This window comes from Dasypus novemcinctus, chromosome Y (assembly GCF_030445035.2).
Source record: "Dasypus novemcinctus isolate mDasNov1 chromosome Y, mDasNov1.1.hap2, whole genome shotgun sequence".
Lineage (NCBI taxonomy): Eukaryota > Metazoa > Chordata > Mammalia > Cingulata > Dasypodidae > Dasypus > Dasypus novemcinctus.
In genome coordinates, this window is record NC_092216.1 from 19,497,310 (window position 1) to 19,569,398 (window position 72,089).

At 39.9% G+C, this 72,089-nt stretch overlaps 1 pseudogene; it reads right to left on the reverse strand.

Annotated features, from left to right (window-relative positions):
• Positions 1-2,392: 2,392 nt before the first annotated feature.
• On the reverse strand, positions 2,393-55,869 carry LOC139438273 (calcineurin subunit B type 1-like; annotated as a pseudogene).
• Between the last annotated feature and the right edge of the window lie 16,220 nt (positions 55,870-72,089).

The following is a 72,089-nucleotide window of genomic DNA, read 5'->3' on the forward strand; positions in this document are numbered from 1 at the left end:
TCACAACAAATGATGTACAGGAACATACATATAATCATGGAATTCATTTGTCTTACCAAGTGCCCCATTATCTTGAAATAGCTGAATTGATAGAACCATGGGATGGCCTTTTGAAGGCTTTATTATGGTGCCAACTAGGTGGCAATACTTTTAAGGGCTGGGACAATGTTGTCCATGAGGCTCTATATGCTCTAAATCAGCATTGACTCCATGGTGCTATTTCTCCCATGGCCAGCATTCAATGGGTGGAAATGGGAGTGGTACCTCTCACTATTACTTCTAGTGATTTGCCAAAAGATTTATGCTACTTGTGCCTGAAGGTTAAACTCTTCTGGTTTACAATTATTAATTCCAAAAGGATGAGCACTTTCACCAGGGAACACAATTGCTTTCAACTGGAAATTAAGACTGCTACATGTCAAATTTAGGCTCTGAATTAACAGGAAAGGAGTTATTGTACTGGCTGGGATGATTCATCCTAACTATCAAGGGGAAACAGGAGTGCAATTACCCATAGAGGTAAAGCAGAGTTTGCCTGAAATACAGAAGATTCCCTAGGACATCTAGGTAATTTGATGAAAAACAATGGAAAACTATGAAACATAATCCAGGCAGGACTAATCAGGAATGGAAGAAAAATCAGGAATGGAAATTTGGGTTTTTCCACCAGGCAAAGAACCACAGTATTCTGGGGTGCTTGCTGATGGTAAAGGGAACATAGAATGAGTAGTGGAAGAAGGTAATGATAAATATGAACTAAGACCATATGACCAGTTATAGAAACAAGGGTTGTAATAGTAATGAATGTTTCTTCCTTGTTTTGTTATGAATATGTTTATATTTGTATATAAAATGAATATCTTGTTCTCTTCCCTATCTTTCCCCTTACCATATAAGTTGTTTTAGTTTTATGTCATAGTATTTAAAGATGCCAATTTTATGAGTGAGTTTCACCAAAGAACTTACACAGTAATCTGGGGAGTGGGGCAGAGGGGGTTAGTGTGTTTCCGTTTGTATGCAGGGCAATTGAGTATTGTTAGGAGGAAAAGAATATGTCACTGTTATTTTTATTTAGGTGTTAAATATGTTTTGAGATGATACGTATGGCAGCCAAGTTGACAAGTGGTGGACTGTGTAGGCTAATGTATCAACTTGGCCTGTTAATGGTGTCCAGTTAGTTGTTCAAGCAAATACTGGGCTAATTACAATATATTTTTTTCCCATGTGAGAGCTTATTCTTTTTTTTTTATTGACTTTGTAATAATATTACATTAAAAATATATATATATGTGAGGTCCCATTCAACCCCACCCCCCCACCCCCCCTCTCCCCCCCCAACAACACTCGTTCCCATCATCATGACACATCCATTGGATTTGGTAAGTACATCTTTGGGTACCTCTGCACCTCATAGACAATGGTCCATATTAATACAAGGATATTCCATGGACTTAAATGATCAGTGAGTTGATTGCTTAGATGGCTGGTTACATCTACAATCAAATGAGGAGGTTGCTGTCAGCAAAGGCTGATGTCTTATCCAATCAGATGAAGGCCTTAATAGGAGAAGTGAGTTCAGTTCTCAGAGAAAGAATTGTTGTCTCTACTTCAGACTCATCAAGGGAAACTCATCCAGGACCTTCATCAGAGTCCCTGACTTGCAGCCTGCCCACAGTTGCATGAGTCAATTTTATAAAAATTATACTATTTACAGGCATTTCCTTTTGGTTTTGTTTCCCTAGAGATTCCTGGCTAATACCCCACACAACATAGGTAGGAAAACTAATGAACCAGACCCTATAGCAATGATGGTTTGTGTTGTCCCATGAAGCTAATCACCAGGAGGTGCTTGCTGAGCATAAGACAAATATGGAATCAGTAGTGGGAGAAGGTAATTATATATACAAGCCATGTCCACATGAACAGTAGCAGAAAAAAAGGACTAATATGGCTATGCTACTTTTTAAAAAAATGTTTTGAGAGTTTGCATATGTACATAAATTCAAATCTTATTATTTTCTTCCCAAACTGATTTAGATTTTGAAGACTGCCAAGGCAATATATGAGAAATATATTTGTGTTTTCCAATGGGAATTTATTAACTTATAAGCCTACTCTTCTGAGGTCCTGCAAATGTCCAAATCTGGGCATTAGGCTTCTCTGGCTCTCATTGCTTTAATTATTTGAACTTCTTTTTAGAGTTTCTGCTCTCTATCTCTGCAGCCCCTCTCTCTGTGTTCATCCATTTCATCCATTTTTTATATCACACAAATTTATTAAGTTATTATCATTCTTCCTTTAAATACACACAAGAGCATTGCTGGACATCTCGAGCAGATCTTCAGAGATGGAAAAGAAAGCAAAAGTGTTTGGTAGTACTCTTTTTAAAAAGTCACACATCTACCACCACATTTTGATGGATATCTAGGTCACCCACAATGGCACAGAATTCTTGAAAGGATATTCTTCCATCTCCATTCTTTTTTGCATTTATTATGGTTTTGTCTACAATTTGCTTTAACTGTGTATCTTTCATATTGTTCCCCACTCTCACCTTCAGCACGTGGAAGAGTTCTCGGTTGGGAGTATAGCCATCTTTATCCATGTCATAGATACAGAATGCAAACCTTGACTTTTGTTCCTTATCTGCTTTGACACTGAATTGAAAGTTTCCCTCAATGAATTCTTTAAAGTCTACTTCTCCATTCCCATCGGTGTTGAATATTTCTATTACTTGCTGCACTAAAGGATTCTGTTGTAACTCTGGCAGAGACATGAACTCTTCCACACTCAAAGAAACAGAATTGTCAAAATCAATGTTCTTAAATCTGTTTTCTAGCCTTTCAAGTTCATCAGCATCAAAGTGTTAGCACATATCCAATGGACTACTGTTACAGACCAGCAATATTGACCAGACTCAGACTTTGAATAAAGTTCCAATCGAGAGCTTTATTAGCCACATGGCAACTGCCTCATCCTATGCAGAGGAGAGAGCAGCCCCGAGTCTAAGGGAAGGGGTAGTATTATAGTTTTTAGGAAGGGGGGGGTCTACTAGTAAATGAGCAAGCAAGCAGGCATGGAAGTGGAACTCTGTGGTTAGCTGAAGATAGCTTATCTATTTTTTCTCTTTTAAAAGCCCTTTCTTGTAAGCAGCCCCATGTTATTTATTGGCACTCTTCTTGGGAGCAGCCCTAAGTTATTTATTTATCTGAAGGCATTTGCAATTCTTACTTTTTAATGTAGTTGTATTCTGATTTTCCCAATGTGGCCTTACCCTTACATCTCTCCCTTTCCTTTATGGTAATTCAAATTTTTGAATTTCTTTGTGGGTAGGCATTAACTGGTAGGGGGCATTTAAAACTATAAGTTTAATGGTTTGGAATTTTCTTATACTAATTTTTCAAATTACTGATTATATTTGGGTAACAGGTAAGCAGTACAAGGACAAACAGGGGTCCTGCTAAAGCAGTGATGAGGGTTGTGAGCCAAGGGGACCAGTTAAAAAGGCTGTGATACTGGTTGGCAGGCATTTTCTGGGCTTTGTTATGCTCTTCCAATCACCTGCAAACTAGGCTTTTTTAAATAACTCCTGAATGATTAGTATAAAAACAGCAGGTTTTGTTTAGGGCTATACACAGGCTTCCCTGCTGGAGGAACAATAAATTTAATCTTTGCTTATTCTGGAGAATTACTTTGCGAGAGAGTTTAAGGCCTGTTTCAGAAGGCTTATTTGATATTTAAGGTTTTTAATGTTTTGGGTAACTAAGGAGGGCAGAGCATTTAAATTATTGTTTGTTTGTTTGTTTTTTACTAGGGTTGCTGATCTTATCATGGCAGAACTCACTACTTTTAGACTTACTAGCCGTGGAACAAGAAAGGGGGTTCTCATATATTTGGTGACATGGTTCTGGTATTCCTAGCAGGATGAAGAGTTCCCTGCCTCTAGGCTCCAAATAGTCATAAACTGGGGGATTATATTTATTAGGACACAGAGGTCATTGGAGTCAGGGAGAATACAAGGGATTAGACCTGAGATGCAGGCAAACCAAGTTCCTGGAGGGGCAACCAACACCCAGAATTTGTCCAAATTTGTCTGGTTTATAGTTACACGGTGTTTACAGGAGTCAGCAGAAGTTCAGAGGTTTTTATTCTGGACAGCAGAATCCTGGGTAGGGGGGTGGGGAGGGGGGCTCCTGCAGTTATCCTGGAACCACTGGTGCTTATGGATTTTCAGTTAGTCTCCAGATTTATTTATTAATTTTGTTCTACTTTTAAAGAGTTTACACCTTTAATCTTAAAGGGGTGCTGAAGGGTGATAATCTCTTTTCTGTAACTGGTGCCTGCTGGCTATGGGCTGTAGTTATTGCTTAATAATGTGTAAAACTCTTATGTCAACTGGAGGAAGTTGGATCTGGCATTCTGTATGAAGCTGGATGACGTTTTTACATGGTTAATGAGATACTCATTCTGAAAGAAATAAACTTAATTAAAATTTTGGAATACCCATTTTTAAAAGAGGACTTTGGATTACAGAGGTAAAAAAGGTTAGGTGCTTATAAAGATGGCACCCCTTTTTTGAAAGCTGGTGGGAACAGTATATATATATATATTTTTTTTTTTCTCTAAGGTATTTTTAGAGAGAAATTGAAATAGATACTTAGCTTTGTTTTGAAGATGCATTTCAGGCTGTTTAATAATTGGCACTCATGTGTTCTGTTAGATGCTCCTGGCAAACTGGCATTTTTTGGACAGGTGGTTTCATTCAGGATTAGTGCACTAAGAAAATTTTCTTAGATTTTTGGCTGTGGGAGTGGATCAGAACTACAGAATAAAGTTTTTACATTTTGGTTTTAATAGGACAATTTCTGGTAATTTTGACTGTTTAATAGATGACCCATTATTAGCAAGCAAGCCTCAGTTTTGCTACACAGTAGAGTACAGTAGAATAGTAAGTTGGCTAAGCCTGGCTAAGACCACAGCCTTATTTTATAGAAATGTTTATTAATTATTTAGAAAATAAAGTTACCAGGAATTTAACATGTTTAATAAACTTTTGTACCTGATCCTGAATAGAAAAGATAATGTTATAATTATTAGGTATATATTTAGTATAGGGTAAAAGTACAGCACTTTAATATTAATATATTATTTAATGCATAAGGATTTTGAGTTGCAATTAATAGTTTTAAGTTTTAGGTTTGTAATACTTTATATGTTATCTTTCCATGGGAGCAGGCCATAATGCCAATTGTGTTTAACTTTTATTTACCATATCCTGGCATCATGGCTCCACTTAGAATGTTTTTCACACAGCGAGCAAGTTGCAGCATCGTTGATTCTAGAAAGAGTTTCCAGTATTCTACTAGGCTGGTGCATAGTGCTCTCTGGCACTATGGAACAGTACCAGTCTGGAGGCGATATCCATTGTACACTTGGCTGTACTGAGTCATCATTGGCTGCTGCAGGAGCTTGAAGCTGCAACATAGTTTCCATCAACTTCAGGAGGAGAACCAGAGGCTGATTAGCAAATATTTCTAATTGAGGAGTCAGTGACCAGCTTAGCAAATAACTCACATGGAAAGGCAACCTGCAATGTACTCAAGGCATGGTTTGAATGCACAAGAGAGCTTGACAATTTTAAAGTTTGTTCTTTGTTTTTATATATATTTTAAACACTTTAATGCCACACATCATATAACAAATGACTGTTTACTAATACAATTTTACAATGAAGGTAATAGTAGGTATTTTACTTTAGTAATAGAGGGAAAAAGCTATTTTTCATTGTTAAAATGAAAACAGAAGATTCTCAATAGAATCAAGATAATTTTTTTTCCATTTATTTAAATATGCACCTTGTGGTGGCCTTCAGACAGGTTTTATTACCACGAAGTTATTATTTGCAACTAATATAAATTTAAGTTTTAGTTAACAATGACTTTTAGAACTAGAACTATTTAAACAATTTTAGCCCAGAAGATTCTCTACAAATTTTTATAATTGACTATAACCACACTGACCAGTTACTTTATGTTTTAACAAACTTATTAAATTACAATTACTAACCAAAGAAATTCACTTTATTTAAGAGTGTACATCACAATCTTTTTTTAGTTTAATTTATCAATGTAAACTTGTAATTTTTATTACTCAAAAGACCCTGTACATACAATGCCAATTTATTTAATGAGCACTTCATAAACTGAGGGAGATTATACCGAAGCTAAACAAAATTGAAATTACTATAGTTTATGCAAGGAATGTTCTTTTTTTTCTTTACTAAAACTAAAACTTCTTTTCTTTGTTTAAGTTATGAAAATGAATAATTTTCAAAAGCATACAGACTACCAGGTTTTAAAACACATTATACAACTATTTAATTTGTTTAATCATATTCCTGGAAAGATTTTTCCATAGTTTTTATGGACTTTTTTACTAGTTGGAAACTGAGGCATGTTGGTCTCACAAAGGGAGATGTGTTGTTTTCATGGCTATGCTTTTAACATAGGAATGCAGCAATTAAGCCTTTAAGTTAACAGGATAGAGCTGTCTGGGGCAGGGAGAAACATGAGTAAACACACTTTGTAATTTGAAAGGAATACTGAATCTTTGTACTTTGAGATAAGTTCTTTAATTTATGAGTGTCATTAATGTGTAGTTACAGTGTTTGTTATCTCAATAATTTGAGTATATATAATGCCACATGTAGAAAATAAAGTTGTCTGAGGAGTCATTACGCACAGGCCCCCTGATCCTAGCTCATTAGTTCTTTTTTGTTGTTGTTGTTTCCTCCCCCCTTTTCTCTTTTTTTTCATTCCCAATACCCTTTGGGTTCAAATCTCCAATATTTGCTTACTGAAATTTGTTAGCAGAACTATTAATTACTCTTATTTTATGGCTGTTAAAAGGTTTAAACTGGGAAATTACAGGGCAGACTGATTTTTAATTCCCCAGGCTAGTAGATAGGTTTAATCTGCTACACCTGATCATGCCCTTAAAACTCTTGCAGAAAGGAGGCTCTTTTTCAGTAGTTCTTTTAATTAGATTTTTATAAGACTTTTTTTTATCCTGCTTAGTTTAATTTGGGCTCTAAGAATATTTACTCATATATATAACTGCATATTTAATTTTGAACAATTTGAATAGAGCTCTTTTAAGAATTCTCACTTGTTAATTTGATACTATCATCCTGATATATGATGACATACACTGAGCAAATGAGCAGACACAAATAGAGTTAGACACAGAAACACAACTCATTGATGTTACTTATAATTTGCATTATTTTATATACTGTTCAGCCTAATTTGAGTTCCAGAAATATTTATTACTTATAACACTGCCTATTTAACCTCAACAATTTGAGCAAATAGGCAGACATGAATAGTTTGACACAGAAACATAACTTTAGTTACTTAAAACTTCCAATTTTTAATGAAATAAGTGTGACTGCAAAACATTTTAAACATTCCTGAAAATTTTAAAATTTTCACTATGACTGTGCAGTTTTGCCCAAGAATTTTGTTTTTGTTTTTTTTACTAATGGATTTTTAAAAAAGATTTTTTATTTATTTAATTCCCCTCCCTCCCCCGGTTGTCTGTTCTCTGTGTCTGTTTGCTGCATCTTGTTTCTTTGTCCGCTTCTGTTGTCATCAGCGGCACAGGAAGTGTGGGCGGCACCATTCCTGGGCAGCTCTCCTTACGGGTGCACTCCTTGCGCATGGGGCTCCCCTCCATGGGGGACACCTCCACGGGGGACACCCCTGTGTGGTGTGGCACTCCTTGTGCACATCAGCACTGCGCATGGCCACATGGGTCAAGGAGGCCAGGGGTTTGAACCGCGGACCTCCCATGTGGTAGACAGATGCCCTAACCACTGGGCCAAGTCCATTTCCCTACTAATGGATTGTAACTAAAATGTTCTCAATGCTTTAGCACCATTTTTTTGTTTCAGAACTTTATATTTTACTTTGAATTAGGCAGAATTTCAGATAAGCAACAAGATTAATTTTATGTATATTTACTTAGGCATTTTAAAGCCTCAGGGAGACAGACTGGTTTCTCTCATGAATTGCCATTCTTTGGCACACTGATAGTAAGGCAGGAGATTTCCTTTTTTTCCCCCAGTCCTTGGAGATAATAAAACTCCAGTGACCATTTAAACCCAAGGGCTAAGAATTCCACTGGGCAACAACTTAGTTTACCCTTGGATTCATGAGAGAAAGCAGGGTTACTAATACCAGGTCAGGAAACAGGGATGTTCCAGCAATTTCTGGACTGTGGGGGCAGAAGCTATCATGAAATAGGCTTGAAGCAACCATAAATGAAAGAAAGGTTAGTTTAGAGTTTATATTTACAATAATAGTTTCAGGTTAAATTTACTCAGTTATAATTTCAGTTATTATCTTTCCACTGTTTTATAATATAAATGCATTTATAAATGATTTTAATTCAGTTACAGTTTTTATTAATTTTTTAAACCTGTTAATTTTATAACACTTTCAAACACCTTTCATTCAACTTATAACATATTAAATGAACTTAACTACTTAATTTTTCTTTTAAGGTAAAAGAACAAATCTCTTGCAGTTAGTTTGAAATATATAGCTACTTTTCAGGATTTGATTTCTAGAACATTATGTTCTTTTAAAAGAGATAAGACCCTTTCTTTTTCAAACACTGAGGAAATGATGAGGTTAAAGCAAAAGAAGCTATTTTGATAAAACAGACTTTCTTTGTATGTTGATTGTGGCTGGGGTGGCTTGCACCCCGATGCTGATGGGGGGGTTTGGAGGGGTCAGACTAGACTGCAGTGGCATCTGATGCTATGGCAGACAGCATCAGAGGGGCTCTCAGGAGTGGAGGACGCACGGCAAGGGGAGGAAGAAAGCCGCGGAGACCAGGTCTGTGCGCAAGTCCGGTTTATTGTGGAAGGGGACATAGCTTTATCGGGTTAGGGACTGCGTGGAGGGATTTGATAGGTGCGGGCGGGTACTGCTTCCTGATAGGTGATTGTAAGCGGTTGCTAGGCAGAGGGCTGGCTGAGAGGTTTGGAATAGGGGAGGGGAAAGGGGGAGTGAGAGCTGGCCAGATGTTGGGCTAGGCAGGAGATAAAAAGGGGGAGGGCAGCGCCGGCCAGCCGTTAGCAGCAAAGGCCTAGTCAGGCGTGGTCACCTTATCTAGGCCCAGTGGGCAGAGGCGGTATCACTTCTTGCCACACCGTTTGCTACTGTGGCAAGCCGGGCGCCCTTCCTCCCACATTTCCCCCTTTGTTTTTATTAAGCTCCTCCGAAAAGCTTGATTTGAGGAGGGAGGGGGACTGTGCCTGTCTTAGGTCGGGATTGCGCCCAGCCGGGCAATGCCCGTGCCACACAGGTGGCCAGTCTTACCCGTCATGGGGAAGCGCGGCAGCAAAAGGCCGTGTCCCTGCCTTAGGTTGACTGGTGGGCCGATCCTGTTGCCCGTCATTGGCTAACCAGTCCAGCGCCTGGATGGAATGTTGGCGGCCTTAGATAAACAGGACGGGGGAGGGGAAAGGGTAAGGGTAAGGGGTTAGAATGGGCGGTGAGAAGGGGTAGGGGCAGGGGAGCTGGGGCTTGGGTGCGTTGAGAGGCGGCTGGCCATTTGGGGAGGACGGCAATTAATGGAGACTCCTGGTGCATCTTCGTCGGTGGTGCAGATTCGCTGGTACCGGACCTGGATGTGCTTACTAAGGACAGAGTTAACTTGATTTTTGACAAGCCGGACAATTCGCCTGATGATCCAGGGTCCTAGGGCTAATAGGAGGACAAGGGTGAGGAGCAGGCCTAGAAAGGGGAGAAAGTAAGAAAGGATTCCATTGGGCAGCCCCCAAGAGAAAGACCATCTGGCTTCACGTTCCTGCTTTCTCTTGTGGAGGCCCTCCCTAACTTGTGCGAGGTTATCTCGAATGAGGCCAGAGTGGTTAGCATAGAAGCAGCATTTTTCTCTTAATGCTGCGCAGAGCCCCTCTCTTTTAGGAGGAGGAGGTCTAGGCCCCTGTAGTTTTGGAGAACGACCTCAGACAGGGAGTTGAGAGATGTTTCAAGGTGGGCCATGGAAGTCTCAAGGCGGGCGATGTCTGCATCGACAGCTTGCCTAAGGGTTGAAAAGGAATTATCTTGGAGGCTGAGAGCTGCAGCTCCAGTGGCTGCGCCGGCAAGACCTAGAAGGGTGGCAATTGTGATGGCGGTGAAGACTTCCTGTTTCTGCTCATGCTGCAGGGAGCTGAAGTGCTGCCAGGAGTCAAAGAATTGGTTATCAGTATAAAAGAGAACTCGGGCGGCAATGAGTATGAGCACACAGGTGTCGCTGGTGGAGTTAAGGGTTTGAACATTGAGACATGGAGTGAGGCCGGAGGAAGAACATAGCCATTTGGTATTATTAAGGGGAATTAGGAACTTAGCGGCTGCATTAGGGGTGTGAGTTAGGCTGCAGAGGGACTGCATGGAGGGGAAAACTTTGCCGCCGGTTGTTATTATACAGAGTCCAGTCTGGGAAACTGATCGGAGGGTGAGTCCTCTTTTTGTTTGGTTCCAATTGCAAGAGGTACCAGTGGAGTCTGGGGAGGCGCGATAGGCGCCGTTGGTAGCTATGGCTTCATAGAAGGGGGCCTCGGCGGAGAAGCAGAGCCAGCAACGTTGTGTAAGGTTGGGCTGGGATAAGTTTAAGGAGATAAATGATGCATTGAGGAGGGTTACAAGAGGGTTGGGGGGTGGCAGGGTTTGGCGGTGGGGAGGATACATAGCGATGGAAGGATTTAAGGTGGTAGCGGGAGGAGAAGGAGAAACAGAGGGAGGAGGGGGAGGCCGTGTGTGGGGAGGATTGAGAACTTGATTTGGGCCCACGGCGGTGGATTGTGTGCGGATTGAATTTTTCTTTATAATGAAAAAGGCACCGTAATCATAGTTGCTCATGTAAAGTCAGGCTCCCCAGGTGCAGCCCTGTAGCCAGCCTGCATTTTTAGGGTTTTTGACAGTGAGTGTGATGCTGCCCCAGTGACTTTTATCTTTAAAAGAAAAGGAGAGATAGGGGTCTCTATTGGGAGCTCCCGACCATCCGTGGGCCATGGTTTTGCACCCCCAGGAGGGGCAGTAATAGTGCGCTGGGTCATGGCAGCCTCTGGCCGTGGAAGGACAAATATAGAAGCCTGAGACTTCATGATTATAGGGACCGTTAAGGCCTGTAAGTGAGCTGTACCAACACCGGTGAGTCTTGTGTGTAACATCTATGAGGGAACTGATGACAGGAAGGTTGGCAAGATTACATATGTGCACTGTGAAGGAGGGAGCACCCGCAGTAATGTTATTAGTGAGGAGCTTTTCCTGCTGCCAAAGAGAGAGTATCCAGTTAAAGGGCCGATGGCTTATACTAGCCTGGTCTGTAGTGGAGGGGAGCAGAGCTAACATGAAAAGCAGGAGAGAGTGTAGATTTTTAGGTTTTTTGTTTGAAGCTAAGGCACGGACAGCAAGCTGTACTAGCTGTCCAAGGAGGAGGGTGTCATGAGCTAGATCTGTGGCCATATTTAGCCTCTCCATCTGATGGGCGAGTGCTCTCATCATCCGTCGTTGGAACCTGCTGCTGGCCGGTGGTGGGTTTGACGTTTTTTTCAGGGATCCAGAGCGGCTGGGAGGCATTTTCTGGAAAGACACAAGCAAACCCTCTGCCTTGGGTGAGAAGGGGACTGGGTCCCTGCCAATTGTTTGTTTCTGGGTCCTTCCAAAACACCATCGGGGCAACTGTTGGTGCATAGGAGGGGCCCCAATGCTTATGGAGGGGGGAAAGACCATTTTTATCAAAGGAGAGGAGGTTTATGTGAATGAGGCAGGCAGTGATAATGTCGCCTGGTTGACTATGTGGGCGTAGATTCTTCTCTTATTGAATTTGCACTTTGAGTTGGCGGTGGATGCATTCTACTATAGCCTGCCCCTGGGGGTTGTATGGAATGCCGAAGTGGTGAGTAATGTTGTAGAGCTGGAGAAATGCAGTGAATGAGGAGCTGCGATACTCAGGCCTATTATTGGTTTTAACATCCCAAGGAACCCCCATGAATAAGATGGCTTGCCGCAATGCTTTAATGCAATGCTTGGCTGTTTCTCCCGGTAAGGGGACAACATAGCAAAGGTGAGAAAAGGTGTCGACTGTGACATGGACATACTTGAGGCGCTCAAATGATGGCACATGGGTGACGTCTATTTGCCATCGGGAGTTTGGCTTGAGGCCGCGGGGGTTGACCCCTTGTGGCTGCAACGGTCCAAGCGGCAAGAAGGGGGCGCATGTTTTACAGGCGCGCACCAAATGCTTGCAAGTTTCCTTGGGGAGGCCTGACAAAAGACGTTGAAGTGAGGCCGCTGAAAAGTGGAACTTAGAATGGAGAAGTTTGGCTTGATTGACCAAGTCTCCGACAGTGGCTATTGTATGGGTGGAGACGGTTTGGTCGGCAGCAGAATTACCCGTGGCTAGAGGCCCAGGCAGCCCTGAATGGCTGCGAATATGAGAAATGTACTATGGCTGTGTGCAGAGCTTGAGCTCTCGCTGCAAGGCATGGAGTGCTTGATCAATGGGCGTGTCACGTGGAAAGAAAACAGCGTAGGCAATAACTGAACAAAATTGCAGGGCGTACTATCAGTGAAGATGTTGACGGGCTCATTGCCATCGTGTTGGAAGGCAGTGAGGATGGCTAGTAGCTCGCCCACCTGAACCGATCTGGGATGGGTTTGGCAGTAAACGGTTGGCAAGTCACGGCTGGGAGAGTAGGCAATATAAGCAAACTTGGTCTTAGAGGAGTCCGTGAAGACAGTAGTGGAGTTGGAGAGAGGCTTGGAGCCAGGGAAAGGGTGGTATAATGGGGAAAGGGGGAGCTTTGTGAGGCCCTGGAGCAACTTGTGGGGGGGGGGTAATGGCAGTCAAAGGTCCCGTGGAAGATTTCTAGAAGAATTTGAGCACGGGGGTTTTCGGAGAAAAGGGCAGTGGTGTGCTTATCAGTAAGGCATACATATTCAGAATCAGAGACAATATTCAAGGACTCTTAAAACATTTGTAAAACTTTAATGATGGCTCAAAGCTCTGTGCATTGAGCAGATGAATAAGGAGTTGGCCAAACCTGTTCTTTTTGAAAAGTAATGTATGCTGCTTTTCCATTACTATTACTATCAGTAAATACTGTACAGGATGGTTGGGCTATGCACATAGACTTGAAAAGCACTGCAAAAGTTTATTGTTGGGTTCTTACAGATAAAGGAATGCAGCTGGCTTGATTTGTCTAAGAAGACATTAAAGAAAGTCTTAGGAAGTTTTAAAACAAAGTGATAGCCATGTAACTGGACTTTAACTTTTTGCAACAAACTAGCAGTATTTGGGATTGCTGCATACTAGTGTTGTTACTTTAATCTATGGTAAGGGGTTGTTTTTGTGACATATACTCTTTTATAATAATTAAAGCTATAATTAACCATATTGTACTTTTCTTTAATATTATGCTGAAATATTGGTAACTTTATACACTTTTAAGCATTCATAGAAACCTTTTATCCATACGACTTTATTTAATAGAGGGTTTAAGGGAAGAAAAAGTTGTTAATTTTATAACACTGTAAAACACTTTTATTTAGCTTATAACATATTAAATGAACTTAATTATTACTTTAATTTTTCTTTCAAGGTAAAAGAACAAATTTCATAATTAGTTTGGAATAAAAGGCTACTGTTCAGGATTAGGTCTTGAGAAAGCAGTTTTGAACGTTATGTTCTTTTAAGAGATAAAGCTTTCCTTCTTGGAACACCGAGGAAGCGATAAGCACAAGAAACATAAGACAGACTCTCTTTGTATACTGACTGAGGATAAGAACTTTTACTAAAACAGATTAATGGTGAGAGGCTTTGAGAAAGAACAAAAATTTTCAACTTTGCATCAACATACTACCCGACACCAAAGCTTGTAAAATTTTATAGATAGACCCATTAAATTTTATTTAACTTTAACTGTAAAAATTCTTTGTCCATTAATCTTCTGCAGGTTTAGCATTCACTCAGGTTTCATCCTATACTCTACTTTTTCCAATAGTCAATTATTTTATTTCAGGACAAAATCATCTCCTGTTTCCTTAACAATAAAAACACATTCCATATAGCCCACATACTAAGTTACCAGGTAAACTTTTTACAACATATAATTGTCATCAACACAAAACAATCTTGTTAAAATAATGAACTTTTCTTCACTTTAAATACTTAGTAGCATGTAATACCAGCAACAGTCTTTTAGAAGCAAGTTGGCATGGGAGGCTGGCCACCAACAAATTTTCCTGTTATAAAATTACCTTTTATTAGTAGTATTGTCAATTCAGGTTTTGTTTAATAAAGACTTTTTTGGAATTAGCCATTTAAATACCTTAATTTAAACAATGTTTCATTAAACTTTTTATAATTATTTATAATTATAAGACAAATTTTACCTTCACAGAACACATTCCCTTACTTAAAGTTACCACAATACCTTCTACAACTTGCCACATGTATTTGAGTTCCAAGAGTTTATAAAAAATAGCCATCCTATTTTAGCACAAAACACACTTTTTAGAAAAACTTATTAAATTTCAGTCAGCATTCCCACAAACTTCTAACTTTCTTTAATATTCATTTAAGATTTACATTCTTCATTTTATCCTGTGAAGAAAAATATTCATTTCAATCTAGGCAAAAACTTTTTTAAAAAAGATTTATAGTAATTTTGTTAATCAAGACTTACAATTTTTATCATTGTAGATATCTTATTAACTTTCAAACTTATGTATTAATACAAGCTCTTATTTAATATTTGGCCATTTGAATAGAGCTCTTTTAAAAAATCTTTATTAATTTATATCACCATCTGGAGGTATCAAAATACACACTGACATTGAACAAACAGACAAACATAAATCAATTACAACACATTAGCAGAAACATACAGTTTACAATTGACACAAAATTTTTCACAAATTACACAGAACAGAAATACAAAAAGACAAACAAGACAGATGAAGAGACAAACCAGACAACCTGAACCAAGGTCAGGAGTGATGTCTCACTCTGACTGGTAGGTGGGATCCATTTGCTGCATCCAGCAGATCCACTTCCTTACAGTCCACAGACTCTGCAGAGGTTTCTGGAAAACAGACTCATCTAGGGATGTCCTGTTTGCTGATCCTGGGTTCTGGAACTCCGGACACTCTCCACATAGAATTTAGGTGGAGACAAGTTCCAGGGCTAGGCGGTGTCCAGGGCAGAGAAACGTCTCTCTGAGGCCTTCCCCTAGACCACCAGTCCATCACCAGAACATACCCATCTCCCTGAATCTGAGATCAACCCTGCTGGAGTGGCGGATCTCATCAATCAATCTCGCTGGGTCTTCCAAATGTTACAGTCCAGTGATATTGACCAGACTCAGACTTTGAATAAAGTTCCAATTGAGAGCTTTATTAGCCACACAGCAACTGCCTCATCCTACACAGAAGACAGAGCAGCCCTGAGTCTAAGGGAAGGGGTGGTTTTATCGCTTTTTAGGAAGGGGCTGTCTACTAGTAAATGAGCAAGCAAGCAGGCACAGAAGTGGAACACTGCAGTTAGCTGAAGATAGCATATCTATTTTTTCTTTTTTAAAAGCCCTTTCTTGTAAGCATCCCCATGTTATTTATTGGCACTTTTCTTGGAAGCAGCCCTAAGTTATTTATTGGCACTCTTCTTGGGAGCAGCACTAACTTATTTATTGGCACTCTTCTTGGGAGGAGCCCTAAGTTATTTATTTATCTGAAGGTACTTGCAATTCTCATTTTTTAATGTAGTTCTATTCCTATTTTCCCAATGTGTCCTTACCCTTACACTACTTGCCCCATTTCCCATTTTGCTCAGCAGGTCCTGCAGCTCATTCTTTTGGGGAAGAGTGTGGGTGCTCAGACAGGCTGGTGCAGCAAGCAAGGGACCAATTGCACTTGCCTGGGGTGGCTGCCACCCTCAGGATGCCTGTGGATGAGGGTGGGTGTGGGTGGGTGAGGGGAGGCATCACCATGGGGCTGGGGTTGGTGAGGTGACTGGGCAAGAGAGGGAGAGGGTCTCTGCAGCCTTCAGCTTCCACATTTCTATTTTTTAAGTCCTTTTCCCATAATCTCTCCCATTTTGGTCATTTCTCACTAGACTGGCAGTGGATCTGCTCATACAGATTGTACAAAACTTGGTCCATATTGTGACTCTAGCGATGGAAGAAATTGTATCATTGATGTGAAGATGGTGGCCACAGGAGTTGCAAAGTGGAGGATGAGTGAAGAAGAGATGTAATGTGGGAGCATTTTTGGCACTTGGAGTTGTTCTAAATGATAATTCAGGGACAGAGGCTGGACATTGTATATCTGCCATTATTCACTGAATGGACTGGGGGAGAGTGTAAACTATGATGTAATCTATAATTCATGCAGTGCAGTAGTGCTTCAAAATGTATTCACCAAATGCAATGAATGTGCCACAATGATTAAAGAAATTGTTGATGTGGAACAAGAGAGGGTGGGGTGGGGTGTAGGTTATATGGCAACCTCTTATATTTTTTAATATAACATTTGTTGTGATCCATGTATCTTTTAGAAAAAGATGATAAAAATGTAAAAAATGTTGAATCATATCAGGGAAAGTATGCCTGCTATTAATTTTATTTAGAGACTAAGTATGGTTTAAAGAGATATTTATGAGTGTCAAGTTGACAAGGGTGAATGGTGATAGTTAAGTTCATGTGTCAACTTGGCTTGATTATTGTGTCCAGTTCTCTGGTCAAGTAAGTAGTGGCCTGATTGGTACTGTGATGGTATTTCATGGATTTAAACCATTAGTCAGTTAACTGAGTTTATGAATATTTAAATATACAATGAACAAAGGATATTTTATTCATTAATGATAGAAGTCTTACCCAATCCATGGAAAGCCATGGCACAATGATAAAAGAAGTTGATGATGTGAGGGGAATTGGGGGACTGGGATGTGGGTTATATGGGAACTTCTTTTATTTTTCAATGTAACACTTTTTGTGATCTATGTATCCTTAAAAAAAGACAATTTTAAAAGCTTAAAAAAAAAAAAACTCATGACTTTAGAATTCAGAAGAATTTCTATCTCTTTTTCGGCCAGCCAGCTTCTTCTGATGGATAACCAAAACCGTCACCACATTTCTCACACTTTTTTGGAAATTCAGCTTTCCCAATACCCAAACACATTAGCCAATTCCTATAAGTCCCAGAATATTTAGCCACATACACATATGCATATTTACATGGTTATTTCTATTTTCCTGAATTATTCAAACTTCAAAAGCATAATGATGGTAAACTTCAATGTTCCATTATACATAGAAACTGCATATTGCTCTTTTTCCACGTGAGAATACAGATTCAGAAGATCTAAATTCTTGTTTCATATTAGTTTTCTTTGTCTTCCATTACAAAATTTTCTTTGGGTTAGAAGTATAGGTTTCATTTCTCAGTCAATGGCATATCCTTCAAATTCATCTCTTTTAAGAGAACACTTAAAACAAGAATTGTAAATCCTATAAAGATAATAATCAGTAGAAATTTGCCTTAAAAATATTTACTAAGAGGAGGATTGTGGGAAGATGGTGGCATAGAAAACTCCAGGATTCAGGATTTCTACCAGGGTATATACTAAATGGTCAGGAACTGTCTGAAAAAGTTATTTTGATAATCTAGAAGCCAATATAACAGTGCAGCATCCAGTGAAGAAAAAGATGAGGATGGTAAAATATTGGTAAAGATCAGAAAATTACTCTCTCTTCATATGGTGTCCCTGAGTAGCTCATTGGTGAGAGAAAGGGATATAAAAATCTTCTTCCCCAATGCCAGAGCTGGACACAGAAAATTACTGAAAATGGTTTTTGTATAGTGACTTTGCTTTTTTAAAATTTTAGAATTTAAATATTTTATTTTTAAGGAGATATTTGGATTCCATAAATGTGACACTGAAAATATAAGGGAGTGACAGGGCAAGATAATGTCAGAAAAGTGAACCTTCATCTCTCCTACAAAAAAAAAAAATGGCAGAAGGAGAAGGTGGAGCCAGGCAATTAACTAGTCCTGTGCAACACACCTAAGGGAGGGACACAGTAGAAAGTGCGTTGTAGGGTTGCACATATTTAAGGTCCCTGACAAGGTGTGGATGCTCTTTCTTAAGGAAACTGAGTCATTATTTTCCATGGTTCAATTTGATTCACCAGGGTCCCATTTGAATTTCAGAGGTGTGTTCTCACATGGGCTTCCTGCTGCCCTGAGTGAGAGGGAAGTGAGAAAGGGAGAAATGTGGAAGGACAGATTCCTACTCAGTATATTCAGTTGCAAAGAGTCAATCCTGCCCTGGGAAGGGAACATTTTGATGAACAGGTTGGCCAGAACGATGGTTTGGCTAAGTGGATGGGTTCAGCCTTGAATGTGCAAGGTCTCTGGTTCGGTTCCTAGATGCTCTTAGAGTAGTGACCTACTGGGATATTGAAATCTGACTGTTACTTTGAGACAGGGGAAGACTTTATCCTTGTATTAGCTCCCCTTGGTCTCTTATTTTCCCTAAGTAAGGGCTTAAAAGGAAAGTCTTTTTTTTTTTTAATTGTTTGATTGAGTCTTTGCTTCAGGGCTTGCTTTTTTTCCCCTTGTTACCTTGTCTTTCCTTCCTGTTTATCCCCAGTCCTTTTGCTTGCTTGCTTTCTATTGTTTTTTTTCAATTAGGTACGGCTAATTGATTATCGTTTGCTGTGCTTCCTCTTCCTCAATGGCTTCTTTGTTGTGTGTATTGATTTCAGCTACTAGTAGCTATCTCTTTTCCTTTCTACATCTTTCTACCTTCTACCTTCTGTTGTTGCTCTTACATTCCACCTCTCTGTTTAGCCCCCAATTTTTCAGGCTTTTGATTTCTATCACTTCTACTCTGTTTTCTATCTTTTATTAACTTTTTTTCACATGGAATTAGTTTTAATAGTCTTAACATATGCAAATAAAAACTAATTAGAGGGCCAGGGAATGTCAAGATGGGTTACAGACTCTCACAAATGAACCTTACTGCATTACAAATGTATGACATAACCTCACCAAAAGGGGTTAGGGAAAGGTTCTGATCTAATTACCTTTTTATTTTTTTATTTTATTTTATTTTTTGATGTCTTTATTTATTTTTTAATATTACATTAAAAAAATATGAGGACCCCATATGCCCCCCAACCCCCTCACTCCACTCCTCCCCCCATAGCAACAATCTCCTCCATCATCATGAGACATTCATTGCATTTGGTGAATACATCTCTGAGCACCGCTGCACCTCATGGTCAATGGTCCACATCATAGCTCACACTCTCCCACGTCCCATTCAGTGGGCCATGGGAGGACATACAATGTCTGGTAACTGTCCCTGAAGCATCACCCAGGATAAGTCCAAGTCCCTAAAATGCCTCCACATCTCATCTCTTCCTCCCATTCCCCACCCCCAGCAGCCACCATGGCCACTTTCTCCACCCCAATGTTACATATTCTTTGATAACTAATCACAATAGTTCATGAATCGAATATCAGTAATTCCACTCTAATCCATATTTTATTCCTCCATCCTGTGGACCTTGCAATGGTTGTGACCACTCCACATCTATATCAAGAGGGGACTTAGATTCCACATGGATTCTGGATGCAATCCTCCTGCTTTCAGTTGTAGGTATTCTTGGCTCCATGCTGTGGTGGTGACCTTCTTCAACTCCATGTTATCTGAGTGGTGTAAGTCCAATAAACCAGAGTGTAGGAGCTGAACTCTTCATGTTATTGTCCTTTCTTTTCTCTTTACTTCTTTCCTGATGCTGCTAACCTTTAATTCATACTATAGTTCTCTCAATATTCAGTTTCTCATTTCATTGTTAAGTACTCCACTTATTTATTCCTATAACTATAGACTGCTTACATGAGTTTAATATTTACTCTACCAGGTCTTATATGGTTCTTCTGCTAAAATGTACTACCAATACTATTATATATTTTCTTTTCTTACCTCTTTTTCTTTTCTTGGCCCTAATAGTTTCCTTCAAGATAACTTAGAAAACAACAAAGAAATAGAATAAGAAAAACAAAGTTTGGAAGAGAAAACTGAAAACACACACAAAAACAGTACCTAAAAAACCCTGAGACAAGAGGGAGAAGCTACTCAACTGAACAAACCCAACAAGATAAAAATGAACAGACAGCAACAAAAATTAGAAACCATGCCAATTATCAGGAAGACATGGACCAGTCCAATGAACAGATTAAAATACAGGAAGAGGAGCAGAACATTGAACAACTAGTGAAAGCTCTACAAACAAATATCATAGACAAATTTAATGAAGCTAAGAAAGAAATTAAGGATATTAAGAAACATTTGGAGAGCATAGCAAAGAAATTGTAAACATAAACAAAAAGATAATGGATATGAAGGTGATGAATGGCACAATCCAAGAAATCAAAAATATAATTTCAGCAAATAAGAGCAGATTGGAGGAAACAGTGGGAAGAATAATTGATGTGGGAGAGAGTATATGTGAAATGAAACAGATTGCAGAATTGATAGATAAAAAGAAAGAAAAAACTCTAGCAGGACTTAGGAGTTTGAATGACATCACAAAATGCACAAGCATATGCATTTTAGGCATCCCAGAAGAAGAGAAGGGAAAGGGGACAGAAGGATGTTGGAGGAAATAATGGCTGAAAACTTCACAAACATATTGAAGGAGACTGATGTACAAGTTCAGGAAGCATAGTGTGTTCTAAACAGTATAAATCCCAAGAGGCCTACCCCAAGACATATACTTGCCAAATTATTCAGTGCTCATGACAAAGAGAAAACAGTGAAGACAACAAGAGAAAAGAGAAACAGCACATATAAGGGAAGCTCAGTAAGATTAAATGCTGATTTATCTTCTGAAGTCAGGGAGCCAAGAAGTCCATGTTATGACATAGTCAAGATACTAAAGGAAGAAAAAAATTACCAGCTAGAAACTCTACCCAGTAAAGTTGGTCTTCAAAAATGATGAAGAGCTCAAAATATTCACAGACAAGCAGAAACTAATTGTATGCCAATTGGAAAACAGCCCTTCAAGAAATAAAAAGGGAGTTCTGCAGGATGGAAAAAAAAAAAGACAGAATTGGAGGAGAATCTAAGAACAACTAAAAAGACAAAATGAGAAATTGAGAAATAAAAACAACATATATCATACATGAATCCATATAAAATATGTCTAATATAAATAATTCCTTCAGCATAGCAGTGAATGTTAATGGATTAAACTCCCCTGTCAGAAGACACAGATTGGCAGAATGGATAAGGAAATATGACCATTTTCTGTGTACAAGAAACCCAGCTTAGACTCAGAGATTCAAGGAGGTTGAATGAGTATGACTGAAAAACAATCTTACAAGCAATTAATAACCAAAAAAGGCAAGACTATTTTTACTAATATCAGAAAAAATAGACTTCAAATGCAAAATTATTTTGAGAGACAAAGATGGACACTACATATTAGTAAAAGGAGTCATCTTTCAAGAAGAAAGAACAATCATAAAGCATGTATGCACTGTTAGAAAGAGAGCTGCACCTATAAGAAAACAAAACCTAACTTCATTGTGGAGGAGAAAATAACTTTATTAATGGTCTTGCAAGAATGGGTGCTCCACTTAGATATAATGGCTGGTGTGCCATTATATCAAACAGTGATATTTATAACCTAAACCTAACTAGCAAGTCCCTCTCCTGTTCCCCATTGATTGGGTACTTAAGGGTTGCAGCCTACCCAAGAGATCTAACTAGTTTACTCAGTTCTTGCTCTGATATTTGGTTCCCACACTCCCTACAATCTGGAGTGCTGGGTGGGCTCAGCATTGCTTTTACCCCAGTGTGCTTTTCAAATTGGGCATGCATTCCTTCTCCCCACTCTCCCCACTCTAGCCCTACCCCCAGCACTCACCATTAACTCTCCCTCATTTCAGCACCACTTTTCAAATTCTTGGCATGCCAAAGTTCCTGGAACCCCAACCCTCCCTTCCTCCTTGAACAGTAGAGCTGGCTCTCACTGTCCCTTGCAAAAATTAAACTTAAAAATTTCCACATTCACCTAATCAGGTGTCTCAAAATATGTGAGGCAAACACTGGAAAAAGTAAGTGGAGGGATCGATGCCTCTACAATTATAGTGGGAAACTTTAATACACCATTATCACCATTAGATTGAATACCTCAACTGAGAATCAATAAAGGAATAAAGACTTTGAATAACATATTATAGGATCTGGACCTAATACACATATACAGAATATCACACCCAAATACAGCATGATATACATTCTTCTCAAGCACACATAGTTCATTCAGCAAGATAGACCACATGCTTGGCCCAGAGAAAGTCTCAATGAATTCAAAAGATTGAAATCATACAAAATCATTTCTCTGACAACAGTGGAATGAAGCTGGAAATCTGTATGGGTCAGAGATGTAGATTAGGTACCAAGATATGGAAGTTAAGCAACACACTCTTAGACAAACAGTGAATCAAGGAGGAAATCTAAAAAGAAATCTATAACTATTATGAAACTAATGAAAATGACAAAACATATCAAAATTAATGGGATGAAGCAAGAGCTGTCCTGAGAGGAAAATTCAGACTATAAATTTCTACATTGAAAAAGAAGAAAGGGCTAAAATTGAAGACCTAATTGCACATATGAGGAATTAGTAAAAAACATCAAATGAATCCCAAAGGAAGAAGAAAGAAAGAATTAACAAAGACCTGAGGAGAATGAAATGAAGTAGAAAATATTAAAGCACTAGAAAAATAAGCAAAGCCAAGAGCTTCTTTTTTTAGAAGATCAATAAAATTGACAAACCCTTAGCTAGACTAACAAAGAAAAAATGAGAAAAGATGCCAATACATCCTCATGGAAATAAGACTTTAATAAGAGGATACTTTGAAAAACTATATGTCAATAAGAATAACAATTTGAGAAAATGGACATTTCTAGAAACATATATGTGCCTACATTGATGATAGAAGTCAGTATTGAGATCTCAACAAACCAATTAAAAGTAAAGAGATAGAATCAGTCATAAAAACCTTCTGAACTAAGAGCCCAGGGCCAGACACCTTCACAGGTGAATTCTAAAAAACATGTTGGCCTATCTCCCCAAACAGCTGTCCTGGAGGCTTGGATAGTGGACTCCCACCAGATCGCTCGCCCCCTTCTCCCCCCCCACCCCTAGCCTCTCCGCTTGCCCTCTGCCTAGCAACCACCTATCGGAAGGCAGTACCCGCCTGCACCAATCCCCATCCCTATAGACCTAATACCCGCCCCCATCCCTAGTAACTGCTTACGGCAGCCAACCACAAGTCTGCCAATGCTTCTGCCATTCCCCTACCACCATGTCTCCCCCTGCCCTCCTCATTCTCTATATAACCCACTGTACTTCCTTAATAAAATGGACTTGCGCACATACCTGGTCTCCGCGGCTTCTTCCTTCTCCCTCGCCATGCGTCCTCCACACCTGAGAGCCCCCGAGGCCGTCTGCCGTGACCTCAAACCCCACTGAAGTGCGGCTCTCCTGACCCCTCCAGCCGCCCCCATCAGGAAGAGATCCCCCCGCAGTTGGGTATATGGGAGACTCCTATTTTTGTGAATATACTGTAATATAAAACTTTTTTGGAAAAAAAAGAATGTAAACACTAAGGAAGAAATGGAGGAGCTTGCCTTCCCACTGCACATATAGGGCAACACCTATTACAGTGATGAAAGGCAAAACATCAAAAATATTTTTATGATGTTTTTCAATTTTTAATAGACCAATTTACTTTTTACTTTAGATTTTCTAAATTAGTAGGTATTCTATTTCTAATATTTAAACCTATCATTATTATTTCATTTTCCTATGAATTGAATTCGGCAATATGTTAGATTTCATTTTTGAAGAAGTTTTGAATCTTAGAGTGGTTCAACACCTGGCAGGGGAGGAAAACTGATGGGGGGGGTGTCATTGATGGGTTATGCATGGGTGGAAGGGAGTTCTCCAGGGCATGCATATAGGCTATATAGATATATTCAAGTGTTCATTGGCTATTGACATAATGAGTAGAGTTTCACATGACAACTGAGGGAGTGCTGAGTTCCCATTATGGTGAACACTGTCACAGTCTGCAACGAAGGAGCAACAATCACCTAAGAAAAAGGGCAAAGGCCAATGAAGGAGGGAGTTCCAATGATGAGTCTTTGATATTGATGACTATGCTTAGGAACCTGTGTGTCTGAAATTTCAACGAGGCCTAGAGCTGCAGGATACTGAAGAGTTACCTCCTGAGAGCCTCCATGTTGCTCAAATATGGCCACTCTCTAAGTCAAACTCAGCATGTAAATGCATTATTTTTCCCCCATTATGGGAGATGACACATGGGGATGAGCCTCTCTGGTGCTGAGGGATTTCTACCAAGGATGAACTGGTGATGCAACTAAAAAAATACATTGAATGAAAGGGGGAAATGGTAAAGACAAATGAGTTTATATGCCTAAGAGATTTCAGTGAGTCAGTAGGTCATCAGAGGTGCCACACTTATGCTCATTTCAGTAGGATCTCAAAGACAGCCAAAGGAGATTCAACCCCAAGTAGTGGTACTCCTGAGGTCTACAGAGACACCCAGGTCCTAGAGTCATGACAGATGATTCTGCATTTCAGTGCCTTGCCAGTGGGCCTTACTTGGGATTTGTGCTCCTGAGTGTGACAGAGTTGGGCTCAGATATGACCTTTCTACACAGCCTCTTCTGTCATTTTACTGAGCCTGTGGTCAGTGCTGGGGTTGGTCTACGCTTGGGAAACCTGAATCTCTGTAGTGTGAGCTGGCTGGGCCCCAAGCCTCAGTGGAGTTGCAATATCTACTCTCTGGTTTGTTGGATATGCCCATGTAAGCTAACAGAGAGGTGGGGACAGTTACACCAGGTATCTAAGAGATCTAAGCCCTCCTGAGTTAGAGTTGGCATTGCTGTCCAAGTGTCCTCAGGGTGGAGGAATAAAATATGGATTAGGGTGGACTTACTGGTGTTCTACTATAGAATTATTGTGATTCTAGCAATGGAAGAAATTGTATCCTTGATGTGAAGGCAGTGGCCACTGGAGCTGCTGAGGGCAGGGAGAGGGTAGAAGAGGTGTGTTAGAGGGGCTTTTGGGAGTTGAAGTTGTCCTGAATGATATTGCAGTGACAGATGTAGGACATAATATGCCCTGCCATAACACACTGAATGGACTGGGGGAGAATGTAAGCTACAATGTGAACTCTAATTCATGCAGTGCAGCAGCACCTCAAAATGTATTCCTCAAATAAAATGAATTTGCCACAATGACGTGGGAGGAGTGTGGGGTGGGATAGTATTTGGGAACTTCTTATATTTTTCAATGTAATAATTTGTATGATCCATGTAACTTTTAAAACATTTTTAAAAATCTATAAAAAAAGAAAATGCAGGGATTCCCACATATCTCACACTTTCCCCCTCCCACACTTTCCCCCATTAACAACATCTCCTGTTAGTGTGGTACATCTGTTACAATTTAAACTTTCATTTAAACCATTTTCTATAATTTACATTACAAATTATACTTTGCACTGCACGGTTTTATAGGTTTTGTCAAAATGTATGATAGCTTTTACTTGCCATTGCAATGCCAATATCACAAAAATCTTCAAACACCAGAACCTCTGGCTGACCATTGCCTTTATATCAATGTTATAACTTCTTCCTGTGCTAGAATAATATTGTCTACTCTATTGTAGTCCATAGTTGCATTCCACCCTTATATTTATTTATTCCTCAATATTGAGGATTTTGGGATGATGACGCCAAGTGTCAATTAGTGATGCAACTGGATAAACACCTTGACAAAAAGTTCTCTTAAACACAAATGGGTTTTTATGGTTAAGAGATTTCAAAGTGAGTCAGGAGATCACTCCAGGGGTTACTTTTCTGTACCTCTCAGGAAGATCCACTGACTGCTACAGAAACAGTGCTTCAAGTAGAGGTGCTCCTGGGGGCTCTAGAGAGACCTGGACACTATAGGTAGGGTAGACAACCCTAGCAATTTAGCACACTGTCAGTGACTCTTACCTTGGACTGTATAGTGACTTTCGAATGCTGGGGGCCTAATTCCAGGAAAAGGCCACAGAGGATGAAAATTAAACACACTTCCCTTCCTCAGACTGTGAGGTCAGTCAACTAAAGGGCTACATTTGCTGGGCAGGCCAAGAAAACTCAACTTTTGAAGCCATGGAAGAAGCTCTGGTGACTTTCCTTATCCTCTCACTATGGAAAGTTGGAACACTCTTTGTCCTTTTGTGGGCCCCTGACCATTATGTCTTGGTAGTACTGACTCTGGAAACTCTGCTCTCTTGTTGTCATCCTTCTCAGAATTTGTTCTCCAGGAGAATGAAGCTTGAGGCAGTGAAAGGAATGTAAGAAACTATAAAGGACAACAGTCTGAAGCAAAACCTTACTGTCTTCAAACAATCCGGAAAAGAGTGTATATCTCCTGGGATAACGAGAGGACACCCAGGAGAATGAAGCTTGAGACAGTGAAAGGAATGTAAGAAACTATAAAGGACAACAATCTGAAGCAAAACCTTACTGTCTTCAAACAAACAGGAAAAGAGTGTATATCTCCTGGGATAACGAGAGGACACCCAAACTCCAATAAGCACGAGTACTCCAAATAACTAACCAGGAATAGCCCAGGACAAGACACAGGTCAAGAAGGACAGGGAAAATCCTGCACACTGCATTTACCTTGGATAGAAATTTCTTATAGGAGAGCTGAAACTCAAGAAAATATTAAATGCTAACAAAATAGATCTCAGGGAATAAATGACAGAGTTAACATTTGAAAATGTGAAAATATACAGTGCATATTTTAGGCTCCTAGGATGCTTAATTAAATGTTTCAGCTTAATAAATGGGAATTTATTCACTTCAGCTTGGAGGATATCAAAATATACACACCAAGACATCACCAACGTGAGGCTTTAGAACTTCCCAAAGACTGACAGCCGGTGATCCTTGGTTCCTTTCCTACATGACAAGGCCCTTGGTAGCATTTGCTATTCTCTTCTGGGTTTCATTGATTTTAGTTTCCTCCATGACTTTGTCTCTCTCTCCCTATAATCACTCCATTTATGAAGGACTCCACAAAGAGAATTAAGTCTCAGTCAGAATGAAGTGGGTTACAACTTGACTAAGTAGCCTCAATAAAAGATCCTACTTTCACAATGCGTTTGCCCCCACAGAAATTTATTAAATTGAAGAACATATTGTTCTCAGGTACACACAACCTCATATCACCACAAAGAGCAAAAAGGAGTAAAATAAAAAGAAACAGGAAATGATGGCCCATCAAAAGGCAGAGAAAAAGAAAAAACACCAAGGGAGAAGACAAGAATGTGGACATAACAAAACCTGTTAAAATTTCATCTTAAAATATTCAAAAAGATAAAGGAATATACAGAGAAACAATTAAAGGATATCAGGAAACAATAAATGAAGAGTATGAGAATCTTAGGAGAGAAATATAAACTTTAAAAAGAAAACAAACTATGTCCAGAGGAGACCATAGTAACAGAAATGAAGAGTGCCCAGGAGAGTTTCAAGAACACATGAGAGCTAGCAGGAGACAGAATTGGTGAACTTGAAGACAAGACATTAGAAATGAGAGAGGCTGAGGTGTGGAAATAAATAAGCATTTTAAAAAGTGGAAAATAGCCTACTTCACCTCTGGGATACTATAAAGTTATCAATGTATGCATTTTGGAGTCAAAGAAGAAGAAAATAGAGGTATAAAAATTATTTCAAGAAATAATGGCAGAAAACTCATAAACTTAACAAAACTTAACACATCCAAGAAGCCCAGAGAATACCAAAGAGAATAAATATGAAGAAACATATACCCCTTCATATACTGACCAAACTACTGAACACAATTACAAGGTGATGCATCCAGCCCAAGGGGTATCAGGCATGAATAACAAGAGAGAGGGATCAGCAAGTCAATGCCCACAGACAAGTTTATTTCTATTTAGCTACCTATTTATATAGAAAGCTTGCATTACAAAAAGCCCATAAAGCAGAGACAGATTCAATGTTGTTATCTCATCATTAGAAACAGGGACAGGCCATTTATGTTTTAACTTTTTAAATCAAGTTTGTTCTTTCTACTAATCTGGCCTGTGGCTCTTAAACAGAGACATTCCTGTCCTGTTGACAAAGAGAGTCTCAACAAAGAACATTCTTTCCTTGCTCTGTTTCCTAGATTACACCACATCCTATTTTCTTCAGCCAACAAGTCATTACTTCCTTCAACAAGGAGAAAGTTATCAAAGTTGCAAGGGAAAAGCAGTATATTATGTTCAGGGAAGTTCAAATTGGCTTGGGTGCCAATTTCTCTTCTTGAAGATGAGAAGGCAGTGGATTAAAATAGCTTAAGTGCTGAATGTCAGAATTTAGAATATTAAAGTTATGAGGAAAAGGTGGGGATAGGAAATAAAAAGTTAAGACCTAAACTCTACAGGGTTTGTATTTGGAATAATGCAATATTTCTTGATAATGGGTGCTGGAAATGGTAGCACACATGGTGAACACAACATCAGAGAGTTATATATATGAATGTTGTTAAGAGGAGAATGTTCAGGTGAATATATGTAAACCAAATTAAAAAAATTTACAAGGTCATGGAGCTGCACTACACAAGCAGTGAACCTTACATTAAACCATGGACTGTAATTTATAGAATAATTATTAAAATGTGCTTTCCTCAGTTATAACAAAAGCTCTACAGTTATGTACATTGTTACTAATAGGATTTTCTATGAGAATTCTCTACTTTACACTTGATTTTTCTTTAAACACATAGTTTATCTAATGTAGAAAAATTATTGAATCTGTACTTTCTATCTCTTACAAGTACAACTGTATCTTAAATTTTAAAAGACAGTAGGAAAATGATACATCTTTTAAAATGAACAATATAAATCAACTGAACTTAAAAGTCAATAACCTTAAATTTAAAATTATAAAATAGGATAAAAAAGAAAGTGAAATAACATTATTTTATAGTGTAATCACATTATTTTAAAGCTAATTTAAATATTGAATAGCAGGGAACATTGCTATATAACAGAATTATTTTATATTATTTAGTTTAGTATAATTTCTAAGTTTTAAGGCATCTGTTATCTTTCCAGAAAAATATTATTACAAATAATTTTCAGAATTACCAATAATAAACTACTGTTATTCATCTCCATAAGCTTGTTTCAAGAAAATATATTCCATCAAAGTGTTACTGAAACAATTTAATTTAACAGAGTGATACATTTATTTATAACTTCCTTCTGTGGAGATTTAATTTGAAATAAGAAATACTAAAGATATATTATAAATTAAAATCTCTAGCTATGTTATTTTATAAAGTATATATATAGCTTCTAGGAAAATGAGGTGCTGTTGACAGAAATACATGATCCTCTTAATATAAAATGGATCAAGTAGTCAAGTGGGAAGTCTAACAACAAAGGAAAAATATAAATTACTGAGAGAATACATTGAAATAAAGAAATATTATAAATTGTGGAGTTGGATTAAGATATTCTTTTCCTATAGGATTAAACGTTTATTGTATTGACATCATTAAGGTCATGGTATAATACATACCTGTGAATATTCCTTAGATTCAGTTGGAAAAAGTAACTTAGATTTCTTGAAACTCTAAATGAGACAGAAGAGAGATGTACTTACCAGATGCAATGAATGTGTCACTATGATGGAAGAGAGTGTTGCTGTGGGGGCAGTGGGGGGTGGGGGCGGTGGGGTTGAATGGGACCTCATATTTTTTTAATGTAATATTTTTTTAAAAAATGAATTAAAAAATAATAATAAAAAAATAAATAAATGAGACAGAAGAAATATGTGTATATCTGATGTGGACTATGGATGGAAGGCTCTTTGTCTCTTCAGAGATAACCTTAACCTAAGCTGTCTGTGACTTGTCAGTGTGGACAAGTAAGAGGCTGCAGGCCTGCCCTTGGTAACCATGGAAATGACTCCCAGGAAACAGTTTATCAATGCAAACTATAAACTTTAAATATTCAGGGGAAATGCAAACAAAATGTACTAAAAGGTTATCTAGAATGTATGAAGTCCATGCTAAAAGCTTACCTAGGATGTGGAAGATATATGCTAATTTAAGCCTATTGAGAACTGAAACAAAAGAAGCATTTGGCCTTTCCTCTCTGTATAAAAGGGACTCAAAAATCTGGTTCAGGGCTCGGGTTTGAAACAGAAAGCTCCCAAGTCCAGCCAGCCATCAATAAACCATTTTTCCTTCTCAAAACCATTCCTGAGGCCTGGCCTTTCTATACACAAATAATTGAACCTCTCTCAAATTCTACAACATTTTTAGGGGCTCATCCAGGATTGCTAATGGAGGCCAGAAATGGTAGCATTTTGCTGCCCCTTCCAAATCCCCAAGGAAGCCGGGAGGACTCAGGTGAACCCCAAATCTGGGCACCCCTGGATTAAGTTTAATCCAGAAAAGATGTGGGCTCCACTAGAATCTTCCTGACAAAAATTAAGGGCAGTGGAAGGTCTAAAGAAAAAGATTCTGGGAATGAAAAAAACTCTGAACATGGAAGAAGGTAAGGCTCCCTGGGTGAGCACAGTCTGGAAAGACCTAGTTTTAATTGCTAGGAGGGGGAGGCTGATCACCTCCCAAGAGAACCCTAGTAGCCCCAGAAAGTTGGGGAGAAGCCATTCTCTCTAGGTCTGGACAAAGAAGAAAAACTGGGGAAAAGCCTGGTGTTTTGGGCTTGTCTAACTGCATGTTAGAATCTGGTACTGTTCTTATATCTACTGAAGGAGTGGAGCCTTGATTATAATAGGAACGGTTGTTTATAGGCTTGAGTCCTAATGTCCTGGAAATTGGTCTGGATTTTAAAAAAACTTGGCTACAGGAAAATGGATTGGCTTTCTCTTGAAGCTTGGTCTGGGTGTAAAGTTAAACAGTGAAAAAGAACTAGCTGAAATCTTTTGTTATGGTGCTGAATTGTGAATGAATTGTCTTTATACCAGATGTTAACGTTAAGTGTTCTCTCTAAGGTTTGTGATGGCTGTGGGGCAGCCATGCTGAAAAAAACATATATATATAGAACTTGTGGGTCAGATTTAGTGACCTTGTGCTTCTGTCTGTGTCAGTTAATGCTGGTGTTGGAGTTGTATGGTTTTGTAAAGTAGTGGAATTTAACTTAGCTGGAACCCTCCCTTGCTATTGGCAAGGGGGTGAATTTAATATGAGGCAAAACTGAAGAGTCTGGATGTTTGTAGAGTCTGGATGCTTGCGCATCCTCTGCTGCCTCATCTCTGGTCTGCTCCTTTGCCAGGGTTTAAAGGTTGTCTGTGTCAGTGCCATGCACCCAGGTTTGTTCGGGCTGCCCCAGTCAAGGTGTCTGGGTCCCCAGGAAGGGTGCCAAGTTTGAGTAGGTTCTCTCTGCCCATTTTGGCAGAAAGCAGGAAAGGGGGAAGCAGTTTGCCCCTTTCCAGTGAGTCCACACCTTCTATTCATAAGCCCCATTCCTATTTGATTGTTGTGCATCTGAATGCCTGGAAGGGGAAAGGTAAAGGGGATGAAAAGCAGAATCAAAATAAATACAGGAAAGTTCCCTCCCTAGGGTGTCAATTTGCACTCTGCCCAGGTTCTTTACTTTTCTAAATCTCTCTCTCTGTAAGACTGTAGAAATACTTTGGAATGTTTTAGAACTGTAAAATTGTCTGAAGAAAGGAGGCTAACACTTGATACAATAGACCTCTAATCACTTGATAGCCTTTTCGATGGTCTGGCTGGGAATTTCAGGGATGTGAGACTATGGAGGGAAAAAAAAAGAATGAAATGCCACTTTGAAATCTATGTTTGTCTTTTGTCAGTTGCTGCTGCCCAAGAATTCATGGCAAAAAGGTAAAAATGTAGTTTAAAATGAGTCTTTAAATCCCAGTACTCTCTTGCTGGTAAATTAAATCATAACTTACAGATAAGGATTTGTTCCATTACTAGGAAAAGGCAGAACATCACAGAATTGTTAGTAATAAAATTCTTGCAGCTTAATTAATAAAAGTATCCAATTCACCTTAAGTTTAAAACTTAATGAAAACTGTAACTAAGAATTAAGAACATTTATAGATGCATTTGTGTTATAAAACAGCAAAAAAAAAAAAACCTGAAATTATAACTAAGTAAATTTAGTCTGAAACTATTATTGTAAGTGTAAATTCTAAACTAATCTTTCCTTTACTTATAGTTACTTCAAGCCTAACCTCACCCCTTGCCTTTGCCTATGGTTATTTCACAATAGCTTCTGCCCCTACAGTTCAGAGACGAGCTGGGACATCCCTGTCTCCTGTCCTGGTATTAGTAACCCTGCTTTCTCTCATGAATCCAAGTGTAAACTAAATTGCTGCCTGGCGAAATTCTTAGCCCTTAGGGATAAACGACCACGGAGTTTTATTATCTCCAAGGACTGCAGGAAATAAAGGAAGTATCCTGCTTTAAATCTCAGTGTTCCTAAGAGTGGCAATTCATGAGAGAAACCGGTCTCCCTGAGGCTTTAAATAGCCTCAATAAGTATACATAGAATTAATCTCATTGCTAATCCAAAATTCTGCTAAATTCAAGATAAAATATAAAATTCTGAAACCAAAGAGAATTGTGTTAAAATATTAAGAACATTTTGGTTACAGGCCATTAGTTAAGAAACAAAATTCTTGTGAAAAACTGCATTGTCATAGTGTAAAACTGCATGGCCATAGTGTAAAGCTGCATAGTCATATTGCAAATTAAGAAAAGTTTCAGGAGTCTTTGAAATGTTTTACAGTCACATTTATTTTGTAAAAAAAAATAGAAGTTTTAAGTAACTAAAGTTATGTTTTTTTGTGTCAAACTATTCATGTCTTCCTATTTGCTCCAATTGTTGAGGTTAAATATGCAGTTATGTAAGTAATATATATTTCTGGAACCCAAATTAAGCTAAACAGTATATAAAATAATGCAAATTATAAGTAACATCAAGGAGTTGTGTTTCTGTGTCTAACTCTATTTGTGTCTGCCCATTTGCTCAGTGTATGTCTTCATACATCAGGATGATAATATCAAATTAAGAAGTAAAAATTCCTAAAAGAGTTCTATTCAAATTGTTAAAAATTAAATATGCAATATATGTGTGTATATGAAGTATTATATGTGAATAAATATTCCTGGACTCCAAATTAGACTAAGCAGGATGAAAAAGTCATCTAAAAATTGGATTATAGGAATTATTGGGAAAGGGCCTCCTCTTTGCAAAAGCTTTGAGGGCAAGACTAGGTGTGGCAGATTAAACCTATCCACTAGCCTGGGGAATTAAGAATCAGTTTGCCCTGTAATCTCCCAGTTTAAACCTTTTGTCAGACATAAAATAAAGGTAATTAGTGGCTCTGTTGACAAATTTCAGTAAGTAAAAAAAAAAAAAGCCCATGAAAACTATGACGAGATCTTTCCTAGATTATAATGAAACAAATTAGGTAATTGTGTAATATGTTTTGTAACCTGGTAGTCAGTATGCTTTTAAAAATTATTCATTTTCATAACTTAAACACAAAAAAGTTTTAGCTTCCTGTAAAGGAAAAAAGAAAACATTCCTTGCATAAACTATAATGGTTTCAATTTTATTTAGCTTGAGTGTAATCTCCTTTAGTTTATAAAATTCCCATTAAATAAATTAACATTTTATGTAAAAAATCTTTAGAGTAATAAAAATTGTAAGTTCATGTTAACAAAATTAAGCTAAAGCAAAAGATTGTAGATATGCTCTCTTAAATAAATAAATTTCTTTGGTTAATAATTGTAATTTAATAATTTTATTTAAACAAAATAACTAGTCAATATGGTTGTAGTCAATATAAAGAGTTTGTAAAACATCTTCAAAACTGAAAATATTTAAATAGTTCTAGTTCTAGAAGTCATGGTTAACTAAAAACTTGGATTAGTATTAGTGGCAAAGAATAACTTCATGATAATAAAACCTGTCTGAAGTCCACTGCAAGGTGCATATTAAAATAAATAGTAATAAAAAATTATCTTGATTCTATTGAGAATCTGTTTTCAAATTAACAATGAAATATAGTTTTTCACTCTGTTACTAAAGTAAAATGCCTACAATTATCTTAATGATAAAATTATATAAGTAAACAGTCATTTGATACATGATGTGTTGCATTAAAGTGTTTAAAATATATATAAAAACAAAGAACAAACTTTAACATTGTCAAGTTCTTTTGTGCATTCAAACCAGATCTTGAGTACATTACAGGTTGCCTCTCCATGTAAGTCATTGGCTAGGCTGGTCACTGACCCCTCAATTAGAAATATTTGCTATATCAGCCTCTGGTTCTCCTCCTGAAGTTGATGGAAATTATGTTGCATTTTCAAGCCCCTGCAGCAGCCAATGATGACTCAGTACAGCCAAGTGAACAATGGATATTGTCTCCAGACTGGCACTGTTCCATAGTGCCAGAGAGCACTATGCACCAGACTAGTAGAATACTGGAAACTCTCTCTAGGATCAATGATGCTGCAACTTGCTCACAGTGTGAAGAACATGCTAAGTGGAGCCATGATACCAGGATACTGTAAGTAAAACTTAAACACAATTGACATTATGGTCTGCTCCCATGGAGAGATAACATGTAAAGTACTACAAACCTGAAACTTAAAACTATTAATTGCAACTCTGAAATCTTATGCATTAAATAATACATCAGTTAATATTAAGTGCTGTACTTTTATCCTGTACTAAATATATGCCTAATAATTATAACGGTATCTTTTCTATTTTGAATCAAGTGCAAAAGTATATTCGACATGTTAGATTCATAGTAAATTCATTTTCTAAACAGTTAATAAACATGTCTATAGAATAAGGTGGCAGTCTCAGCCAGGCTCAGTCAACTTGCTGTTCTACTGTACTCTACTGTGTAGCAAAAATGAGGCTTGCTTGCTAATAATGAGTCACCTATTGAACAAGTCAGAATTACTAGAAATTGTACAATTAAAACCAAAATGTAAAAACCTTTATTCTGTAGTTCTTATCACTCCCACAGCTAAATACTAAGAAAATTTCCAACTTAAAGTACTAATCCTGAATGAAACCAATTGTCCAAAGGGTGCCAGTTCACCTGGAACATATAACAGAGCACATATATGCCAATCATTAAACAGCTTAAAATGTGTCTTCAAACAAAGCTAAGTATCTATTGCAAAATTTCTCTCTAAAACTAAATAACTTAGAAAAAAAGATATATATATATATACTGTTCCACCAACTTTTAAAAAAGAGTGCCATCTTTATAAGCACCTAACCTTGTCTACCTCTGTAATCCAATGTCCTCTTTTAAAAATGGGTATTACAAACTTTTAATTAAGTTTGTTTCTTTCAGAGTGAACATCTTATTAACCAAATGAAAACTTCATTCAACTTCATGCAGAAGGCCAGATCCATCTTCCTCCAGTTAAAATAAAATAGAGTTTCACACCTTGTTAGGCAATGACTATAGCCCAGGGCCAGCAAGAAGCAGTTACAGAAAACAGATCATCTCCCTTCAGCACCCCTTTAAGTTAAAGGTGTAAACTCTTTAAGGGTAAAACAAAATTAATAGATGGATCTATTATGTAAATCTATGTAGGTGCTGGTGGCTCAAGGATGGCTGCAGGGGGGCCCCTGCCCCAGAATTCCATTGTCCAGAATGAAAACATAAACTTCTGGGAACAGCTCCTGGATGCTACATTGAAAATTGATAAGTAAAGTAATCAATCAAAACAAGAAACAGCCACCCACCTCATAGCTCCAACAAAAATTATGCCAAAGCTAAGCAAGTTCAACTTTGGCATAAGGGGGGAAATGATGTAGATTATGGGTGGGAGGCTCTTTGTCTCTTCAGAGATAACCTTAACCTAAGCTGTCTGTCCTGACTTGTCAGTGTGGACAAGTAAGAGGCTGCAGGCCTGCCCTTGATGACCATGGCAACAACTCCAGTACAAGGAAACAGTTTAACAATGCAAAATCAATAAACTTTAACTATTCAGGGGAAATGCAAACAAAATGTGCTAAAAGCTCATCTAGAATGTATGAAGTCCATGCTAAAAACGTACCTAGGATGTGAAAAATATATGCTAATTCAAGCCTATTGAGAACTGAAACAAAAGAAGCATTTGGCCTTTCCTCTCTGTATAAAAGGGACTCAAAAATCTGGTTCAGGGCTCGGGTTTGAAACAGAAAGCTCCCGAGTCTGGCCAGCCATCAATAAACCATTTTTCCTTCTCAAAACTGTTCCTGAGGCCTGGCCTTTCTATACACAAATAATTGAACCTCTTTCAAATTCTACATCTTATCTTCAAAAAAACTCAATTTACAAAAATGAAAAAAAAATGTCTCAGGGAACACAGATTTTAAAAAAATACCCAAATGATCTAAAACAGATAGGGAAGTGGCATTTCAAATTTATATGTCTGGTCGATTCCACCTCACCCAAAACTATATGACTTTGTGACTCACAGGTCAGCTTCCCAGCTAAGGCACTAAAAAGCTTTCTTCTACAGATGCACACACAGCAGAAATGAAGCAACCCATGCACACTCAAACACAGAGACTAAGACTACACAGACCTATGATAGTTCATAACAGTCTACATGTGTGCATTCAAACCATCTCTCTGAAACCAGAATAACCTGTGGCAGAATGTTAGATGAGCAATAAGAACTCATTTGTATTTACCATTTTCTCTTATGGTTAAGTTCTTTTTCCAGATGCATTGTAGTTGACACTTTGTAATAATCCCTCAGTGCCAAGAGAAGCTCATCCCTGGGAGTCATGTTCCTCATGGGGAGGAGGGGAGGTAATATATTTAAATGGTGAATTTGGCTTAGAGAGAAGTCACATTTGACCAATAAGGAAGCTCTCAGGAGGTAACTTTTAGGCAATATATCAATTTTAAAAGATAAGTTTCTTAAGTACAATCATCAATATTAAGGATTGGACCATCCTTCTTCACTAGGCACCACCCCTACATTTGGGGGATTCTTATAGTCCAATTAGAGAATGTAGCAGAACTCTCCAGGATTGGAATTCAATATTCTTTTGAATATTGTCACCCACTGTGATAATGCCCCATGAACACTTGAACACATGCCTTAGAGGTATTCCCCAGGTGATCACGTTCCCATGTATATCTCCATCACCAACACCACACATCATTGTTCCTGCCCTGCCACAGTTATGAACTTTCTGTGATCTAAAACCTCTCCAGAGATGAAGCCAAGGAAATAACCAAATAAAAATAATAATAAAATGAAATAGGAATAATAACTTTTTAAAAAGCAAAGAACAAAAATGTTAAAACATTTTAGTAAACCTTTTTTGTCTTTTATCAGTGTAAGATGTTTTCTTGTATGTACAGTGACATTTTCTTCCATATATTCCCACAGTGTCTTGCTTTTTAAATTCATTTTGTATTCACAGATGCTTTGGGTTACATAAAAGTCATGTAGAGAATACAGGGGATTGCCTATATACCCAGTACCCTCCCCCTACTCCCCTAAACCCTATTAATAGCATTTTATAGGAGATGGTATATTTGTGTAGATATAGATATATATATATATATGTATAGATACTGAATCATCATTACTATCTGTGGTCAATGGTTTATATTATGACTTATAGTTTTGACTGTATCCTTTTATAAATTTTGACAAAACTTAAAATGGCCTGTATCCATTACTGTGAGATAATGAACAATTCTAATGCCCTAAAAATGCCCTATGTTCCATCTATTCTATTCTTCCTTCTATTTCCCTTTGAGACCTATGGAAATCAATAAGTTTCACTTTCTAAAGAACAAGATTAATAGTTACTTGCAATAATATTGGGGGCTTGACCTATTCCTCTGTTTTCTTTTATTAAGAATTACCTATGTTCTTGAGAGACTCTTGCCCTTCTATTTGAGAACATACAATGACTTGGCCCAGGATGGGAGTTGAATATTTTCTTGTTTATTGTGTGGGTATCCATGCACTGTGACAAGATGAATACTACTTACATAGTCCATAGAAATCTGTCCCAGGTGTGCCCTGTTCTGTAACCACCCACACAATAAACACCATATACTTCTAATCCTCCCAACTAGACTTGTTGAAATAACATTTCCAACTTTGTAGTTTTAACCACAGACCTGAAAATCCCCAGAGTTCTCCTGCTCCTACCCCGAACCCTCCCTATAATTCCATGGATAGTCAACCCAACTCCTCCACTGCGGTCACCCCTCGGGCTGAAGTGTGGTTTGCTGGCTTGGCAAAGGGAGCGGCCATGGTAGGCCTAATTCCGCTGCCCCCATAATAGGGTGGTTGGTCGGGCCCACCGCCACCCCTGAAGGAAGCTTGGCATGGGCGCAGAGTGCCCTCGGGTCTCCCCTTCTTGGAAGGCATGCTTCTGCGGCCGCCCCTCCTCCCGGATGGCACCACACGATGCCTTGTGGGGCAGCACCCTTCTTCTTCTTTCTCCCTGCGCAGGCGCAGGGCGGAAAATTCCAGTCTGCCCTTTTCCCCTCCCCCAACAGCAGCAACAGCCAGGCGTGGGCGGAAAAATCCAGTCTGCCCTTTTCCCTCCCCCTGACAGCAGCAACATCCAGTCTGCCCTCTACCCCAGCAACAGCAGCCACCAATCACTAAACCCTGCCACTTCCCCCAGCAACAGCAACAGCCAATCCCTAATCACCACCCCTCCCCCATCCAGTACTGCCCACTGACCTTTCTCCGGCAACCAATCAGAACAGGGCGTGGCTTCGACCAATCAGCCTTCCCCAGCCCCTATAAAACTGCTGCCTCTCCCTCAATAAAGTTGGACTTGCGTGTTTACCTTGTCTCCGCGGTAGTTCTTCTGCCATGCGCCCTCCAGTCCTGAGAGCCCCCGAAAAGGGCCTGGCCTCCCTTGTCTCCAGTTCATCGCCTGCTTCTCCAGGTGACCCCCTCGTCACCAGCTTCGCTGGGCGACCCCGCCAGCCGAACCGCGCAACCCCTTGTGAGACCGATCCATCGTCTGCTGCCGGACCGACCCCTCGTCCCAAGCGGGACCGATCCCTCGTCCCAAGCGGGACCGACCCCTCGTCCTGAGCTGGACCGACCCCTCATCCGCAGTCAGACCCCACCTCTACCAACTGAGCCAGCCACCACAGCTGGCGCCCAAAGTGAGGCAAGGCAACCCCACCACAGCCTCACTCCATAACCTGGCTGTCCCCCCCTCCTCCCTTCTCACCGTGGGGCTTCTCTCTTGCAACATTGCTGCTACCTGAGCCTTGGCTACCTCATATGATCCATGGCGGTCTGGGAGAATCTCTGGATGGCTTTCTCCTTCTATGTCAGGGGCTTATACCGGCCCGCTTTGATTAAGAGGAGCCTTGCATTTCTCCGGAGCACGCGCTTGCACGTCTGAAGTAACCCTACCACAGCCCTATGCCCTCCTCTCTTCTCACCCCTATCTTTTCACTCTGCATTGCTGCTCCTGAACCTTGGTGACCTCATATGATCCACGGTGGTCTGGGAGAATTGCTGGATGGCTTTCTCCTTCCATGTCGGGGGCTTATACCGACCCGCTATGATTAAGAGGTGCCAATAAAACTCTCAGGAGCATGTGCCTGAGCACCTCCACCCCTGCCTTCACCTCTGCCTCCTCCCCTCCACGCTTGCTCCCCTTTGCCTTGCTCCACTGCTCATTGTTCCACCCTCCCCTTGTCGGGGCCTTCTTTTGGCCCGCGACCACCGTCGGAGCCCCACCGGCTCTGACCCCTCGTCTCACCGCACACCTCGGCTCCCATCGCCGCGCTCTCAAGGTAAGGGCCCCTTTTCTTATCGGCTCCAAATGGCCATTAGCAATGGGTAACATCCTATCTGCTAAGCAAGCTCCGCAAGTTTGGGCCCTCGCCGGTCTCCTAGACACTCACCGGTGTAAGATCTCTTTGAAAGAGCCCCAAGTCTTCGGTAACCGCGGCCCCCCATGCCGCCATCGCTCTCAAGCAGCTTCAGCCCTGCTAAACGGCCCACAACCTGCTTTCCCCGACCCGTGGCTTGCCTTCTAGCATCCAATAACACTTCTGCTTTTGCCTCCCCATACTTCTGCAGAGCTTCCTCCTGTCTTGACCTCACTCCTCTTCTCAGCCATCCAAAGCGTCCTTTCTCGTCCCCCGCCCCCTCCCTTTTTTTTGCTTGAACCCCCATTGCATTGTAGATTGGGCCGCACCATGTCAGCCCGACCCGTTAACATCGGCCTCCCTCGCGCCCATGGAGACTTTGGCCTTCTTGTTGTCTTCGCCTACGTCTCCACCACTCCCGACTCTGCCGCCACCACCACTGCTGGTGCCCTGACGCGACTTGTCCTCACAGCTGCGATCCTCCAGACCATCACACAGTCTGCCTCTGCCACTCTTCGCCGCCAAGAAGAGATCAACTACCTGTAATGCACTGTCACCCTGGACTTTTAACAGCAGATGGATCTTATAGCCGCCGAGATCAATGAGAATTGGACATTGGCCACCCTTGCTTGCAACGGCAAGATACCGCCCCCCAAATTGTACATTTATATCCCCCGCATACTCACCTCCCTCTTCAGCCCCACTTCCCTCATTGCTTGCTGCCTCTTGAGGCCTCGGCTACTTGCTACTGCTGCCATCCTGGCCCTTATTTGAAAAGAAGGGGGAAATGTGGTCACCCCTCGGGCTGAAGTGTGGTTTGCTGGCTTGGCGAGGGGAGCGGCCGTGGTAGGCCTAATTCCGCTGCCCCCATAATAGGGTGGTTGGTCAGGCCCACCACCACCCCTGAAGGAAGCCCGGCATGGGCGTAGAGTGCCCTCAGGTCTCCCCTTCTCGGCAGCCATGCTTCCGCCGCCGCCCCTCCTCCCGGATGGCACCACACGATGCCTTGTGGGGCAGCACCCTTCTTCTTCTTTCTCCCTGCACAGGCGCAGGGTGGAAAATTCCAGTCTGCCCTTTTCCCCTCCCCCAACAGCAGCAACAGCCAGGCATGGGTGGAAAAATCCAGTCTGCCCTTTTCCCTCCCCCTGACAGCAGCAACAGCCAGACGTGGGCGGGAAACTCCAGTCTGCCCTCTACCCCAGCAACAGCAGCCACCAATCACTAAACCCTGCCACTTCCCCCAGCAACAGCAACAGCCAATCCCTAATCACCACCCCTCCCCCATCCAGTACCACCCACTGACCTTTCTCCGGCAACCAATCAGAACAGGGCATGGCTTCGACCAATCAGCCTTCCCCAGTCCCTATAAAACTGTTGCCTCTCCCTCAATAAAGTTGGACTTGCGTGTTTACCTTGTCTCCGCGGTAGTTCTTCTGCTGTGCACCCTCCAGTCCTGAGAGCCCCCGACAAGGGCCTGGCCTCCCTTGTCCCCAGTTCATCACCTGCTTCTCTGAGTGACCCCTTCATCGCTGGCTTTGCCGGGTGACCCCATCAGCTGAACCGCGCAACCCCTTGTGAGACCAATCCATTGTCTCCTGCCAGACCGACCCCTCCTCCCAAGCGGGACCGATCCCTCATTCCAAGTGGGACCAACCCCTCATCCTGAGCTGGACTGACCCCTCGTCCGCAGCCAGACCCCACCTCTACCGACCGAGCAAGGCGCCGCACTCCACCCTACCCCCTCTCAGACCAGCACCACTGAACTCAACAGCATCACAGCACCACTATCATTTAGAAACACTGCACAACCACATCCCTCTACTTTATCATAGATTTGTCCATGCAGGCATTTGCTCACAACCCTCTCCTCCTTTTCTTTCTCCTGTAAACCTATCTATAAGGCCATCTCTCTGAGTCTGCTCAATTTGCTTAATTCATATCAGTGAGGTCATGTAATGGTTGTCCTTCAGTGCCTGGCTTACTTCACTCAACATAAGGTTTTCAAAATTAATCCAATGTTATCCCATGTGTTAATACTGCATTCCTTCTTGCAGTTATATAATAATTCCATTGCATGTATATATGAAAACTTGCTTATCCATTCATCCATTGATGGACATTTGATTTTCTTGCAACTTTTGGCAATGGTAAATTATGCCACTATGAACGTTGATGTGCATGTATTTGTTCATGTCCCTGCTTTCAATTCTGGATATACACCAAGCAGTAGGATTTCTGGATCATGTGTCAGTTCTATAGTTAGCTTCCTTAGGAGCTATCAAACTGTCCTGCATAATGGATGCACCATTCTACATTCCCATATCATCATAGGTTAGGTGTTCCCTCTCCTCCACATCCTCTCCAACCCTGGTAGTCCTGTTTTTATGATAGCCACCAGTCTAATGGGTGTCACATGGTATCTCATTGTAGTTTTAATTTACAAAAGTTTTTAAGATTGAGGAGATGCAATTTATCTACTTTTTTCTTCTGTTGCTTGTGGTTTTGGTGTAAAGTTTATGAAACCGTTTACTACTGCAAGACTTTGCATATGCTTCCCTACATTATCTACCAGGAGATTTATTGTCTTGACTCTTATATTTGCATCTTTGATTCATACTGAGTTAATTTTTGTATAGGGCATGGGATGGTGACCCTCTCCCATTCTTTTGGATATGGATATCCAGTTCTCCAAGCACCAATTATTGAAGTGGTCATTATATCCCAGTTGTATGAATTTGGTGGCCTTGTTTAGTGTCATATATATTTGAATATCTACAACAAAACTCTCAGTACTATACCATCGTTCCATATGTCTATACTTGTGCCAATACAATGCATTTTTTGGCCACTGTACCTTTGTGCTATGTTTTCAAGTCTGGTACTGTAATTCCACCAATTTAATTCTTCTTTTTCAATACAACTTTGGCCCCTTGTCCCATCAAATACATTTTATATTTAGCTTTTCCAATTCAGTAAAGATGCTGTGTTTTATAGGGATTGCATTACCTCTGTAAATCACTCTGGGTAGGATATTTGGGTAGGGCAGATATCTTAATGATGTTTAATCTTCCTTTGTATGAACAGGGAATATTCTTCCATTAATTTAGGCTTTCTTTGATTTCCTTTAATAACGTTTTTTAGTTTTCGACATACAAGTCTTTTGCATCTTTAGATACATTTATTCCTATATTTGCTTCCTTTATTTGCAATTGTAAACTGACATTTTTTTCCTGATTTCCTCCTCAGATTGTTCATTATTGGTGTACAGAAATGCAATTCATTTTTCCACATTGATCTGTAACCTGTCACTTTTCTAAACTCATTTATCAGCTTTAGAAGCTTTGTTATAGATTTCTCAGACCTTTCTTTATATAGGATCATGTCATCTGCAAACAGTGATATTTTGATTTCCCCTTTCAAGTTTCGATACCTGTTATATTTGGTTCTTGTCTCAGTGCTCAAGCAACTACCTCTACCACAATGTTAAGTAGGAATGGTGATAGTGGGCATCCGTGTCTTGTTCTTGATCTTAGAGGGAAACATTTTAGCATTTCACCATTCAATATAATGTTAGCTGTGAGTTTTTCATTTATAACCTTTATCATGTTGAAGAAATTTCCTTCTAGTCTTATCTTTTACAGTGATTTTATTAGGAAATGGTGCTGTATTTTGTTTAATGCTTTTTCTGAATCAATAGGTATGATTGTTTTATTTTTTCTTGATTTTTTCTTTTGATCTCTTAATGTGATATATTACATTGATTGATTTTCTTATGTTGAACCATACTTTCCTACCAGGGATGAAACCCACTTGGTCATGGTTTATAATTCACTTGATGTGTTGTTAAATATCATTAGCCAGTATTTTGTTGAGGATTTTAGACCATCTAGACCATCTAAATTGGTCTATAGTTTTCCTTTCTTGTGGTATCTTTATGTGGCTTTGGTTTTAGGGTTACACTGGCATCATCGAATGAGTTAGGCCATTTTCTCTCCATTTCTCTGTTTTGGAAGAGTTCAACCAGGATTGGTGTTAGTTCTTTCTGGAATGTTTGGTAGAATTCACCTGTAAAGCCATTTGGTCCTTGGTTCTTCTTAGTTGGGAAATTTTGATGACTAATTCATCTCATTACTTGTGATTGGTCCTTTGAGATAATAAATTTTTTCTTTCCTCATTGAAGTTTGCATGTGTGTCCATTTCCTCTAAATTATACATATTTTCTGCATAAAATTTTTCATAGTATCCTCTGATGATAATCTTTATTTCTGTGCAGTTGGTGGTAATATCCCTTCCTCATTTCTTATTTGCTGTATGTGCATCTTTCCTCTTTTTTTCTTTGTTAGTCTAGTTAAGGCTTTGTCAATTTTGTTAATCTTCTCAAAGAATCAGCTTTTGATTTTGCTAACTTTTCTAGTGCTTTCTTATTTTCAATTTCATTTAGTTCTTATTTTTATTATTTCCTTTTATCTACTTGCTTAAGGATTAGTTTGTTGTTCTTTTTCTAAGTTCTCCAGGTGTGCACGTTGGTCTTTAATTTTAGCTTTCTACTTTTTAATTAATTAATTAATTTCCTTTCCCTCCCCTCCCACCCCAGTTATCTGTTCTCTGTGTCTATTTGCTGCATCTTCTTCTTTGTCTGCTTCTGTTTTTGTCAGCAACACTGAAATCTGTTTCTTTTTGTTGCCTTATCTTATTGTGTCAGTTCTCTGTGTATGTGGCACCATTCTCGGGCAGGCTGCACTTCCTTTCATGCTGTGTGACTCTCCTTACAGGGTGCACTCCTTGCATGTGGGGCTCCCCTATGTGGGGGACACCCCTGGGTGGCATGGTACTCTTTGCATGCATCAGCACTGTGCGTGGCCCAGCTCCACATGGGTCGAGGTCCCCCAGGGTTTGAACTGCAGACCTCCCATGTGATAGACGGACACCCTAACCACTGGGCCAATTCCACTTCCCTCTACATTTTTAATATAGGCATTTACAGCTATCAATTTCCTTGTCTAACTGCTTTTTGCTGTATCCCATAAATTTTCATATGTATGTTGTCATTTCCATTCATTTCAAGGTAGTAACTCATTTCTTTAGCAATTTTCTCCTTGACCTACTGGTTGTCTAAGTATATTTTTTTAGCTCCCATATCTTTGCACCTATTCTGGTTCTTTGGCCCTTACTGATTTCCAGTTTCATTCAATTACGATTAGAGGAATTACTTTGTATAATTTTGATCTTCCTGAATTTGTTGATAGTTGTTCTGTGACCTAGAAAGTTGTCACTGAACTTCCTGGGCATGTATGCTCATGTCTTTCAAAATACTTGGGAAACTTTCAGCTATTATTTCCTCCAATACTCCTTTTGATCACTTTCCTTTCCCTTCTCCCTCTGAGATGCCTATAATGCATATGTTTGTGTGTTTCATGTTGTCATTCAGATTCCAAAGTCCCTGCTGGGTTTTTCTATTGTTCTTTCTATCTGTTCTACTATCTGTATGATACCTGTACTCTCTTACACATCTTGATTCTTTCCTCTGTCTATTCAAATCTGCTGTTATGTGCATCCTGTGTATTTTTTATATAACTCATTGTGCCATTCATCACCATCAAATCCATTATCTTTTTAAGGTATGTTTATAATTTCTTCAGTATGTTCTCCTATTTTCTTCTTAATGCCATTTTTCTCTTCCTTCATATCATTATGTTGATTCATAATATTCATCTGGACTTCCCTGATTAGTTGTTCCACATTTTGCTTCTCCTATTTTTCTATTTTTAATTTTTATGAAGTAAATCTTCCTTTTTCTCAATATGGCTTGTAATTTTCTGTTGGTGTCTAGGCATTTGTTTATCTTGATGTACTTATTTGTTTGGTTAGCTTCTCTTTCTACTCTATGGATTTATTTTGTTGGGGTTTTTTGGTTGGTGTTTCTCTGACCCTTAAGTTCCTCCTATGTTATGCCCTTATGGTTGTCAATGTTTCCTTGAAAAAATATTAGTACCAGAGAAAAGGAAGGAGATAAGAAGAGAAAGGAGTAATTATAATATTAATTTTTAAAAATAGAAAAGGATCCATAAAAGAGCTAGGAAAATAAGAAAGCAATATGAGTTTTAAAAAAATGAATAAAATTAAAAATGTGGAAAAGAAAAAAAAATGAAACTTAAGAACAAAATAGATTAAAATAAATAGAATGATTTAAAAGATCAGAAGGATGAGAAGAGAGTAAAAGAGAAAAGAAAAACATAGAGAATTTTCTTTTAAAAGACCAAACAAAAAGAGGTGGACTCTAAGAAAATCAATGGAAAAAAAAAAAAGATACAAAAATAAAGAAAAGAAACAAATTAGGCCAAAAAGAAAAGTAAATATAAAAGAAAACAAATAAAGAAAGAGGAAAGACAACAAGGAGGAACCAAAGAATCACCACCACCAATCACTATAACAGTCTTCCCGCTTAAGCCTCGGTAGCAGTTTGACATGATTATGATTTCCAGAAATAGATATTGGATTACGTTTGCAATCTGGTCTGTGGGCAAAATTAAGTTATGATTAGGGCTTTGATTGGGCCATGTCATTAGGGCATTGAGTCCCCACACTTTGGTAGATAAAAGGCATGACAGAGGACAGGGTTGAGGGATTTTGATGTTGGAGTTTGGTGTTGAAGTCTTAAACTGGTGCTCACAAAGGAAAGAGAAGCAAGCCCCAGGATGAAAGGAACCCTGAGCCCAGGAAGAAGCAAACCCTGGGAAGAGAGGAACATTGTACCTAGAGAGAAGCAAGACCCTGGAAAGGAGGAAGCCTGAACACTCACAGATGCTGGCAGCCATCTTACTCCAATGCGTGAAAATAGGCTTTGGTGGGGGAAGTAACTTATGCTTTACTGCCTAGTATCTGTAAGTTCCTACCCTAAATAAATATTCTTTATAAAAACCAGCCAATTTCTGGTATTTAGTGTCAGCACCATTTTGGCTGACTATTACAGCCTCTATGGAGATTCTTAGGCCATCAGTGCTCATCAATCAATTACCTTTCAACGTACCTCCACAGGTGATGTAACAGGTTTAAGGAATAAAATACAGAGAAAAAATGAACAATAAAAATAAAAAATAACAGATCTGAGAACCCTAAAACAAAAACATAATCTGTCTCTATGTTCTTTGTCATAAGGTACCAGATGGGTACCTAATAATCTGGTGGATCACTTTTTTAATCAGTTCTCTAAGGAGACTCAGGAATTGAGCCAGGGACCTCATATAAGTAAAGCAAGAGTTCCTCTATTGAGCTATACTGGTTTCAAGACAGCTTAAGTAGTTTTCAGAAATCTTATCTGTTCTATCTACCCCCTCTTCCTCAGGCAAATTAGCCTTCTAACAGCCAAGTCGGCCTGTTTAGAATACCATCTTTGCCCCATCTATGCCTCTCCAAGATTAGCTGGATGTGATAACCTGTCGGACCAGATTCTCCCATCCCTTCTCTCTGCTTCTACGTTAGTGCTAGCCTGGGACTCTCAGTAATTCAAAGGGGGATCTTCTGGCCAAACTCACCAAAAAGAAACCACTCTCCACCCTGCACTAGTTCCCTTTTCTACCCTGGGCACACTCTTTCCTATTCTATTGGTTGCAGTGGTTCAGGGGCTTTATCGAGACTATTTGCCTTAAAGGGTGGGGTATATGTGTCATTTCCAGCAACTTTGACCAGGAGCTCATGGTTGCCCTTTAAACTCTTCATCTGTCTAGTTCATTCTTGGTTGATGCATAGCACTTTCACATACTATATAGATCCAAGACAGCTCCCTTGGATAGTTTTTTCCCTTTCTCCATTCTTTTTTATGAAGGATTTTGATTCTGCCTACTTTGATACCATTTTCCAAGAAGTCTCTCTATATTTTTAAAAATAAGAAAGTTTAGCATGAAGAAACCTGCCCTACAAAAAAATGCTAAAAGTTTAACTTTAGGTATAAAAGAGAGGAAAGTAGAAAATTGTAGACTAATATAAAAAAATTAAGATATCCAGTAAAGCTAAGTACACATGCAAATGTAAACCCCAGTAAATGTAACCCCAGTAGTTGTGGATTTTGTATGCAAAGTTACACTTTACTTCCTATAATAAATGTGAAGTGTAATATTTGGCTATCAATGAGAAATAACATTTCTATGTTTTGGAGGTACAAAAATCACAGAGGAAATGTGTGAATGTTGTAGTATAAGAGAAAAGGCTATGTATACTATTGAATTAAGATGGCATCATTTCAATTAGATTAGGTTTTTTAATACAAACTCCACAGTAAACACATAGGAAGTATTACAAATTTATAAAGAAATTGAAATGAGAAAGAGTTCAATCAATTACATCAGAAAAGATCAACTATGCACAAAAGAACGTAAAAGAAAATGTATGTAATGAATGTAAATAAGACATCTTGGTTGAATGGATGAAAAAGCATGATCCAACTATGTTGCTTACAAGAGACTTACCTGAAAAGTAAAGAATGAAAAAATATTTGCCATATACATAATAACCAACATAGAGTTGAGATGGCTTTATAAAAGTATCAGATAAGATAGTCTTCAAGTAAAAAACTGTTACGAGACAAAAGACACTGTTAAAAAAGAGGTATAAAAATTTAAATATCAGGAAGCAGACTTGGTCCAGTGGTTAGGCATCCGTCTACCACATGAGAGGTCCGCCATTCAAACCCCGGGCCTCCTTGACCCATATGGAGCTGACCCATATCCAGTGCTACACTGCACTGCCACACAGGGGTGTCCCCCGCATAGGGGAGCCCCATGGGCAAGGCATGTGCCCCGTAAGGAGAGTCACCCAGCATGAAAGAAAGTGCAACCTGCCCAGGAATGACACCGCACACACGGAGAGCTGACACAACAAGATGACACAACCAAAAGAAACACAGATTCCTGTGCCACTGACAACAACAGAAGCAGGCAAAGAAGAAGATGCAGCAAAATAAACACAGAGAACAGACAGCCAGGGTGGGAGGGGGGATGGGAGGGAAGAGAAATAAATAAATAAATCTTTTTAAAAATTTAAATATATATACACCCAATCACGGAGCTCCCCAAAAAACATGACGAAAACTTTGACAATATGGAAGGAAGCAATAAAACCCCTGAGAGTTAGAACTTCAATACATCAATGCATAGAGCATAGAGATATAAGACCAACATGGGAAGTACTGAACATGACCTAAATTATTAAATGGACTTAAGTGGAATGGGCAGTTTCTTAGAAACACATGAGCAACCTAGCCATGAAAGGTTAAATAACATTAAGGTGTCAATTCTACAGAAATTGCTTTACAGATTCAATGCAATCCCAGAGAAAATTCAAAACATACTTCACAGAAATGAAATAGACTTTAAGTCTATTAGAAAGGTAAGGGACCTTAAATAGCCAAAAACATCTTGAAGAAGAAAAAATTTTAGAGGATTCATACTTCCTTATTCTAATTATATTAGCTACTACAAAATCTACAGTATTCAAACTTCATGGTAATGGCATAAAAATAGACATATTGATCAATGGAGTGGAATTTTGATTTAAGAAATAGGCCCTCATGTCTATGATCAATTGATTTTTGAAAAGGCTGCCAACTGAGACAGAGGGGGCTTTTCAACAAATTGTGCTGAATGAACTGGAGGTCTAGATCCAAAGGAATGAAAGAGGATCATATTTCACACTATATTCAAAAGTTCACTGAAAATGTAATGCCCTTGCTTCAATGCTATAGATGTACTATGTTAATCTAGACAGGTATGGGGAAAAATATATCAAATGTACAATATAGACTGTTCTATATATTCTATATGTGAAGTGTTTGCATGTTCATAATTCTCTAATAAAAACATATTTTTGAAACTTAACTAAAAATGGGTTCAAAGACCTAAATATTAGTGTAGAGACCATAAAACTCCTAGAGGAAAATATCAGGAAAAATCTTCAAGATCTTGTGGCAAGAGGTGGTTTCTTAGACCTTACACCCAAACAAAAGCAGAGAAATAAAAAACAGATAAAAGGACCTTCTCAAAAATTACTACTTTTGTACTTTAAAGGAATTTATCAGGAAGGTAAAAGACAGCTTACCCAATGGAAGAAAATAAAAAGATCACACAATTCAAAAAGACAAGCAAGCCAATTTAAAAATGGGCAAGAGTTTGAACAAACATTTTTTTATAAAGATGAAATACAAATGACTAAAATACATATGAAAATATGTGCTACATCACTACATATCAGGGAAATGCATATCAAAACTATGAATGTGATGAGATAAAAGAAACAGTAAACTATAAATATTAGAGATGATGTGGAAAAATGGGCACCCTCATCCACTGCTGGTGGGAATGTTGAGTGGTACAGCCAAGGGGAAAGGCACTTCAGCAGTTCCTCATGAAACCAAGTATAGAATTTTTGCATAATCTGGCAATCCCACTACTGGGGATGCATGCATATTAGTACTCTACAGATAACCCAAATTTCTTGGTTTCTATTTGCTTGAAAGACTTTTTACCCATCTTTTCAGCATTAACTTTCATATGGCATGAATTTAAGGTGAGTTGCTTGTAAACAGCCTATAGTTGGGTAGTGGTTTTATATTTATTTTTCCATTTTGTCTTCTTGTTGGAGAATTTTCTCCACTGATATTTAAAGTAAGTACTGGCAATGCAGTACTATACTCTGAAATTTTTATTTGGTTTTGTGTCATGCCTTGTTTATCCATCAATAATTCCATTATTCCTATTTTTGTATTTGTTTGGCCTTGTTTTGAACTATTTTGAGTCCCTTCCCATTCCATCTGCATATTTTAATTAGATATTGTCTCTATGATTTCCATGTGGTTTAGCTATGATACCTTAAATCTTTAATAATCTCATGTAATTTAATAGCAAACTAACATAACAGTATACATTGAGCTCCTATACTCTTCCACTCCCACCTTTTTGTTGTTTTTGACACAAGCTACTTTATATATTGTGTCCAAATCCATAGATATATCATCACTTTTTATATTTTCATTTCATATCTCACAAGAAATAAAAATGAACATAAAAGTAAAAAATACTTTAGTATAGCACTGGTGTTTATAACTGCTCTTGCAATTACTTTTTTTTTTTTTGAGATCTGTATGCTTTTATGCTCCTTTTAACCACTGTTTGGTGTTCTAGTGGTCTTTCATTTCAGGTACTGAGGAAGTCCCAATAGCATTGCTTGTGCATCAGATCTCATGTTGTCAAACTCTATCAGAATTTGCTTATCAGGAAATGTCTTAATCTTCCCTTATTTTTTAATATATTTATGCATATATTTATTAGAGAATTTGTGAACTTATGAAACAATCATGCATAATGTGCTGAATTCCCATATATCACCCCTGCACCAACATTTTACATTGTTGTAGAGCATTTGTTATAGCTTATGAAAGAACATCATCAGTCTATTACTAACTATTGGTCCTTAGTGTACATTTGGTATTTTTTTCCATACAGTCTTTATTAAAACACCATGTGTTAGTACTGCACATTTGTTATAGCTCATGAAAGGACACTCTTATATTTGTACTCTTAATAACAGTCCATCTTCTACCACTGCATTTGTTACAGATTATGAAAGAACATCATCAAAACATTACAACTATCTGTGGCCCCAAATACCCACTTGGTATATTTTTCTATTCATAGCTTTATTATTAATAGCATGTATTGAGTATTGTACATTTGTTATACTTCATGAGAGAACACTCTCATATTTTTACTGTTAACAACAGCCCATCTTCCACCACATGAATCACTGTGCTATATAGTCCTATGCTCATATAATCTATCCAGAATGTATACCCAGTAGCACTCACTTTCATCACAGAATTGTGCAGTCATGCCTTGACAAAATTTTTAATGTTTTCCTTAGTCAAAAAGAATCAATCCCATACCTCCCTATTATTGACCCTTAACATTTTTATAGTATCTTCTATGACATTGATGCCTGAATATTACAATATTGCTGTTGACTATAGTCCATAAGTTATATTAATTGTATTTTACCATGCAACTCCATATTCTTTTCACCTAGTGATGTAGATTTGTTCTAGTTCAGAGAAGAACATTCTTGTGTACTATTTACCAAACTACTCATCCACCTTCGATTCCCTGTGTTATTCACTTTCTAGACTATTCTCTGATTTTCATTCAGCTGACATTTATATCCCTAAACTAGTACTTTTAGCCACAATCCCTTTTATAAGCCAGCTCTATTAATTATACTCACTATAATACCTTAACATCAACTCTATCCATTTGCACACTTTTAGAGTGAAATTAGTTAAAAATTTTACATATATTAATCATCAGTATCCCTCCTCAGGTCTCATTTTATCTCCTAGTAATTTATACTCTAGGTTTTGAATCTGTTTTTAATTCCTTTTATCAGTTTAAAATCATACTGTAAGATTTTATTAATAATAAGAATTTAGGTATAATATTCCAAAGTACATTTTCAAAAAGTAAGAAGTGAAAAATGGAGTGTGGGAGTAAATTGTATTTCTCATTTCAGAAAAGGAGAAGGCAAAAGACACTGGTTCATTTTTTTTTTTTTTTTACTTTGCTATTTGGAGAAATATAGGCACAAAATGTCTTTGAAAAAATTCATGAAACTTCTTATAGTATTTTTTAAAAATTATTTTTGTAAAGTTCATTTTTCCACAATCCTATTTGTAATTCAATGTGAGTTACTGCCCTCTTCTTCCATCCTGAAATGGCTCCCTCATCTGTTTGCTCAATTGTCTGCTCTTGTTTGGCTTCTTTTGGAGGCAAAAAGAACCAAAGCCAGGACCTCCATGGAAGAGGCAAGTGCTCAAGTGCTCAAGTGCTTGAGCCCACATCCATTCCCACATAATTTTTAAAATAAAACAGCATATATACCTTCCAAATGACTGAAAGAAATGAAATTTGTGATCCATGGGAGCATGTTAGTGTATTTCACATGTGAGTTAAGGATAGATTAGTTTAAAACAAATAAGCATAAAGGGAAAGTGACTAGCAAACCTGTGGGTTGTGGGAATGGTTAGCTTATCATCTGAGAGGTGTGTGGGTGCTATGAGTGGCAGCCACAGATGTGAGTTTGGGCTGTGGGGAACCATGTGCCCTAGGGTTAGAAAGCTGTTCATTAAGTGGCTTAGCTGAGTAGATGATGAGACAGCATATAGAAAAATTTTGTTACAATTCATCCTTTGATGCCTTAGCATCATTCTTTTGGAGGATAGTGAAAGTTTCAGCAGTTGATGTATTTATTGCCTTGGACATACTACTTTTAAGGCAGAAAAAAGCACTCAAGAATATTAGTCATTATAAAAATGTCAAGAAATAGTAAATTCAAAAGCTAGAAGCCTTTAAAGCCACTCCCTCACCCTTTAGGAGATAGCTAGGAGGAAATATTGGAGGTTTTTAACAGTTGCAATATTTGTTGAAAAACTTTGGTTATAATGTGAAATATCTTTACCTCTTCAGCCATCTTTTTCAATATTTTGAGTTACCCTGGAATTATTGATACCCATGTAACAGCAGGTTCTTCTTATAGCATAGGCACATGCTTTTGGGCCAAGAATTAGTCTAAGACCAGGTGATATGCCATGACCACTCAATGAGTTGTACTGCATATTATAGCATTGCCATCAATGACATACACTGAAGCCCTTTCCATGTCAGACAGTTAGTCCCTAGGGATTTCCTACTGCAACAGGAGGTAATGGGGGCATCATCATCACCATAATAGTATCTGTGGGTAAGGAGATGAGCATTTGGAAAACCACATCTCCTGTAATTTGGGAAGGCATACTTTGTCAGTTTTAGCTTTCTCCTATAAATGCTGTTTCATTTTTAATTTAAAAAATTTAAGAAGCTTTAGATTACATAAATGCTATGTCAAAAATATAGGATATTCCAATTCTCTCACCTCCACCTCCCCATTTACACCCATTCACATCATCTTGTATTACTGTGGTACTTTTGTTACAATTGAGGAACACATATTGAAACATTGCTACTAACCATGGTCTATAGTTTATATTACAGGTTACATTTTGCACCACACAATTTTACAGGTTTTGAAAAAATGTATAGTGTCCTTTACTCATCATTGCAATGTCATGCAGGACAATTCCAATGTCCTAAGAGTGCCCCATGAGACCCTATTTTTCCTTCTTCCTCCTGATAGAAACTCTAGAGACCACTGCCTTTGTATCATTGATACAAGTTCTTCCATTGATAGAATAATAAGTCTGCTTAAGTCTATAATTAAATTTCCCCTTATGTTTGCTCATTCTTCAATCTTAAGGATTTGGGGATGGTGATGCTCCTTCTATTTCTGATTGAGAAGAGGCACAGACACTGGGAGGTAGATGGTTGGAACTTTCTTGCATTTGAAGACTCTCTCTGTTCCTTGGGATGGGCATTGTCCATCATCATCACCTTGTTAGATGTCCTGGGTGAGCTCAATGAAATGATGATTAGTCATTGCAACTCTGTTGAGATTCAGGGCTCAACCAAAGTGTGAGCAGACCAAAGATTTAATTCTCTGGGACATATTTTTAACAAGTATACGTTCCAATAAGAAGGGCAAAAGAGCCATGGGTAGGGAAATTATAAATGAGGCTAAGTCTGGTTCATTGGTAAGCATATACTCCAAAGTAAGGCCCACTGACAGGGTACCGAATTCTTGAGATTATCTGCCCTGCCTATAGTGTCTAGATGTCTCTATAGCCCTTAGGAGCACAGCTGTTTGACATATAGTTTACCATGATAGTTAATGAGATCTTGCTTAGAAATGCATAAGCATGACCTCTGAAAGGTCTTCCCAAGTTACTTTGAAATCTCTAGCCATAAAAACTCATTTTTATTTAATATTTACACCTTTTGGTACAGGTCTTTTTCCAGATGCATTGACAGTTGGTTTTTAATAATAATCCCTTAGTGCCATGGAGGATCATCCCTGAGAGACATGGTGTCGCAGTGTGGGCTTGCCCGGAGGGCTGCTGCAGGGGTGGTGTGGGCTCAGGCGGAGGGCTGCAACACACGGAGGGGCCTTCCAAGAAGGCACTCCGAGGCCGGCAAGGTGCGGAGGACGCGCGGTAGGAAGAAGACTACTGAGGAGACCAGGATCTGTGCGCAAGTCTGATTTATTCAGGAAGTATAGCGGTTAATATAGGGTGAAGATGGGGGAGGGGCAGGGGACATGGCTGGGGGCGGCAGACGGCTGATAGGTTCATGCTGGGGTGCATCACTGGTTGCAGGCAGAAGACGGGGTAGCCAGGGTTCTCGACGGCAGCGAGGCGGGGCTGTCATGGCGCGGCGGTGGCCCTAGGGGAGAGGCGGGGTTAGGCCACCGAGGGGGAAGCGGGTGCAGCTGGGCAGAGGGGCGGGCAGTACGCCCAAACCCCAAGGGGAGGGCCTTAACTCCCGTTCCCGCCACCTGGGTCCGACTCGCACCGGCGCCTGGAGATGAGCCGACCCTTGCTGTCGCCGTGTTCCCACACGGTGCCACCGTTACATTTCCCCCTTTTCTTTTATTAAGTGCCAAAGAAGGTGGAAGAGGAAGGGCCAGCGCTCATTTTGTTGGGGGGGGCCTCACCAGGCAGCGTGTTCGAGAAGCCTGTCTTGGGGGGGTGAAGGTGGGTGGCGGCGGCTGCCGGGCCCTTTCAGCTTGGGCTAGGTGGAGTAGCCGCAGAACTTGTTGGCGGAGAGGGTTGGGCTTGGCATTCAGGGTCATCATGGCAATCCGAGGGGTGAGGTGTCACTGGTGATGTTTCTCTCTCCAAGTCAGGCGGTTCAGCGGTGGCGGGCCGGATGAGGCGTCCTGGGATCCAGATAGGCTGGGCAGCGTCATCTGGAAAGACACAAGCAAAACCCCTTCCCTGGGCAAGGAGGGGGGCAGGCCCTGACCAGATGTTAGTCTTGGGTCTTTCCACTGAACAAGGGGGGCCTGTGTGGGCTGGTAGGATGGGCCCCAAAGAGCATGTACTGGGGAAAGGCCATCCTCATCAAAGCAGAGGAGGTTGTGGTGGATTAAGGCAGAGGTGACAATTTCTCCAGGTGTGTGGCGGGGATGGTTGCTCCTTTCCTTTTGAATAAGATGCTTAAGGAAGAGATGAGTGTGTTCAACCATGCCTTGACCTTGGGGGTTGAACGGAATTCCAAAGTGATGAGTGATGTTGTATAGCGTCAGGAACGTGGCAAAGGAAGCACTGTGATATGCTGGTCCATTGTCGGTTTTCAGGTCCCATGGGACTCCCATGAAGAGGATGGCTTGTCTGAGGGCCTGAATGCAGTGCTTGGCTGTTTCTCCTGGGAGGGGAATGGCATAGCACAGGTGGGAGAAGGTGTCAATGGCCACATGGAGATACTTGAGCCTGCCGAACTGGGGCATGTGGGTGACGTCCATTTGCCATCGGGCATTGGGGCGTAACCCGCGCAGATTAACTCCTTGCGGCTGTAGCGGCCCAAGGGGCAGAAGGGGTGCACAGGTTTGGCAGCATCTGACCATGTGCTTGCAGGCCTGGATGGAAAGTTCCGGGAACAACTTGTGAAGGCTCCTGGCAGGGAAGTGAAATCGAGAGTGGAGTAGCTTGGCTTGGTTGAGGAGGTCGCCAGGTGGAGGGGCAGGCGGTTGGCCTCCCAAGCACACTACTGAGGCTGGGAGGGCTTGGACGGCTTGATCGGTGAGGTTATTGCCGACGGCGATAGGTCCAGGAAGGCCAGAATGGCTCCTCACATGGGCGATGTACCAGGGCGCCATGCGGTTTTCCAAGAGACTCTGGAGAGTTAGGAGTGCTTGGTCGATAGGCCTTTTGGCAGGAAAAAACATGACGAAAGCCAAGACTTGGCAGACTTGCAAGGTGTACAGGCTGTTGGTGAAGATGTTGAGGCTTCTGTCGGGACAGGCGCAGAGAGCTAGGACGATGGCTTGGAGCTCTCCTACCTGGACAGATTTCACGTTGATGTGGATGAGTATTTGAGGCTCTGATGTACCAGGCGAGTAGATGACAGCTGCGAACTTGTGCTTGGAGGCGTCAGTGAAGGCGGTGGTGGCATGTGGGCAGGGGCGGCGAGACAGGAAGGGGTGGTGAGGCGTAGGGATGAAGGATAACTGGGAGATGCCCTGAAGTAGTCGATGGCTGGGGTAGTGGTTGTCAAATTCGCCATGGAAGAGTTCCGCAAGGACTTGCATGTCTGGACTGGACAGAAGCAGCGTGGTGGTTTTCTTGGCATCAAGCGGCCACACAATGGTGTCAGGGGGAGTACCATATGTGTGGGTGCATTACCGGACGAGGTCAATGGCCAAGGAGATCCAGAGGGTAACTTGCGGGCCGATTTTTCTGAGCTTGCTTTTGGCGGTATGGAGCCAGAGAAGGGGCCTCTTCTGCCAGAGGAGCCCAGTGGGCGTACCCGTGGTAGGCAAGATCAGCGCCAAGATGGCTCGTTTGGGGTCGTGACGCTGCAGTTGGCATTCTCGCAGGGCATCATTGACAGCTTGGATGGCCTCCTGCGCAGCCAAGGTAATAGCAATTTTCTTTGTTACAGCCTGCGGAGGGTCTTGGTCGGTTTGCAGGAGGGCGAAGAGGGGTTGTAGTTGAGCGGTGGTGATCGGGAGAGCCGAACGGAGCCAATTGATGTGCCCACAGATTTGCTGTAGCTCTGTCAGAGATACCTTCTGCGGAATGGCCAGTTGGGGGGCTGCAGGCGTGAAGGTGTTGTGGATGTTGAAGCCTAGAAAGGTGAAGGGGAGCTCCATGTGTACCTTATCTTGTTGGACTTGTAGGCCAAGGTCATTGAGATGGCGCAGTAATGCCGTGACGATGGCTTGGAGGCCTCCGGGGGTTTCATGCGCCACGAGAAGGTCGTCCATGTAATGAACAATGTATGCAAAGTTCTTTAATGGCTGAATTGCCTTATTGACATAAAGCTGGCAGATGGCCGGGCTGTTTCGCATTTCTTGCAGGAGGACTTGCCATTGGTAATGATCACCTACTTCTTGGTGATTGGTGCACGGAAGTGTGAAGGTGAATTTTGGACGGTCTTTTGGGTGCAGTGGAATGGAGAAGAAACAGTCCTTGATGTCGATGGTGGCGGCACACCAGTGTCTAGGTATAGCCGTGGGGTGGGGGCACCCCGTTTGTCGGGAGCCCATTGGGCGGATGTGCTTGTTGATCTCACGCAGGTCGTGGAGGAGCTGGTACATGCCTGACTTCTTCTGAATGATGAAGACGGGTGAGTTGTACGGACTGGTGGATGGCTCAATGTGTCCTGCGTTGAGCTGGTCATAGACAAGAGCTCGGAGAACTAAGAGTTTCTGGGATGAGATGGGCCACTGCTCCACCCAAATGGGCTCCTCGGTATCCCATTCAAGAGGAGTGGGTGCTGGAGGTGTAATGCGAGCAGTGGTGTATATCATTGGGGGGGAGCCGTGGATAGAATGGCTCTGCAGTTTGAGAGGACATCCCGGCCCCAGAGGATATTGTCGATGCCGGGCAGGACAAGGGAGCGGAAGGTACCTTGGTGGCCTTCCTTGTCCTTCCAAATAAGATCTCGGCTGGTTTGGAATGAGGGAGCTGTTCTGGTGGCTCCAATGACGCGGGAGCCGGTGAGCACACCCCAGTTGTGTGCGGCTGTTTCTGGGAAGCAGGATATTTCTGCCCCGGTGTCAAGGATTCCCTTGAACCATTGGCCTTCAACCTCTAACTCCATTATTGGTTTCTTGGGTCCCAGTGGAACGGTCCACATTACGGCAGGGGGTGGTGGCGTGGATGAGCGGCCTCTTGCTGGCGGGGCTGAGGCCTGCCCCCTCTCACGTTTAAAGGCTGCCATTGGCTGTTGGCAGTGCGGCAGTCACAGGCCCAATGGTATCCTTTGCCGCAGCGGGGACATGGGGTGGGAGGCGTGCATGGTCTGGCTCCTCCGGTGTCTCGAGGCGTGTTCGTGGATGGTCATGGTCGGGTGGCATGAGGGCATTCACGGGCAAAATGTCCGGTTTCTCCACATTTGAAGCAGTCGGAGGAGAGGGACATGGCCGTGGCTATGGCCTGAGCCAGCACGGTGGCCTGCAGGTCTATGTGGGAGCAGGCCAGTATCCAGTCGTATACTCCCCTTTCCTTCATTGGTAGGATGGCTTTCGGCAGGCATTGGTGGCCCCTTCCAGAATGAGTTCCCAGGCAAGGGCTTGTTGCGCACACTCGCCAGGGACCTTGCCCTTGCAGGCCTCCTGAACCCGGGATAAGAAGTTGGCGAAGTCTTCGTCTTTTCGTTGGACTAGCTTGGCAAGTGGCTCAGGTCTGGTGGCGGAGCAGCTGCGGAAAGCGCGTAAAGTCGGCTTGTGAAGTTGGAGCCAGAACTTGGGGGGAGGCGTTGTGATATTGGGCTGGATTGGCGAATTGGCCCGTGCCTGTGTAAGCGTCCAGGGGATGGCGAGCCCCGACACGGGTGTTGTGTGCCACTTGCTTTTCTGCCTCTGATGTAAAGTGAGCACACCAGTTGATGAATTGGCCAGGGGTTAGAATGGCCCGAGTGAGGGAAACCCAGTCAAACGAAACCGTGAGCTGAGTGCTAAGCTCCTCAAGCAAATGTTGGGCGTACGGGCTACCGAGGCCGTCCTCTTTAACAGCCTTGAGGAGGTTTTTTATTTTGTCGGCTGTAAAGGGGTACCAATCCTGCGGATGGTGCCGCGAGGGGGTGGCATTCAGCAGGTATAAGAGTGGCGTCTGATGCGCGGGGGCCTCTGCCCGCGGGGGCCAAGTACCCATGGGCTCTCTGGCAGATGAGGGATCCACGGTGGGGGGTGCCCAGGGGGTGGGGCGAGAAAGTGGCTCATCCCAAGATGGCGGCACCTCACAAGATGGCGGACTGCCCCAGGGTGTAGGCGGCTTGTAAGATGGCGGCTGCTCCATTTCTGGCGGGGCCAAGATGGCACCGTGGCCGGAGGGGGCGGGTATAGGGGGAGGGACTTCCCTTTATCCTCCCAAGAAGAAGGCAGAAGTTCGCCATCTTGGGGCAAGGTAGGCATGTCCGGTTTGGGCGGGCAAGAGTCCAGGGCATTGTTGAGGCAGCTGGACAAGGACTCGGTGTTGGAATCACTGTCTGACTGGGACCCCTCTCCCTTGCTCTTACCGCAGGTGCAGTGGAAAGCGTCCCGATTGACGGGGGTGCCCTGGAGGCACGAACGAATGGCGATGAGCGTGGGGAGAAGGCTGGGGGGAAAACGCTTGTTCTCATACTCCATAGCCACCGTGACACGGTCAATGAGGTTAGTGTACGTGTCCGGGTCCCACAGCTGGCAAGTGGAGAGCCAGGGGTTGAAAGGCAGCAAAAGTTTCCAGTACGTTTGGAGCTGCTTTACTGAGACATTCATATGATTGGTGTCTAAAAGGCCGGCAAGGGCCCTAACCTGAGGTGCCTGGCGGGAGGAAAGATGGCTGCCCATGGCGCCAACGGCAGGGCCTAGCGAAGACGGGGGTCCTTACCTTGCGGGCGAGGTGGGTGGGGGTCCGGCCGGGAAGTTGTTGCCCCCACGTTGGACGCCAAATGTCGCAGTGTGGGCTCGCCTGGAGGGCCGCTGCAGGGGTGGTGTGGGCTCGGGCAGAGGGCTGCAACACACAGAGGGGCCTTCCGAGAAGGTGCTCCAGGGCCGGCAAGGGGCGGAGGATGCGCGATAGGAAGAAGACTACCGAGGAGACCAGGATCTGTGCGCAAGTCTGATTTATTCAGGAAGTACAGCGGTTATTATAGGGCGAAGATGGGGGAGGGGCAGGGGGCGTGGCCGGGGGGCAGCAGATGGCTGATAGTTTCGTGCAGGGGTGCATCACTGGTTGCGGGCAGAAGATGGGGTAGCCAGGGTTCTCGGCGGCAGCGAGGCGGGGCTATCATGGTGCGGCGGTGGCCCTCGGGGGAGAGGCAGGGTTAGGCCACCGAGGGGGAAGTGGGTGCAGCTGGGCAGAGGGGTGGGCAGTACGCCCGAACCCCAAGGGGAGGGCCTTAATGCCCGTTCCCGCCACCCGGGCCCGACTCGCACCAGCGCCTGGAGATGAGCCGACCCTTGCTGTCGCCGCGCTCCCACATGGTGCCACCCTACAACATGGTCCATGCATGGCAGATGGGAGTGAGTTTATGTGCTGAGTTTGGCTGAGACAGAGGCCACATTTGTGCAACAAGGGGTCTTTAAGAAGGTAAGTCTTAGGCAATATATAATACTAAGCTCAAATATCTCAAGAAAAGTTTCATAAGTAAACATCAATATCATAGACCTAGTATAGTAGTCTGACCTCCTTCTCTATGGACTGCCCATGTACTTGGGAGATCTTTTCTGCACTATTGGAGAAAGTAGCAGGACTTCCCAGAATGGAATTCAATATGCTTTTCTTCATTGTGTGGGTTTCCATTTTTACAGCTTCAGCGGGCATGCTGAGCTCCTGCTGGGAATTCTTTCACTCATGGCATTATGGGAATCTGTGTGCATGGGTTAATTCATTATGGCATGCAAGCACTTCTTTAAAAATGAAAAATAAGCAGCTAGGATTTTCCATACTTATTCCAAGGACTCCAAGAGGCATATTTAGAGGTAGCCAATGCCTCTAATGTATAATCCATCACTCGTGGGCAAGAGGCATTGCTTGAGAAATGACTTATTATGCCAGTTTTTAAAGTGCATTGCTGGGTCTTTCTCCAGTGGGAAATAATAGAAATGTGTGGTTTTGTATGCAGGTTATAATGAAAGTTAGAGATATGAGATGTGTTACCTCTAAATCAAGAATATTCCTAAAGTGTGTTGTGCATGTCTTGGAGTCTGAAGTCACTTTGTGTTTGATGATGATGGGAATCTGTCTGCCCTTGAAAGACCAGATAATACACATGAATTAGAATCTTACGGCTGTCTTATTTTATGGGACATTATTTCCCAGCATGTTTCTATAAATGATGCATGAGAATGGCTAGATCCTCTCTGAAGCCCTCTTTGGTGTTACCCATTAACTGAATGTCAGCTATGTAGCACCAGGATTGGTGGCTTTTAAAAGACCATTTCCTTAGTCCTGACAAGAGCAGTTATATTTTAATCTTTAGATATTGGCCCTGAGTAAAACATGTTGGCCACATCAGTCATAGCAAAGCAATTACTCATAGTCCTGTGTATGATTTATCATTTAGGCAAGGGGACCTTATTTTTTTTTGTCCCATGGACCCCTTTGCCAGTCAGGTGAAAACCACAGACTCCTTACTAAGTCCACGCTATTCTATTATTTAATAAATATATCACACCTGCACCAACACATTTCTACAGGAACATCTTTTAAAATTTCCAACTAAAGCTCACAGACCCCTTGAAATATTTCCTCAGATCAGGGATTCCTGGTTAAGAACAACTGATTTAGATGGTATTATAAGTAGGAGTTTAGATGGGCAAGTGTCATGCATTGAATTTGGTATAATTGATGGTTAATAGCCCTTCTTGGTGAAGGCTTTAAGAAAAGGGCAAATGGAGCTCTTGTATAAGGAAACTATAGTTATAATAAATGACTCACACTTTATGGATATTTAGAATGTGGACTAGAGCCCCATAGTATCATTTTCTGCTGATATCATGGGATTTGTCACTTTGATTAGCAGGGACACTTCAACAGGGAATCCCATTTGCCATGACCCAACAAAAGAACTAAATAATTTAAAAAATTCTTCAATATACTTTTTATTTTTTTAAGGACACTTATGTTCTATAAATGTTACATAAAAAAAAAAAAATAGGGGATTCCCATATATCCTGCTCCCTATCTCTCCCATATTTTCCTACGTTAACAACTTCCTTCATTACTGTGGTACATTAGTTTCAATTAATGGACACATTTTATAACATTACCACTAAGCATGGATTATAGTTTACATTGTAGTTTGCATTCAGTCCTGCACTATTTTGTAATTTGTGGCAAGATATATAATGGCCTGTATCTGTCATTGCAATGTCATTCAGGACAACACCCAAGTTCCCAAAATGCACCCATATTATTTACCCCTTTTTTCTTCCACTCAGAACACTCAGTGGCCACTGTCTCCACATCAATGATATATGTTATGGCTAATACAAATGTCCCAATAAGAAATGAGTTTTCCCTTCTATCATCAACTTCAGTTAAATGGTCAGAATGAACCATACCAGATAAACATGGTATTTTAAACCACTTGGCCACTTTTCATGAGCATTCAGATGGCAGCTACACTCAAGCATATGACAATATTGTACATTTCATTACAACTATAACTTCTTCTTCTCTATACATCATATCTCCTACACAAAATAGCTATTTTGGACTGATGATGAAGACTTCTATTTTTGCAATGCATATTCTGATTTATCAGTCATTGAACATACATTTTCAAACTTCCTACAAGCAGGAAATACATGATTTCCAAAGCCTGTAACAGCTGAAACATCTACCACCTCTCTTTCAAGATCAACTCATCAGCCATTTTCATTATAACAACACAATCCTAAGTATAATTGATCTGCCATTAAAGAGTGCCAGATTATGCAGGCTAACAAAGATGTGTGTGATGAAAAATGTCAATATAATTTCTGCAATTCTCTCATTTGAACAATAAACCTATCTCTTCACCTTCTCTGTTTTCTCTTCCTTATTTTAAAAATAGTTGAATAAAATGGGATTTTATTTCAATAGAAGGCTAGGATACTATTTTCTTTTCATTTTTTTTTACTAGAGAATTATTGAATTTATGAAACAATCTTTTTTTTTTTGTATGTGGGATTCCCATGTTTCACCCCTTCACCAAAACCTCACATTGTTGTGGGATATTTGTTGCAGATTATGAAAGAACATCATCAAACTATTATACCTAACTGTGGTCTATTGTGTACCTTGGAATATTTTTCCATAAACTCCCTATTATTTTTAAAAGAATATATCTGGTCATTTTACAGGAATGTTTGATGTTTCTTCTTGTATGGAAGTTTTTTTTTATTTGCTTATTTATTTATATTTTTATTTTTAAAGAAACTTTAATTTACATAAATTGTACATCAAAAATATGGAGGAATTCCCATGTACCTCACCACCTCCCCCTCCCAAACTTTTTCCCAGTAATATCATTTATTAGTAAGACATATTTGGGAGGGCAACAAACATCCTCCTCTCTGCCAGCTGTTTCAAGGAAAAAGGAAGGGGAGGTTAAGGTGCTTTTCTTCAGTGAATTTGGCCAACAGAGCCTGCCTTGAATTTCCACTCTGGACATTCAACACACCAACAAAGGAGAGCACAAACTGAAAAACCTTCATTGAAAGGTGTACTGACTAATGCCATCTGCTAACTGGTCTAGAAATTGCGTGGACAAAAACTATTCTTGGTTCTCTGGGTATCCTTACACCAGGTGGAAAATCTGCTCCCCATGAGTGAGTCCCTAGCCCAATTTTCCTAACTTAATCCAGATAACTTTAGAGAAAGAAAAGTGAAAAGAACAATCTTTATTATCTTTATTATTTAAAATAGGTAAATGGTGAACAAAAGGCAAGAAATCATAGAGATAAAATAAAAACCAAGAAAAAATGGGAAGGTATAAAGAAAATATGGAACAAAATATGAGAAGAATAAGGTCAGAATAAAATGATAGAAAAAGGAGTTAAAAAAGAGCATTCTGTATTCATGGATTAAAGACTATATATAGTGAAGATGTAAATTCTACCCATATTGATTTAAAACTTCAACATTATCCCAATAAAATTCAAGAGTCTACTTTACAGAAATGGAAAAGTCAATTATCAGATTTATTTGGGAAAAAAAGAGGAAGGACTCCTGAATAGCCAAATATATCTTGACTCACATGTCCTAACTTTAAAGCACATTACAATGATACAGTGGTCAAAACAGCATGATATTGGCATGAAGATAGATATATTATTATATCATTAAAGTAAGAGTTCATAACTAGACCCTTACCTCTATGATCAACTGATATTTGACAAGGTTACCAAGTCCAGTTAGCTGAGAGAGAAAAGTGTCTTTAAGAAAAGGTGTGGGGATAATTGAATATCTGTATCCATAAGAATAAAATGGACATCTATTTCACATCTTATTCAAAAGTTAACTAAAAATGGATGGAAGATCCAAATGTAAAACCAGAAAAATGAAGCTCTTAACATAAAAGCACAAGCAATGAAAGAAAAGGGAAAAATACATAATGGGACCTCTTTAGAATTAAATGCTTTTGTCGTTCAAATGACTTGGTCAAGAATACAAAGGCAACATACTCAATGGGAGAAAATTTTTGGAAAACACATATCTCAAAAGGGTTTAATATCCAAGGTATGCAAATGAGATTAAAATAAACAAACCAATTAAAAATGAGCAAAGGCTTAATAGACATTTTTCCAAAGAGGAAATACAAATGACTAAAAAGTATATGAAAAGATTTTAATATCATTAACTATTAGGAAAGTGTAGATCAAAATTCCATTGAGCTATCATTTCATACCTACTATTGTGACCTCTAATAAAGAAGCAGGAAACTACACGTGTTGCATAGAATGTGGAGAGAAGGGAATAATTATTCACTGTTATTGGGAATGTAAAATGGTACAGCTGTTATAGAAAGCTTTTTTTATAGTTTCTCAGGGATCTAAATATAAATCTGCCATATGATCTGGCAATCCCACTACAAGGTATATACTCAAAAAAACCCTGAAAGCAGGGACATGAACAGACATTTGCACACCTTTGTGCATAGTGGCATTATTCACAATTGTCAAAATATGTAAACAACACAAAAGTCTATCAATGAATGGCTAAAAAAAGTATGCTATGTATGTACAATGAGCTATTATTCAACTGTAGGGAAAAATGAAATCTTGATGTATATATAAATGTGGACAAAACTTGGGACCGTTATATTCAATGAAATAAGACAATCATAAAAGGGCAAATACTGTATGATCTCACTAAATGAAAAAAAGTTATGGAGTTAATGTCTAGAATATAGGACAGTAGAACATACAATGAATATAGAAAATGGGAACTGAGGCTTAATTTGAGGAGATTTTATATAAGGTTTATTGCAAATATTTGGAAAGGATAGAGGTAATGATAGCAAATTATAGTGAATGTAAGTCTTAGCATTAATATGTGGGTGTGATTATGGTTGAAAGGGAAAATTTAGAGTCATGTATTATAAGATGGAATAGGGTGGTATTTGGGCAAAAAGACACAGGAAGCAAACTGTGGACTACAGTGAATAGTAATGTATTTATATCTTCCCATCAAAACATTAGGGGAAAAAAGGACTATGTTAAGTTAAAGAACCAGAAATAGCATACTACATTCTTTGTGCTTCCTTTTTCTAAATGTAGATATAAATAAGTTTATAGTTTGGAATTAGATTACCAGTTATGTACAAGAGGGGAAAGATAGAGGATTGATAGATGACTGCTGGGGTAGGAGTTTTTTCTTTTTGTGGTAATGAAAGTATTCTAAAACTACAGTGATGAAAGCACAGTTCTGTTTTTATACCAACAGTCACTGTATATAAACTTTAGATGGACTGTATGGTATGTGAATATATGTCAATAAAATTGCTTAATAAAAAAATGGAGAGGACTATAGGAGGGTGGCATTGGACTAATAGGTAGAGTTCAGTGCTCTCACAAAAACAGCAAAGAGCCAAAAGCTGTTGGACAGACCTGTAGACTAGGAAAGTGCTACACAGCTCCCAGGAGGATTAAGAGATGAAGAAGGTGAGACAACTAATGTGAGTTATCAAGCCCCACCTGGGGCCAGAAAGGGCTCAACTCCCCTACTGCATGATATTAACCCAAGATAAAACCCCTGGCTCACTCCAGAAATAAATGAAACTGAGAACAACAAAGAATAACAAAAATAATAATAGAATTTTTTAAAAAGTTGGTACTTTGAGAAGGTCAATGAAATTGACAAACTAGCTAGAATGACAATGATAAAAGAGAGAAAACACAAATAAATAAAATCAGAAAGGGAGAGGGACAGTACCACTGACCCTGCAGAAATAAGAGATATCATGAGAGGATACTTGGAACAAATGTATGCCGAAAAACTAGACAATGTAGAGGAGATGGACAAATTCCTAGAAAGACAGAAAGCACATACACTGACCCTAGAAGAAATAGAAGACTTCAACAAACCAATCACAACTGGAGAAATTGAAACAGTCATTTATATCTCCCAAAGATGAAATGCCCAGGACCGATGGCTTCACAGGTGAATTCTGTGAAGCATTCAAAGTTGATTTTTCTCAAATTCTTCCAAAAAATTGAACAAGAAAGAACACTAACTCATTCTATGAAAACAACATCCTAATACCAAAACCAGATAAAGATACTACAAAAAAAAAAAAAAAAAAAAACAGACCAGGATCTCTAAAGAATTTGCATGCAAAAATTCTCAACAAAATACTTGTGATCCAAAAAGCACATTAATGTAACATTTATGTGATCTATTAACTATTAAAAAGATAACTGAAAAATAAAGAAAACACACACACACAAAAGAATTATACATCACAATCAAGTGAGTTTTATCCCAGGTATTCAGGGGTGGTTCAATAAAGAAATATAAATTAGTGTAATAAACCATAGTGGTAAATAGAAGAAGAAAAATCACATGATCCTCTCAATTGATCCAAAAAAGTTATTTGATAAAAGACAGCACCTTTTCTTTATTAAAAAAATAAACAGTCCTAAAGATAAGAAGAGAAGGATGCTTTCTCAATATGGTAAAGTAAATCTATGAAAAACCTATAGCTAGCATTGTACTCAGTGGTGAAAGACAATGTTCTCCCATTGAGAACACAAGACAAGGATGCCAATGTCACAATTGTTAATTCAATATTGTGATAGAGGTTTTACCTAGAGCAATTAGGCTAGATCAAGAAATAAGAGGCCCCAAATAGGGAATGAAGAAGTAAAACTTTCATTATTTGCTGATGATATGATCCTATATCTAGAATCTCTTAAAAAAAATTCACACCAAACTACAAGAATTAATAGATGTGTTCAGTAAATGTTGAGAAATGAATTAATATGCAAAAGTCTGTACTGCTTCTGTACAATGGTGACGTGCAATCTGAGGAGGAAATTAGGGGAAAATTCCATTTATAATAGCAAATAAAACAGAAAAATATTTAGGAATAAAATTAATGAAGGATGTAAAGGACCTGTATTCGGAAAACTGCAAAACATTACTAAAAGAAACCAAAGAAGACTTAGGTAAATGGATGGACATTTATCCACCTAAATAAATGGAATGACATTCCTTGTTCTTGGATCGGAAGAATAATATTGTTATGATGTCAATACTATCCAAACTGATTTACAGATTCAATGCAATCCCAGTAAAAATCCCAACAACCTTTTTTCAGAAGTGGGAAAACCAATTATCAAATTTATTTGGAAGAGTGAGGGGCACTGTATATCCAATAACATTTTTTTAAAGTTAGAGAACTTTCACTTCTGGACCTTAAAGCATATTGCTTAGCTATAGTGATAAAAACAGAATGGTACTGACATAAAGGCAGACACAGTGACCAATGGAACAGAGTAGAGAACTCAGAAAGCAATCCTCATATCTCCAGTCAAGTGATTTTTGACAAGGCAGTCAAGCCCTCCCAGGTATGTCAGATCAGTCTATTTAACAAATGGTGCTGGGAGAACTGGATATCATATCCAAAAGAAAGAGAAGACCTCTATATCACATTTCATACAAAAAATTAACACAAAATGGATCAAGGACCTTAATATAAAAGTGACAATCATTAAACACCTAGTAGAAAATATAGGAAAACATCTTCAAGATTTTGTGGTAGGCAGTAGTTTCTTAAACTTTCGACCCAAAACATGTAAAAAAATAGATAAATGGGAACTCTTAAAAATCCAGCAGTTTTATACCTCAAAGAAACTTTGTCAAAAGGTTGAAAAGGCAGCTGACTCAATGGGAGAAAATATTTGGCAATGACTTATCTGATAAGGTTTAATATCCATTATATCCAAAGGATCATATAATTCTGCAATAAAAAGTCAAACTAAAAATTAAGCAAAAGACTTGAAAAAACAATTTTCAAAAGAAGAAATATATATGAAAAGAAATACATTTTTTAAAAAGTCCAAAATCAGTAGTTATTAGAGAAATGCAAATTAAAACTACAGTAAGATATCATTTCACACCTATTACACTGGCAACTATTTCAAAGCCAGAAAACCGTAAATGTTGGAAAGGATGTGGATAGATACAAATGCTCATTCAATGTTGGTGGGAATATAGATTGATACACCCACTGTGGAGGACCTTTTGGCAGTTTCTAAGGAATTTGGATATAGACTTGCTGTGTGACCCAGGAATACCACTACAGTGTACATACACTGAAGAACTGGGAGCAGAGACTCAAGCAGACATCTGCACACTGATGTTCATAGTGGAAATTAGAAACAACCCATTTATCCATCAGCTGATGAATATATAAACAAATTTTAGTGTATAAACACGGTGGAGTTTTGTGCAGCATTAAGAAGAAATGAAGTTGTGAAATATATGACAGCATGGATGACCTGGAGGTCATCATACTGAGTGAAGCAAGCCAGACATAAAAGGACAATTGCTTTACATTGCACTAATATAATCTAAATATATTGTGTAAACTCATGGAGTTAATAATTAGAATATAGGAAAGCAGAAAATAGGAGGTTAGAGAATGGAACGCTGAAGGTTAATCTGGGCACAATTCAATTTTTTAAAAAAGGTTGTTTGTAAATTCTTAGAAATGAATAGAAATTGTTAAAGCATACCATGGTGTTTGTAACTATTGCATGTGTGTGACAGTTGCTAAAAGGGAAAATCTAAGGTCTCCAACAGAGGGATTTGTGTCTTTTGAGAGAATTGGTGGCTCCCAATGGGGAAGGAGAATCTAGTATATCAAGCCCTCAGCATTATTGCAAGTATCTGTGAATCTGGATCTTCAAGCAGTGAAGCTTGGTTGTCACTGGGGGCCCTGAAGAGAGGGGGAGAGAGGAATAGAATAAATGGAAGCAGGGGTGCAATGGAAGTGTTCCACAAGATCATGAAGTGATGAATATAGGACATGTTAAATTTCACCAGAAATGTATAAATTCTATAGGCTAAAATGTAAACCATAATGTAAACTGTAATGTAAATAAAATTTTTGAAAATTATACAGTCTAAAATATAAACCATAATGTGAACCAAAATGTAACTATGTTTGGTAGCTATGTTTATTGAAACATATGTGTATATCGACTGCAGCAAATATAACATGAACATGTAAAACGATCATTGCTGGGGAAAGGAGAAAAGGGTTTGATGTAGATATATGGGCGTTCCCAATATTGTATATGTGACTTTACTGTGAACTAAAACTTTTTTGAAGACAAATTTAAAAATTATTTTTAAAAAGGATGTAGACACTTAGGAAGAAATGAAAGAAACTGCCTAGCTCTGTAAAATGACAAAAAAAAGTTTTATGATATTTTTCATTCTTTAATATCCCAATAAATTGATACTTTATTTTAGTTTTTCTAAATAAGTATATATTCTATTTCTAATCTTTAAACATATCATTACTATCTCTTTTCCTCTTAATGAATTTGGCAATATGATAGGCTTCACTTTTTAAGAAGTTTTGGACCACAGAGGGGTTCAACAATGGCAGGGGAGGAACATTGGTGTGTTGTGGTATTGATGGGGGACTCGTGGTTGGGAGACAGTTATCCAGGGCATGTATATAGGGTATATTCACTAGGTATTTTTATAGTAGTTGCAATTAAAATGACATCTGGGAGTGCTGAGTTCCTAGCCAGGGGAGCTCTGTCACATACCCAATGGAACATCAGCAATCCCCCAAGTGAAAGGACAAAGACCAGTGAAAAAATATTGTCCAAAGATGAGCCCTTGATACTGACGACTATACTTATGAGCCTGTGTGTCTGAAATTTAAACTCAGCCTAGAGCTGCAGTGTGTCTAAGAGTTAACTCCTGAGAACCTTTATGTTGCTCAAATATGGCCACTGTTTATGGCAAACTCATCATGTAAACATACTCCCTTTCCCCCAGCATGGGACATGACTCCCAGGGATGAGCCTCCCTGTTGCCAAGTGATTACTACCAATCACTAACTTGTGACTAAACTAGAAAAAGTCCTTGAATAAAGGAGGGAAATGGTGAAGGCAAATGAGTTTATATGGCTAAGAATCTTCAAAAAAGGACTCAGGAGGTCATTGGAGGGATCATGTTTATGCACACCTCAGCTGGATCCCAGAGACAGCCAAAGTAGGTGCAGTCTCAGGAACTAGTTCTCCTGAGAGCTTTGGAGACACACCAGTTCCATGGTCATGGCTGGTGGCTCTGGAGTTCAGCAACCTTGTCAATGGGCCCTACTTTGGAATTGTTTTTCCTGAGGGTGATGGAGTTGGATTCAGATGTGTCCTTTCTACAGTTTCCTCTTCTGTCACTTATACTGAACCTGCGGTTGGCACTGGGGTTGCTTTATACTCAGGGTACTTCAATCTCTGGACTGACCATGTACCAGCTGGGCCCTGATCCTCAGCAGAATTGAAACTCTTACTCTCTGGGTCATTGCATTTATCCAGGGCTGCTAGCAGGGAGAAGAAGAAGGTCAACCACCACACCAGGGAACCAAGAGTGCCTACAACTGCAAGCAGGAGAACATATCCATGAACCATATCAGATCTAAGCTCCCTCTTGATAAAGAGGTGGAGTGGACATCACCATCCCAGGGTCCACAGGATGGATGCATAAAATATGAATTAGAATGGAACTGATATTTTGCTATAGAACTATTGTGACTACTAATGGAAGAAACTGGAGAATTGATGTGGAAAAAGTGGCCATGGTAGTTTCTGAAGGCAGGGGGAGGGAAGAAGTGATGTGATTTGGGGGCATTTTG